This window comes from Rhamphochromis longiceps, linkage group LG11 (assembly GCF_057381845.1).
Source record: "Rhamphochromis longiceps isolate RC_006_pf linkage group LG11, R_longiceps_female_GT1.1, whole genome shotgun sequence".
Taxonomy (NCBI): domain Eukaryota; kingdom Metazoa; phylum Chordata; class Actinopteri; order Cichliformes; family Cichlidae; genus Rhamphochromis; species Rhamphochromis longiceps.
In genome coordinates this window covers 36,837,346-36,898,293 of record NC_140567.1, presented here as the reverse complement: position 1 = coordinate 36,898,293, position 60,948 = coordinate 36,837,346, and the positions used below count along the sequence as shown (strand labels likewise).

General features: G+C 40.1%; 3 protein-coding genes across 4 annotated transcripts; 2 read left to right on the top strand and 1 right to left on the bottom strand.

Moving 5' to 3' along the window:
• The first annotated feature begins 2,806 nt into the window (after window positions 1-2,806).
• Window positions 2,807-13,655, top strand: LOC146659910 (uncharacterized). Its single transcript, XM_085423875.1, has 7 exons — window positions 2,807-2,872; window positions 4,597-4,794; window positions 4,908-5,021; window positions 9,048-9,104; window positions 11,585-11,845; window positions 11,966-12,088; window positions 12,818-13,655. Exons 2-7 carry the CDS (start codon window positions 4,618-4,620, stop codon window positions 12,881-12,883), a joined length of 798 nt encoding a protein of 265 aa, XP_085280001.1. The 5' UTR covers window positions 2,807-2,872; window positions 4,597-4,617; the 3' UTR covers window positions 12,884-13,655.
• Window positions 13,656-18,659: 5,004 nt separating this feature from the next.
• LOC146659908 (uncharacterized) lies at window positions 18,660-48,168 on the top strand. The gene is made up of 12 exons (XM_085424214.1): window positions 18,660-18,836; window positions 40,639-40,749; window positions 41,385-41,441; window positions 41,552-41,722; window positions 41,864-42,052; window positions 42,461-42,546; window positions 45,613-45,745; window positions 45,818-45,928; window positions 46,037-46,093; window positions 46,415-46,582; window positions 46,674-46,790; window positions 47,133-48,168. The coding sequence occupies exons 1-12, from the start codon at window positions 18,660-18,662 to the stop codon at window positions 47,217-47,219; spliced, it is 1,464 nt and encodes a 487-aa protein (XP_085280340.1). The 3' UTR covers window positions 47,220-48,168.
• LOC146659909 (membrane-spanning 4-domains subfamily A member 5-like) lies at window positions 24,610-30,477 on the bottom strand. 2 transcript variants are annotated; one of them, XM_085423873.1, is made up of 7 exons: window positions 30,360-30,477; window positions 28,750-28,947; window positions 27,209-27,325; window positions 26,601-26,657; window positions 26,114-26,320; window positions 25,124-25,246; window positions 24,610-24,926 (listed from the first exon to the last, which is right to left on the bottom strand). In XM_085423873.1, exons 2-7 carry the CDS (start codon window positions 28,924-28,926, stop codon window positions 24,861-24,863), a joined length of 747 nt encoding a protein of 248 aa, XP_085279999.1. In that variant the 5' UTR covers window positions 28,927-28,947; window positions 30,360-30,477; the 3' UTR covers window positions 24,610-24,860. The 2 variants fall into 2 exon arrangements, with proteins under 2 accessions (XP_085279999.1, XP_085280000.1); XM_085423874.1 differs by lacking the exon at window positions 30,360-30,477 and adding an exon at window positions 29,970-30,265.
• Window positions 48,169-60,948: the final 12,780 nt, after the last annotated feature.

The window sequence follows — 60,948 nt, the reverse complement described above, 5'->3', positions numbered from 1 at the left end:
ATAACAAAATTTCAAGAAGTGTCTCAATCTTGAGTAAAGTAAAACACATTCTGGACCACAAATCACTCCACATTCTCTATTGTTCCCTGATTGCACCGTATTTGAATTACTGTGCAGAGGTTTGGGGCAATACTTACAAATGTTCGCTATCATCAATCTTTATATTACAAAAAAGGGCCATAAGGATAATCCATAAAACTGGTTACAGAGATCATACAAATCCACTATTCTTAAAATCAAAAATTCTAAAATTCACAGATCTGGTTCATTTTCTCACAGCACAAATTATATATAAAGCAATAAATAACCTGCTTCCTGACAATATTCTAAAAATGTTTTCTAAAAGGGAACGGGGATACAATTTGAGGGGGGAATTAAATTTAAAACATCCTCGTATCCGTACAACATTAAAAAGTTTTTGCATCTCTGTGTGTGGAGTGAAGCTGTGGAACAGACTAAGTAAAGATATGAAGCAATGTCCAAGCATGGCGCAGTTTAAAAAGCGGTTTAAGGATATGGTTTTTACAGGGTACAGGGAAAAGGTAGAGATTTGATAGGGTGTTCTTGTCTAATATTTTCATGTGTGTGCGCATGCACGGGTTTGTTGGTATGGGTATATATGTATGTGTATATGTATGTATATGTATGTATGTATATATATATATGTGTATATGTATATGTATATATATATATATATATATATATATATATATATATATATATATATATGTATATATATATATATGTGTATGTGTGTGTATGTATGTATGTATATATATATATGTGTATATGTATATGTATATGTATATATATATATATATATATATATATATATATATATATATATATATATATATATGTATATATATATATATGTGTATGTGTGTGTATGTATGTGTATATATATATATATTAAATATATATAAAATTGTAGGTTGTGTATCCTTCAGGTGTTAATGGGGTTATTGAAAATGTGTATATGTGCGTATGTGTGTATATACGTAGGTATGGATAGATAGAAACATATATGTGTATATATTAAAAAAAAAAAAAAATTACACATAACATATAATGTAATTACAAGGAGGTATTTCTGTAGTCTATTGATACTAGATAGTGGAAAAGGGGTGGGATTAAATAAGCTTATGCTTCTTCCTGCTCCTTTTTGAACATGGACGTTATTTGGAGTTGTGGTTGCTCGTTTTCCTTTTGTTTGCTTTGTTCATTTGTCTCTTTTAATTCTATTTTTTTTATACTTTTTCAACATGTTCAAAATAAAGATTCAATCAATCAATCAATTGTGTAAACTGCTTGCTTTTATGTTGCTGTTATTATTCTACCGTGTACAGTGTCCTTGAGTGTTCTGAAAGGTGCGTTCAAATAAAATGTATTATTATTATTTTTCCACCAATACAAAAGGGCTGTTTTTTGTTTTGTTTTGTTTTTATTTTTTGCTCATAAGCAGAGAGTGCTTGCTAGCGCTGTCTTTAGACAGTAAATGTGACGAAACTATTCAGGAAAAAACGCTGCGTATATATTGTTTATCATGACTCTGGGTTTACGTGGCCTATCAACACCATTTAAAAACTGGTATATATCACCTTGTTGCTTTGTCATCTTGAAGTGGTCATGTGATTGGCTTACCACGACTACTTTATTCTTCCTCAGTCAAACAGCAGCACTCGTGCAATTGTTTTGCCCCCCCTGAGCTCCAGGTGTTGTGCCAAAAAGTGATCATCTGGTAGAAAGTGATTGCTGTCTGCGGGAGCGCGCGCAGCTGCTTAAAGCTGTAGCGCCCAGATTACTTACATAGAGAGCTAAGTCTGTGCAACTGATGTAAGGTGCAGTAAGCTGAAGACAGCTTCAACCGTTGTTGAAAAATTGTAACGCGACCGCCCCGCATTTTCTTGTTGGTAACGGTAACGACATTGTAACGATAGAAATAGTAATTAGTGTTGAATATCAACACTTCACTGAGTTCTTTTGATTTCTCATAGGCATCCGATGGAAGACAAAACCCTGCTCAGTACACCATTTCACACTTTATTCTGTTACACAATTACTTCTCGAAGGGAGATGCGTCCTGCATGACACGGTGCCGCGGTTCTCAAAATGGTTGTGTGCCCCTAACAGTTTTATTACAGACGCAGAACGCTGTTATTCATCACTGGTTGCCTGTGGAGAAGTGGACACGGCTCATAACCTTTTTCTTGTAATTGTACAATAAAGGTGTAGTAAGAGTGTTGCTGTGACCACCAGAGAGTGCTGTTGTATTTCTTTCCTGTTTACTTTTTCCAAACTGTGCAGCAAACGCACCAAGTTTGTTAACAGGTGATTCTTTTAATTATGTTTGACTGATTGTCCCAATTAATTGTCAAAGGAGCTTGCAAAGAAAAGCGTCTGGACTTCTTTAATTAAGTTGCTTGAAAGCAACTTAAAGAAGTCCAGACGCTTTTCTTTGCAAGCTCCTTTGACTACGATGACCTGGATGACTGAGAACCTTCACAGACATACGTCCCAATTAATTAATTGTAATAAAAATCTTTATTATAAAGTTGCTGATCAAGTTTATTTGATGAATGTTTGAAGTTTAAGTTTGGCATGTTTGCTGAAAATATTTCTTTAACTCTTGACATGAACTGAACATAAACTTGTGGCTCCTCTCATGTCACTGCTACCTTTTCTGCAGGTGTTACCTTATACATCATATTTTTTATGCTCACCTTTCTCACAACCGAGAGCATAAAGAGGAGGTGCTATTGGTAACAGGTTTGGCCAGCTCTTGGTTTCCTCTTTCCAGTGTACCGCTTACTTGATCAGACTTGTTTGCTTTTCAAACGGAGGTGTTTAAGTTTTTGTTCTTCACTAACAGGTAAGTCTTTCATGTTTGATTCAGCTTGTAATTCAGACTAATTAAGAGTTGTGTATTTATGTAAAAAATGTGGTTTAATCTAATCGTTGTTCATTTATCTCCATGTTGTAAGTTTTAACAACATCAGAAAACACATCAAGTTGAAACTGATTTTATGATTTCTGGAAGACAAAAATACAACTTATACAGTAAGAAGTCTAATAATAAATATAAAATATAGTACATATATTTATCGATTGGTACAGGGGTTTCGGGTTATGGGTGGAAAACAACACAAAAACATGACTTCTTTGTTCCTTGAACAAGAGCGTGCAGTAAATAAAGCTGGGGCGTGGTGCTGACATCACTATGTGCTGCACATTTATCTGCTAAAACTCTGGATTTAACTACATTTCTGGAGTTTTTGAAATGTGTTGCATTAAATAGAAAAGGTTTCTTTTATTTAGCTTTGTTGATATAAATGTGGCAACGATTATTGAGAAAGAGATTTTTCATGTAACAACTGAGGGAGGAAGTAGAAACAATTCAGCAGAAATGAAAGATTAAAAAATTTATAATGACAACTTTTTGTCATGTGAGGCAGAGGCAGGCAGGAAGGGGATGCAAACACAGGACTCTAGTTTTAGTTCTAGAAAACTAGAACTAAAACTCCAAACCAGAAACACAGGGAGACTTACACACATGAGGAGGTACAACAGGACAAAAGGCAAAGGAACACACAGGGTTTAAATATACAAGGGAATAATGAGGGAATGGGATGTAGGAGGGAAACACAGCTGGGATTAATTAGACATAACAAGACAAGGGGAAGAAAAATTAGACACACTGACATTGGACATGGGACTGTCAAAGTAAAACAGGAAATAACACAAACATCGAACCAGGAAAATAAGACACAACAGAAGGAACACAAGGGAGGCACAGAGACAAAACCTAAAGGAAATCACAGCAGTGCTAAAGAAAAACTAAGGAACAGAAAATACAAAAAAACAAATCATGAAAAACCCAGAACATTGAATAAACAAAAACCGAAACATGGAGTCACCCTACTACAGACCATCACACTTTTATTATGAATATAATTGTTATTATTATTATGCCAGAAATTATCTATAGAGACCAAAGTCATTTTTGTAGCACACGACAAACTTTTTTCTGCTGTGAAGTGAAAATTTTAACATAGAAGTTTATGACAAGTTTGAATTTGAATTTATTTATTTAAAAGGGACAGTGCAGTTTAACATAGTTCAAGTGCAAGACATGAGACTGATGTACTGCACATAGGTTTATAGCTACTGCTAATTTTCAACAATTGTCCCTTGTTGGGCTTACAATCTAAATAAATACATATTACAATAAAACATACAACATAGTGACCTGCTGTTGTAGCCGACACAGTAAAGGGACTGGGTACATCACTGCGGGATTCCATTTTCAGCACCTGGAGGTTGCCTTTCCATGTAAAACATTCTTGTAAACTAGTATCAGCACAGTGTTATCCATATGAAGAACCCGTGTCACCTGTTAAAGCCAACTTGAGAGCGTGCAGTGATGTTACAGCGTCCCAGCATCAAGTCGGTTTAATTAAATTAACAAATTACTTTTAAAATTCTGTTTAAAGCTCCTTTGGTGGAAAGTGAAGGGAAGTGAGGTGTGTGGATCAAATTGTTTTTGCTGCTAAGACTTTAATCTGATTCTTATTTCAGTTTTTTCTTGTCTCTCAGTCTCCAGGATCTCAAGACAGGATGTCAGTGACTGTGTCCAAGGCTGATGGGGTCACTGTACTCACTCTGACCACTGACCCCCAAAGTCCTTGGCCTCCTCTGTGCCAGATCTTCAAGAACCTTTGCTACAGTCCAGTGTGCTGCACTGTGTCTCAGCACCTGAGAAGTCTCAACAGAGCTTCTCAGACAGTGCTGGGGGTGAGCTACAACCATCTACACATCACATTTTATATTATGCCTATTTTTTAATTTGTAGTTTTTTCTTAAAGTGCACAATGTTCACTGTTCATACTGTACTTCATTTTTCACAGACGCTGCAGATAATGATCGGGCTTCTCAACATTGGATTGGGATCTATACTCTATAGCACTTGGAACTCCCTTTACTTAAACTACTTAGGCTTTCCATTTTGGTTGGGTGCATTGGTAAGTAAATAATGATGGAGATATAGATATATATAGATATATATATCTATAATCTATAGATATATAGATATATATAGATATATCTATATCTATATATATATATATAGATATATCTATATATCTATATAGATATATAGATATATCTATATATCTATATATCTATATCTATATCTATATCTATATATATATATATATATATATATATATATAGATAGATAGATAGATAGATAGATAGATAGATATATAGATAGATATATATATATAGATATATATATATAGATATATATATATATATAGATATATATATATATATATATCTATATATATATATATATATATATATATATATATATATATATATATATATATATATATATATATATATATATATAGATATAGATATATAGATATATAGATATATCTATATATCTATATAGATATATAGATATATCTATATATATATATATAGATATAGATATATCTATATATATCTATATATCTATAGATTATAGATATATATATCTATATATATCTATATCTCCATCATTATTTACTTACCAATGCACCCAACCCTCCATGGAGAAGGAGGCTAGAGGGCAAGATCAAAGTAGCACGGAGGGAGGTTAGCCAACTAACGGAGTTGCAGAAAGGTGCGACAAATAAGGTGCCTAAGAAATACAGCAAGCTGTCCATACCTGAGGCCTTGGAAACTGCCAAGCAAAGACTCACAGCCTTGGCCAGCCGCTTGAGGAGGTACACCAGAGAGATAGAAGGCAGGAGAATAAACCAGCTGTTCTCCACAGAACCAGCAAAGGTGTACTCTCAGTGGCAAGGGAACAATAAGAGAACAGCACCACCAAGGCTGGAGACGGAGCAATACTGGAAGAGCATATGGGAGAAGGATGCAACCCATAACGGCAATGCTCAGTGGCTAGAGGATCTGAGGGCTGACCACAGCGACCTCCCTGAACAGGGTCCAGTAACCATCACAGTGGCAGATATCCAAGAAAGGGTCTCCAGTATGAAGAGTTGGACAGCACCAGGGCCCGACATGGTTCACGCCTACTGGCTGAAGAAGCTGACTGCACTCCACGAGCGTCTGGCAGCACAAATGAACCAGCTGCTAGTTAACGAGAGACACCCGGAATGGCTAACTGAAGGCCGGACGGTCCTGATCCCCAAGGACCCCAAGAAGGGACCGGTCCCCTCCAACTACCGACCAATAACCTGCCTCAGTACTACATGGAAGCTCCTGTCAGGCATCATATCGGCTAAGATGAACAGGCACATGGGTCAATACATGAGCGGGACACAGAAAGGAATTGGCAAGAATACCAGAGGCGCAAAACACCAGCTACTGGTAGACAGAACAATCAGCCGAGACTGCAAGACCAGACTGACCAACCTGTGCACTGCCTGGATTGATTACAAGAAGGCCTATGACTCAATGCCCCACAGCTGGATACTGGAATGCCTAGAATTGTACAAGATCAATGGGACCCTAAGAGCCTTCATCAGGAACTCAATGGGGATGTGGCGTACAACACTAGAGGCCAACTCCAAGCCCATAGCACAAGTCACCATCAAGTGCGGGATCTACCAAGGAGATGCTCTGTCCCCACTGCTGTTCTGCATAGGCCTGAACCCCCTCAGTGAGATCATTAACAAGACTGGCTACGGATACCGACTACGGAACGGAGCAGTTGTCAGCCACCTCCTGTACATGGATGACATCAAGCTGTATGCCAAGAGTGAACGAGACATCGATTCACTGATCCACACTACCAGGCTATACAGCAATGACATTGGAATGTCGTTCGGACTGGAGAAGTGTAGTCGGATGGTAACAAAGAGAGGGAAGGTAGTCAGAACTGAGGGGATTGAACTACCAGAAGGCAACATTGCAGACATAGAGGACAGTTACAAGTACTTGGGGATCCCACAGGCGAATGGGAACCATGAAGAGGCCGCTAGAAAAGCTGCAACCACCAAGTACCTGCAGAGGGTCAGGCAAGTCCTGAGGAGTCAGCTGAATGGTAAGAACAAGATCCGGGCCATCAACACGTACGCCCTGCCCGTGATCAGGTACCCTGCTGGGGTAATAGGCTGGCCAAAGGAGGAGATAGAAGCCACTGACATAAAGACAAGAAAGCTCCTTACCATGCATGGAGGGTTTCACCCCAAATCCAGCACCCTGAGGCTGTACGCTAAGCGGAAGGAAGGGGGCCGGGGACTGGTGAGTGTCAGCACCACAGTCCAGGATGAGACAATGAACATCCAAGAATACATTAGGAAGATGGCCCCAACTGACCGAGTGCTCAGTGAATACCTCAGGCAGCAGAAACCCAAGAAAGAGGAGGGAGACGAGGAACCATCATGGAAGGACAGGCCCCTGCACGGTATGTACCACCGGCAGATAGAGGAGGTGGCTGATATCCAGAAATCCTACCAGTGGCTGGACAAAGCTGGACTGAAAGACAGCACAGAGGCACTAATCATGGCAGCACAAGAACAAGCTCTGAGCACAAGATCCATAGAGGCTGGGGTCTATCACACCAGGCAAGACCCCAGGTGCAGGCTGTGTAAAGATGCCCCAGAGACAATCCAGCACATAACAGCAGGGTGCAAGATGCTAGCAGGCAAGGCATACATGGAACGCCATAACCAAGTGGCCGGCATAGTGTACAGGAACATCTGTGCCGAGTATAACCTAGAAGTCCCGAGGTCAAAATGGGAGATGCCCCCAAGGGTGGTGGAGAATGACCGAGCTAAGATCCTGTGGGACTTCCAGATACAGACGGACAAAATGGTGGTGGCTAACCAACCGGACATAGTGGTGGTAGACAAACAGAAGAAGACGGCCGTAGTGATCGATGTAGCGGTTCCGAATGACAGCAATATCAGGAAGAAGGAACACGAGAAGCTGGAGAAATACCAAGGGCTCAGAGAAGAGCTCGAGAGGATGTGGAGGGTGAAGGTAACGGTGGTCCCCGTGGTAATCGGAGCACTAGGTGCGGTGACTCCCAAGCTAGGCGAGTGGCTCCAGCAGATCCCAGGAACAACATCGGAGATCTCTGTCCAGAAGAGCGCAGTCCTGGGAACAGCTAAGATACTGCGCAGGACCCTCAAGCTCCCAGGCCTCTGGTAGAGGACCCGAGCTTGAAGGATAAACCGCCCGCAGGGGCGTGCTGGGTGTTTTTTTTTTTTTTTTTTAGATATAGATATATATATATATATATATATATATATATATATATATAGATATATATATATATATAGATATATATACACATTGTCTAATAAGCAGCACAGTGGTTGTTATTGTTGCCTGATAGCAACAAGGTTCTGGACTGGGTGTCAGTTGTGTGCGAGTTATTTCTGGGTGATCCGGTTTCCTCCACAGCCCAAAGATGTGTTTCATGTTAACTTGTAATTCTAAATTGTCCTTAGGAGTGGAAATGAGAGTGTGTGGTTGTCTGTTTGTCATAAATTGGTCACCTGTGTTGCTCCCTTGTTAGTGAGATTTGGTTACGAAAAAAAGATGACCAGATTTGTTTTTCCATTTCACATCAGGTCATACTGGATACACAAGATGAGAAATGAAATGCCAACAAAGGGCCATGTAAACCAAACCTGTCACAGTAATGGAATAGGAATCAACTGAGTAATCTTTACGAGAAGATCATTTTGGGGGTCAAACATATCTTTCCACAGTTAAATATGTGACAGAAAGCTTAATTGCCAAGTTTTGTCCAAGATCTTTTTAAGTGTGATGACACCAGTGCACATTTACAAACACAGATTCATAGTTTTGCTAGGTTACATTAAAAATTAGCTATATTTCAAAATAGCAGTTCACACAAACAAACAATTGCTCTCTCATGGTGAAAAGTTTTATTTACAACATATCCTGCAAGAAGAGGGGATAAAATGTCCATAAAGACCCCTCTGTTTTCTCTGTTGCACTCAGTAAAAAGATGGACGTGAACTTTATTTATGTATTTATTTATTTTGTCTTTTGTCTAGTTCATCATGTTCGGCACTGTGTGCGTTTTGTCTGAGAAGTATCCAAGTCCATGTTTGGTGAGTATTTCAGCTGTAAAACATTTTCATATGATCTCTAAAGGACTTTTTGTTGTCATGTCTTATTCTTATTTGCATTCATGATAAATATACTAAACATGTACAGTATGTCCTACAGCATACACACACTTGCATAAATACTGGAGGGAAGTTTGCTGAAGGAGGACTTAACACCCCTCTAGTCTACATATAATTGCTAAATTATTTTTAGCAAATAAAATACTTTGATAAAAATGATTTCCCACTCCTGACCCCACCTCCAACTTTTCACACTGCATCTTGAAACAGTTTATATTACAAACAACAATCAGGATGTTACATCCTCATCATGGAAAGATTGTCCACTGGCCTGTAGGTGTGATTAGTCCTGACCGGATGAGGTAGCTCTTCTGTGTTGTGCCATCCGGCGCAACACAGAAGAGCGGCACATGTTCAGGGTTTTAAAAGCCACAGAGACACGGTGTTTAGAAAAAATGAGTCTTAATTGTTCCGATGCTCATGACACATACAGGATCACAAAGGGTTTTCACTTAGGCAGCACTTGTCCTTCTCTCCTGGATCAGTTGGAGCTTTCTTTAGGAGCCTTCCCAGCTTTGACAAACATCCAGCTGGGATAACCACATTAACTCAGGGCCTTCTTGATGTGATGTTCTTCTGCTTCCCTGACCGCTTTGTCTGTGGGGATGGTGTTCATTCTGTGTTGTAGCGCACTGGTGATACCCAGATTGTGCTCCACTGGATGGTGAGAGTCAAACCTTAAATACTGATCTGTATGCGTGGTTTTACGGTACACATCAATATTTAAATGTCTCTCGTTACTGATGGAAATCTTACAGTCTAAGAAGTCTAACCTGCAACTTTTCATATTCAATGGTACTCATGGCCACTGATCAATGGTCTTTGATCAGTAGTTGTAGATCAGCGGTCGTGACAATTTGCATACTAATGGTCAAGAAACTGACCTCACAGCCCATTGTTCATCAGTGGTGCTAGTTTCAGTAAGTATGCAAATGAGACTGAAGAGGATGGATGAGTGACCAAACGTTTCTCCCACTGAACCAGCTTTCTGGGATTTCCTTGCCTGGATGATTGAGCATGCATGAAGACAACAGTCACAATAGATTTCCTGAACATTACACTGAATAGGGGATGTGATCCAGAACTTGTTCTGTTTCTATATTTCATTATGTCAAGAAGAATAAAGGAAGAGGAAAATGAAAAAGAGGCAGATTAGCTGGCTAAGGTTAAAAAACTGCTGCCTAAGTTTAAACGTAACTTCCGTAAAATTATAATTCACGTCGAAGAAGCTCAAATTTTTAGAAATCTGGCCAAATTAATGAACCCTCCTCCACAAATGTGATTATCTAGACTTGGGACCAGGAAGCAGAGTTGCAGTTTTATTATGTGTCTCTGCAGCTTCTCTCCTCCTGTCACCCCCCTTAAAATGAAAAATCCCATCCTCTGAGAGACTGTGTCAGCTGCCAGACAAAAAAACAAAACAATCAAAAAACATTAGAAAAAAAAAAATCACAAAGAATAACAGCAAAGTCCACAACTATCCACAACTGCACCAAAGCATTTTGAAAACGCTCTTGAAATCGCATATATTTCCAAACAGAGCTGTCCCATTGCAGTGTGGATGTTTGAAAACGCAGACTTTCTAAAACGATGATGCATTTTAGTCATGTGATGCAGTCATGTGACCAATTAAACAAAGATAGCGGAGTGCATTATACAGCAGTTGTTTTGATTGCTGTATAAATTTTGACAGCCCTAAAAAAAGATTAACATCAGTTTGTACGTGCTCCAGATAGCTTTTATTTAAGTTCTTTAATTCTCACTCGCTTTTGCGCAGGACTGGAGTGTAAGCGTTTTGGGCCGTTTCAATGTAGACGCACAATTCTGTGAAAATGACTGAAAGCGCTAGTGTGGACGCGGAGAGTTTTCAGATGAAAACGCCATTTTCAAATCTATCCGGACTAGTGTGGATGTAGCCTAAGGGGAGACAATGCTAGGGACACAGACATGAGACAAGGGACCGTCAAAGTAAAAAGACATGAACACAAGGGAGCACAGTGAACACCTAAACACTGGAAGAAAATAACAAAAAAATCAGAAAACTAAAAATTGATAAACACAAAACATAAACATGGAGTCACCAGATTCCGGACCATGACATCTACGACAGAGATTCCAAATCTGAAGAATCATCAGAATCAGATACTTCATTAATCTGAAGTGAAGAATAACATTAACAAACCAAAAACAGAAACCCCAAACTTAACATGAAAATAACAACCATCATATCCTAAAGCAGCAACTAGACAGAAACCAACGTTTAGATTAATGAAGAATCCAGGCATGACTATGAAAACATGCGTACTCACAGAGGCTATGATACTTTAGTCTAAGAATGCACTAAGTGTCATTTATGGTTTGGATATTTTCTTGTACATTAACTGGTCATTTTTGTTTTTCAGGTCATCCTTACTGTGATTCTGAATCTGGCTGGAGTTGCTTTTGCCATCACAGCCATTGCTTTGTACAGCATTAATTTAGGAGACATTCGTTCTTGGTGGAACTGTTATGAATACTACAATGGCTACAATGGCTACAATGGTTACAATGGTTACAATGGTTACAATGGTTACAATGGTTACGGGTATGGCAGGGAAACAACAAGGTCTTTGGAGGAAAAACTCCTTCAGGAGAAATGCTACGAGGGCCGAGCAGTGCTGGTGGTAAGTTAGGGAAAGCAGAAAGAAAAATGGCACATATACACTATATGATACTATCTTATATACTGCAGTATATAACATTTTGAGACTGTAGATGAAACGCTGTTGTTTGCGTCCCATCAGATGCTCCTGAGAAGCATCAATGCTGTGATGATCACCTTGTCTGTTCTGGAGCTCTGTGTTGTGATAAGCTCTGCTGTCCTGGGAATCAAGGCTCTGAGGAACAAAGAAAAAGGACAAAACAAGGTAGATAATGGACAACACAATGGTTCAAACACATTCTGATAAACATGTTAAATAGTAGAAGATGTTGGCTGAACACATGAAGTGTTCTTGCAGGAATTCTGTTTGTTTTGTCTGAATATCAGTGAAACCAGGTAACAGTGAGTCTGTGCAGTGTTCTCATGCTCTCTACCAGTTTGAGTGAGTCAGTTAAAGTTTATATCTGATGTACAGACAGAGAGCAGAATGACAACATAAAACAAAACAACAGCCCATCATGACTTTAAGGCATGAAGCTCAGTCAGTCCAGAATATTTGTGGAACTTCAAAATCTTTGTAGAAACTGGCTCCCACGTGGACCGGCCCAGGACAGCAAGTCCAGAGTTCAGGCTGCAGATTTTAGGGAGAGACTGTGTGAATCAGAGCTTCATGGTGGAACTGCTGCAGAGAGAGAGAGAGAGCCATGAGGAAGAAGAGCTGTTGGGACTAATAAAAAAATAGACCAGAGGAAGTTTGAACAGCTGTGCCCAACTTTCTGTTAGTGTGGACAACAACAGCTTACCACAGTTTGTTTTAATAACAATAAAATAAATTGTAATTGCACTTTATTTTTAATGCTGACTTACATTAAATATTTCATTAAACATTGATTCCTTTTTGTATTCCTGCATGAAATTGTCATCAAAGTGTGCGCAGTCATGGTTGTTTGATTGGAGGGAGTCGACACTTCACAAATATTTTTTTCTCTTTTAGAGCACTGATGACCCAGAGCTCCACAAACCTCTGCTGGAGGAAGTCACTGCACAGCCTGTGGCATAAACATCTTGGCTCTGTGATTGGAAATGTCTGCGATTTACACACATTCTTACTAACAGCTAACTGATAATATACAAATTATGACTGTGTGTTAATGTAGTGACATATACCTTACATTTAGTTAGATCCCAGCACCGGGTTGGTAAAAAGTGATTGATAAACAACAAAATTATTGTTATAAGTCAGAGTCCTGAGCTCAGACGCTGTGCAATAACCTGAAGTTTATTCAGTCAAAATACAAACTGGTAACTCTTTTCTTTTCTTTCTTTTTTAATGTGTAAACAGGGAATGTCAGGTGGAGGTTTTTACTTTTAAATGAGGTTTGAAATGTTAAGAAACTCAAGAATTTACTTTTCCCAGCCTGTGCTGTAAATGCTTTCGCTTCAGTCGCACCTAACCTCTGGAACAACCTCCTTCATGCTATTCACGCATCTGACTCAATCCAGACCTTCAAGGCTCGATTGAAATCCCACCTTTTTAGTTTAGCCTTCCCAGCTTCCTAAAGCATGCCTTTTAAGTGTACTTCCTTGCCCTCCCCATTTTCCTCTGTTTTGCTTATATTGTTTTATCAGTTTTATTTTTAAGTCTTACTTGCTTATCTGCATACTTGTATACTTGGTTAATCAATGCCTCCCACTTGCTAGCGTATCTGCTTTTGTATTTTGCTACTGTTTTAATGGATTTTGTGAAGCACTTTGGTGTATCTCTGGTTTTAAATGTGCTATACAAATAAAGTTGTATTGGATTGTATTTCTTGGCATGTTGAATAAAACATGAAAGGTTCAGCTGTTGTGCGTTGTGTGTTTATTCAGATTTTGTAATTGTGAATCAGATGGAGACCAAACCACATTCTCACTTCTGCCAAATACGAGGAAGAACTAATTGTAACAGGTCTGCATTTAGTTCCTGGTTTCTGTTTTCCAAACTGCACAGCAAGCAACCAGTCTGAGTTTAGGTTTAGTTTAGGACTTTTTTATTAAAAGTTACATGCTGTGTTTAAAGTTCAAACTCATTAGAAGATTCATGGAAACATAGAATGTCAGTCAACTGAGATAGTGAGAGGTTCATATTCAGTGGATAGAAACCATTTAAATTTCACTCACATAATTATTTTAATATTTAAATAGTTAACAGCAAAAATTGTGAAATGGAAAAAGCAGGAATGATTAGGTGGATCTCTGATTCTATGCATCAGCTGTGACTGTCCTGCTCACTGTCTGCTCAGTTTAAAACACCACACTTAGTCAGTCTGTGCAGTAGTCGCAGTAGTTAGAGCAGTGGTCACTGCTGTTGTTCATGGTTTGAATGTGTCAGCACCTTTTCATGCACTTTACCCATGCTGTTTTTCACTTTCAGAGTACTGATGATCGACAGCGCTACAAAGACCTGCTGGAGAAAGTCACTGCACAGCTTATAGCCTAAATGTGTTGCCTCTGTCCTTTAACATCACTGAGTTATACAAAGTTTTCTTATTGAAGTGCTGCTTAAAGACTGCATTCCTGCTGTGTGCTTGTATTTTTCAAACCTTGCATTTATTGATTCTGACACAGTCAGTTTTCCACCATTGTTGGTGTTCTTCTTTATTGCTACCAGTGAGGGTTTTTTTTGTTTGTTTATTAAAAATAATTTAATTTTGGAACATGTAGAACAAAAATGATGCCATCTATAGCTGTTACATGGCGTTATTGTTTGTAAGTATACTGGATAAGTGGTTAAGAAGGAAGAAAACTGAAGTTTGGATTTGATGCTTTTGCACAATTTCTCCACCAAGCAGCACGGATATTCATCCTTTCACTCATCTTAAGTGTGATCAGGGGAATTTAGAAATCAGAACCAAAAAGAAGGTAGGAACGGGTAGAAGACACGGATCTGTGTGGAACTGCCCTAAAATAAAATAAAAAACCCTCTATATCACATTCAAAAACTTTTAATGAATTCGTTTCAGTTTATAAAACTATCGTCCAAAACAAAATTATGTTTAAACTCTTCTGAAGCATATTGTGCACAATATTCAGGTTAAATCTTCTGATTTCCTGCCCCTTAAAACAATTTCCCTCAATCAATCAATCAACCTCCCACTTTCACATGGACTGTGGACCACATTTAGACAAGTCCAACTCCAAACATTCCTCCTACATGTAGCTGCCAAGTGGGAGGAGGCACTTCTGCAGCGAAATTGAATAATCTCTGGAACAATTTCAAGGAATCGAAATCCTCAAGTGAAAAAATAAAGTGGTTATATGGAATTTAATCTGCCCTATCCTTGGTTACTGACATGTAGCTCAGACTGGAGCGTGGCGCTGGGCAGAATACCGAGAGCCAGACCTAAAGGGTACACTACGAACCAAGCTCAACACAGCCGGCTTTCTTTGGCTCAGCTGGCTCACTATAGGGAAAAAGGGCTGGTTGGAAGCGCGACCCTCTGCTCCAGGATCCGTTCACGGTCACATAAAAAGGGGCGTTTTATGGGTCATGTGACTCCTCTTCCACATACTCAATTCAGAGGCGTAAAATAATAAAATGGAGATTACAAAACCTGTCTGTACATAACATAAATGATAAAGATCACTTTCACACAAAGTTGTTTCCGTTCTCTGTTGCTGATATAAAAGTGGGCCCATGGATCCAATGACATCCTCCTACTGGAGGATAAATGAATACAGAAAGAACTATTAACTGACTAATAAACAAGCAACATGTGAATATGAAACGATTTAATAAACATTTGGAAGCATGAATTTCATTTGTGTTGGACAGATTTATTTCTAAACAATATTTAAATAAACAGATATTGTTTATTTCTAAACAATATTGCCACATACTTTTCTCCAGCTAACATCCTGCCCTGACTTTTTATGCTCACTTTTAATCAGTGTTTACTCTGTGTTAAGCAAAGGGTAAAGGTCTTTGTATGCTCTGAATGGGAGGAGGCACTTTTGCTAAGAGGTTTGTTTGTACTTCGTGCTTCCTCTAAAGGCTTGTTTCCCGACTTCGCAGCCAATATTCAGACTGATTTTTTTCTCAAGAGGATTTGTTTACGTTTTTCTTCTTCTCAGAGAGGTACTTTCAAATGATTCAGTTTATACAGCCTAATTAAATATGAGATATTCATTATGTAACTACAGATTAAGCGATTTAGTACCATGATGTCCATTTTATGATGAATATTCTACGCTTATGCTAAAGTGATTTGCAGAAAGATATGTGAGAAAATAAAAGGTAAAGGTGAAAAGTTTATTTTAAATGTACATGAACCTTGGGTATGACAAATAAATTACATGACAAATGAACTTTCATATTTTTTGGAATGCACTTACATATTAAGCCAGCATAATAAGCTATAGCTCTTTTGCACACATCTGTTCAAATCTCCATATTTTGTCTCCTTTTCTGTCTTCAGCTATTTATTTGTACTATTTGTATTTATATGTTCTATTACTATTGTATATATTAATCAGCATCTGTGGGTAGACAGCAAAGAAAGAATTTCATTGCACAAAGAAATGCCTTTTCTCTTGTGACACATGACAATAAACACTTTGAATCTTGAGATACACTAGTGTACATCATTTGTATTTGCTTTGAGTTTCCTCATGTTTTTGCACTTTGAACACATGTCCAGATAAAATTGACTGTTTTATGTTATTCAGCCTTTACTTCATTCACTCTGACAGCAAAAGGTCACTTTAGATTGCTTCACTTGCTGCAGTAAATACAGTGAGTTAAACCTCAGGATGAATCCAGTTTGGAATGGTATTTGTTTGATTCTTGGAAAACAGAATTCACCTAATTATGAGCTATAACAGTTTATAACTGCTCTGTAGCCTCACCTTGGACATTTTGGAAGCTATCACAACATTCAACTGGATATGAAAACATGTTAATGATCCAGTGATTGAGACCCAGAGATGGGCAGTAATGCGTAATCCGATTACTTTTTTCAAGTAATGAGTAAAGTAAGGGATTACTATTGCAAAAAAGGTAATTAGATTACTGTTACTTTCCCGCAAGCATGCTGCGCTACTGCGTTACTAAAACCGTGAATTTTTTTGCGAGAGCGTCTCATGACAATGACGTAAGCGAGTGCAACAATCATGGCAACAGCTGTGTGCAGATCAACAATGGGGGAGAGAGTATGAGCGTGCAGCATTTAAAGCGTGGAAGTACTGACCTTAGTTTGAGTTTGATGCTGTAAAAAATGACGAAAACGTTAGCGTCCGCTGTTCACTGCATGGGAAGAAAACTTCTTTTTACAGTGAAAAAAAAAAGCCCTCTGAATCTCAGCTAAAATGTCACATAAACCATTTCTACAACCACCAAACACACCGAAAACAAGCCATGGTTAAATAAGCAGTTATGTAAATGCACAGAAGACCGCTAAACAAACCAAATGGAACAAGAACTTCTTCAAACTTCATGTAACCGGCTAAAGACAGGCTGGTTAGCTTCCAGAGCTATTACTGACTCCAAACACCAAGTTTCACCACATTCTGACCAAAATTCACTGAATGAGCCGCAAAAGAAGACCCCAAAAACACATAGCAGCGCAGATGCGCTACTGATTACTTTTTTCAAGTAGCTTGACCAACACTGTTGAGACCTATGAAGTCAACATCTGGGTGAGCAAATGTAACCTAAACAAAAAAGGTTGCATTTATTTGAATTGTTGAAACAATGTGGAAGTAACTACACACTGTCATGATTCGGCTGTGTGGCAGGCAGGAGAGGACCCAAACGCAAACTCACAGAGACAAAAGGTAAACTCAAAAAACACAGCTTTATTGCTGGCGTGAAGTGGGACACGAAAAACAATACAAAATAAACTAAACTGGGAAAACTAAAGCACAAGGAGCCACAGGGAAAAAAATCACACAGCTATGATGGAGACTACGACACTGACAAAGAGAAACACAGAGCTTAAATACACAGAGGGATAACGAGGGAATGAGACACAGAAGGGGAGCACAGCTGGGAGTAATCAGGCTGGACGAGACAGAGACGCAAAACTAGAAACACTCACATGAGGCATGGACCTACAAAGTAAAACAGGAAACACACTGACTGAATTCTAAACATGCAAACTTAACAGCAACAGGGGAGACATAACATGGAACACAGGGAAGCCATATGACAAAGCCAAAGAGCAAAACCTAAGATAACAATAACTGAGATCTAGGGAAACACGAAACAGTACCACAAAGGACTCAAAACATAATCCATAATATAAAAACACGAGATCTCTCCAAAATGAAACAGGAAACATGAGAGGCAGACATGACAACATAAGACAACAGACATGAAACACACGAAGGGCAAGGGAGACTTCACAGGGGTTGAAAACACAAGGGGGAACTAATAAGCAAATGAACATAGGAGACCTGATGAGCTTAACATACTATAAACATCAAAATGAACTAAAACTCAAAACACTGGGTCCTAAGACCCAGGATCGTGACACACACTGGATAATTCTGGATGGAAAAATGGAGAAATGAGGAATAAATACAGAAATGCAGGAATAAGATCATATTAATTACTTAGTAGTTTGGTTTGTTAATGCATGTGTATATATGACAGCAGCTTTTCTGTGTGAAGTTTGCATGTTCCTTGTCTGTGTGAGTTCTCTCTCTGGCTTCCTCTCACAGTCAAAAGACTGTGGTGTTGGCTTAGCTTAGACTGTTAGTTAGATGAACCTAACCCTCGATGTGAAAGGATGATTGGGTCCAGAATTTCATTTTAATTTCATGCATTCTGTTCTGTCTTTCAGTCTACAGACAGGATGTCTGTCACTGTGTCCAAGGCTGATGGGGTCACTGTATTCACCTTGACCTCTGACCCTGATAGCTCTTGGCCTCCTCTGTGCCAGATCCTCAAGAACCTTTGCTACAGCCCAGTGTGCTGCACTGTGTCTCAGCGCCTGAGGAGTCTCAACAGAACTTCTCAGACAGTGCTGGGGGTGAGCTACAACATTCAAAGATAGAAGATAGATCAAAGATAGAACAGATAGTTTCCATATAATTACTAATACATTAATATACGTATTAGATTTTTTTCAGAACTCTAAACCTAAACTTTGAGTTAATCATTTCTGCTGATGAAATAATTAGTGATTTTTTTTCATATTGCTGTCACTCATCATGCATGTAATCGCTTCAGGTGTTTATTTAGAAAAGCAACAAGGCAAAGTGGTCCACTGTACAGCATCACTGCACCACAGATGTTTATCACCAATACTGTCCTTCCTTTTTCACAGACTCTGCAGATTATGATTGGACTGCGCTGTTGGAAAGGTACTATGCAAGTAATCCTAGTGGAAGGGGTTACATAAAAAGGATGAGGGACCTGTGGAATCTTCAATATCAGGGATCCAGACTGACGGCAAAACAAGTAGCGGGGATGTACACCAGCTGAGAATGGGCCTGAAACATTTCTTACAAGACTAACAGAGTTGTAGCTGCCGAAAAATTGCAAAGTCAGTTTTGTTGTGACAGAATGTGAAAAGGTAAAGTTGTATTGTATGTAGGTTATATTCAGAGATATTTTTTTGGTTGTACATCAAGTGATATGTTTCCTATTTCAGCTCATCCTCACTGTGACTCTAAATGTTGCTGGAGTTGCTTTTGCAATCACAGCCATTGTGCTCTACAGCATCCATTTAGCAAACATATACCTGTGGTGGGGATCGCAGTGTGATAATGACTACAATCCATACTGGTACCAGATGCGTACAACAACCGCAGTTACTCCATCTCCTGAGGAGATGATCATTAAGGAAAGATGCTTAGAGGGCCAAGCAGTGGTGAAGGTAAGTTTGAAAAAGGCCAACAGTTAAAAGGTTTTTTTTCCAACTGTTGGTTGGACAAAACAAGCAGGGAGACATTCGTTATAGCAAAGAAGATGAATTTGAACTTAATAACCAAATGAACTATTTGGTTGGACCAAATAAGCAAACAAAAAACGTGTAAATATGACATCTAAGAAGACAATTTAAATCATGAAGAACAAATTCTTCATTAAATCGATACAAAGATAAACTATTTTCAGAAGTTTTTGAGGTGACATTGTTGTTTTGAAATGCAGCATTGATGTTTGTCTCACCAGATGCTCTTGAGAAGCATCAGTGTTGTCCTGATTGTCCTGTCAGTCCTCGAGCTCTGCATCACCATCGGCTCTTCCATCCTGGGGATCAAATCTCTGAGGAGGAAGGACAAGGGAAAAAATGAGGTACAAGATATATAGTATGAACTAACACAGTCTGACAAACATCTTAATTAATCGGTAAATGTTGAGTAGACAGTAGTTTTATATGAGTTCTTAAAAGATTACTTTTAGGAATATGTCATAGTTTTGATTCTGTCTTCATGTAATGAGTAGTGGTGTCCAAACATTTGTCTGGTAACATAAAGGTTTTCTTTTCTTCTTCTCAAATCGTCAATTTAAATCTCTCTCTCTTTTTTTTTCTTGAAAATGTTGTGTTTCCCCTTTGTGTTATATACATCCAACTCTGATGGTGGATGTTCAATTCAATTCAATTCAACCTTATTTATATAGCGCCAAATCACAACAAAAGTCGCCTCAAGGCGCTTCATAGATACAGAGAAAAACCCAACAATCATATGACCCCCTATGAGCAAGCACTTTGGCGACAGTGGGAAGGAAAAACTCCCTTTTAACAGGAAGAAACCTCCGACAGAACCAGGCTCAGGGAGGGGCGGGGCCATCTGCTGCGACCGGTTGGGGTGAGAGAAGGAAGACAGGATAAAAGACATGCTGTGGAAGAGAGACAGAGGTTAATAACAGATATGATTCAATGCAGAGAGGTCTGTTAATACATAGTGAGTGAGAAAGGTGACTGGAAAGGAAAAACTCAATGCATCATGGGAATCCCCCGGCAGCCTATGTCTATTGCAGCATAACTAAGGGAGGATTCGTCTGTGAAGGTTCTCAGTCATCCAGGTCATCGTAGTCTAAGAAGCTTCTCGGATGAGAGGTGAAACGTCTTCAAGCAACTTAAAGAAGTCCAGACGCTTTTCTTTGCAAGCTCCTTTGACTAAGGGAGGATTCAGGGTCACCTGGTCCAGCCCTAACTATATGCTTTAGCAAAAAGGAAAGTTTGAAGCCTAATCTTGAAAGTAGAGATAGTGTCTGTCTCCATGTCCCCATGTTCATATTAGACATGGTTTTAAAACAAATCTCATAATTTCAAACAGAGATTCATATAATGTTTGCTGTTGTTAAAGTAATCCCTGTTGGTCAATAGGTCTGCAAACGGCTCTAAACCTTTTGTTTCATACAGTTTATTTTTCAACTCTTGGCTATTTGTAATGTCATGGAGAGGATACCCTTAGTGACCTAAGTTGTACCAGGAAAACAGCTTAGTCTAAGAACACTGGACCCACCCACATGCTGTTCAAATCGTCTGCTTATAACAGGCATTCAATTGAATTTAACTTAACTGAGTTCAATTCAGTCAATCAGATTCAATTAAATCAAATTAAATTTGTCTTTAATGATAAGAGGCTAAAACAGCCAGTTCAGACAGGGAATGAACTGAGGGACTGCACCGTGGCACAGTATAACAGAAAGAAGGATTCTTTTGAACTTTTGTTGATGCAAAGTCTGACAGTGTTGAGGCTCATAATTTACCCGAAAAGAAAAGAGTGGTTACAGAAGTGCAGACTAAAACTCCCCGCACGAAGCACAAAAGCACAAAAGCACAGTTCATTCAGTTTTGTGTAATCGTCAGCACATTTCACGTACTTTCCCATTTCTTTCTTCTTCTTGTAGAGCACTGATGACTCAGAGTTGACCAAACCACTGCTGGAGGAAGTCACTGCACAGGCTGTAGCCTAAATGTCTTTGTTCTATCAGTTACCAGGAATCATGTTCCTTTATGACCTACAACTAACTTGATGCCTTGATGATTTATACTAATTAAGACTTTGTCTTCCTAAGTGCTTCTTGAAAGGAAGACATACCAAATTGAATCGATTGATAATTTCATTGTTGTGCTAATGATTAAAATTTAAGTTGAGAAAAGTGCCTTAAACTCAATTATGTTTGTTGGTAAAAATGTGTTTATTCTTGTGAAATATGGGGTTATTTTCTTTGCCATTCCACAATGTATGATGACAATATTAAAAAAGTTAGAAAAGAATAAAAATAAAGATAAATACTGACACATACAGTTAAAACCAGATATTACACTTTAAAAACAACAAAAAATTCTTACAATTAAACATCAAATCAGAGTAAACCTTTCTTTTAGATCAATAAATATTAACATATTTTTTGTAGGCTATTTGTGAAATGTCAGAGTAAAGAGAGAACTGTTACGTATTTTTATGGCTTTTATTAAAGTCAGAAGCATACATACACTTCCTTAGTATTTGGTAGAATTGCCCCGACACTGTTTCACTTGGGCCAAATGTTTCAGGTATCCTTCCACCAGCTTTCTACAGTAGTTGATGGGCATCACGGACCAGTCCTCGTGACAGAACTGGTGTACCTGGTTCAGGCTTGCAGGCCTTCTTGCTCCCACTCACCTTTTAGTGCCACCCACATGTTTTCTATCAGATTGAGATCAGGCCTTTGTGATTGAGATCACTCCAATACCTTGACTTTGTTGTATTTAAGCCACTTTGTAAATAATTTGTAAATTCATTTGGAAGAGCCATTTGGGCCCAAGCTTCAATTTCCTGGCTGATGCCTTCAGATGCTGCTTCAATATATCCACATAATTTTCTTTTCTCATGATGTCATCTATTTTGTGAAGTGCATCAGTCCCTCCTGCGGTAAAACAGCCCCACAACATGATGCTGTTACCCCCATACTTCACAGTTGGGATGGTGTTCTGAGGCTTCAAAGCTTCCACCTTTTTCCTCCAAATATACGGTTTATCATGGCCCAACGGTTCAGTTGTTTCGCCAGACCACACGACATGTCTCCAGAAATAGAGATTTTTGTCCCCATGTGCAGTTGTAAACTGTAGTCCAGCTTATTGTGGTTTTAAAGTAATGGCTTTCTCCTCCAGAGTACCCTGTGAGGTCATGGTGCTACAGGACTCATTTTTACTGTGAATAGTCACACTGTCTTACCAGCATCTTCACAAGATCTTATGCTGTTGTCCTTGTTGGTTGATTTACACATTTTACACCAAAAAACATTCCTCTCTGGGAATCCGTCTCCTTCCTGAGCGGCATGATGGTTGCACATTCCCATGTTTTTTATACTTGCATATTGTTGTCTGAATGTGTGACCTTCAGGCATCTGGAAATTGCACCCAAGGATGAGCCACACTTGTGTAGGTCCACAATTCTTTTCCTGATGCCTTCATTGATTTCTTTTGATTTTCTCATGATGTCAAAGAAAGAGGCCCTCCTCCTCCTCCTTCTTCTTCTTTATATTGTTTATTGGCAGTTGGCAAACAACAAATTGGTGCATTACCGCCACCAACTAATGTGGAGTGTAGAAAGAGTCTCTGTGTTTGGGGTGTGCCTTTATTAGCATTCACAGGTGTGCCACCAATTAACTCAAATGGACTCAATTAACCTATAAGAAGCTTCTTAAGCTCAGAATAAAATCGTATGAAGGTTTCTTTTTGTTTAAAGACACAATAAACTTAGTGTATGTATACTTCTGACTTTGATGAAAGTGTTTCACAAATACAAAAAATATGTTAATATTTATTGATCTAAAACCAAAAAGTTTACTCTGATTTGATGTTTGACAAAAAAAAAAAAAAAAAAAAAGGTATTCGTGTCTTTTTGTATGTAAATATCTGGTTTTAACTGTATGTGTTTTATCGCACGTGTGTCTTCTTATGTATCTGTGTAGGCTACTTTAAATGTAGTTTATAACACTGAAACTCATTTGTGCTGATTTCAAAGCTAAAGATTTATTCACTGACCAAACACATTATAATAACATCTCAGTTGATGACTCAGTCTACTTTGTCTCCTCCCTGTTTTGGAACAGCCCAGGAGCGGCTGCACTTCCTCCAAGTCCTGAGGAAGAATAAACTGGACCAGAAGCTGCTGCTCCCACACCTCCAGACTCACCGTTCAGACAGCTCTGACGGTGGTGATGGCTGTAGCTCAGGAGGCAGAGCAGGTCGCTTACTTATCAGAAAGTTGGTGGTTCAATCTCTGGCTTTCACAGTCCGCATGCTAAATTTTCTTGGGCAAGTTGCATCCATCAGAGAATCAATTTGTGTGAATGTTTAAATAGAAAGCACTTAAGCAGCATAGAATAAAATTAATGTAGTATGTTGTCTTAAGTGCTTTGAGTGCTTCAGGAGAGTAGAGAAGCACTATATAAGAATCAGTCCATTTGCTAATAAACACCATTTGTTTGTTTTGTATAAATTTCTCTTGTTTTCTATATTTCCGTCTTGATTGTATAAACTTGTCCTGTTTGTCATTTATTCCTGCTGTCTACTGTTTATATTTTATTCTGGCAAGGTTGGTCATTGTACAGGGAAAATGATAATAAATGGCTATTCTATTCAATTCAATTCTATTCTATTCTATTCAGTGACAACAGCAGATAATCAAAGATCCCAATCAGCCATTGATTATTGATTAGAGTTCTGGACAGCTGCATGTTACAAAGTGTTCTGCAGCGAATTAGCCCCACACTTTTTCCACAGATTTTACCACACAATTTTTAGTTCTCATCTACCTTTGAAAACATTTTTGAAAGGAACTCAAATGCTGATGAAATGTGCAACAGATTTCTTTATTTTTATGTATCATGGCCCAATATTGTCAAAAAAAAAAGAAAAAGAAAGAAAGAAAAGCAACAACAAAGCATGTGGCATACTATCTGGAGGAAGGCACACTGAAGAGAAAAAGTAGAGATTTAGAAATACATTCAATTTGCAGTATATAAAAGTGCAAGAGAACTGCATGATAATGTTGCAGTACACGGTGAAAGCTATGAAGGCACATGGTTACAAAGCCTCACAGCACAATTACATTCAGACTGTAGGCTTAGTGGTAACTTCCTCTAGAAGTGGTGTGTAGAGCTCTGGGTCATCAGTGCTCTAAAAAAGAGAATATTGGTAAAGTAAAATGACGCTGAATAAATCTGTTTGGCTTTTGAGCAAGTCACCAAATATTCATAAACTTCCACATAAGAACTCACACAAAACAAAAACAAAAGAAAAAAACCTTAAACATATTCGGCCATTATTTTCTGCTTAAATAACAGTTTCACCTTGAAGCGATGCTAGTCTGTTACCTTGGTTTGTCCCTTTTCTTTGCTCTTCAGACTCTTGATCCCCAAGACGACTGAGCTGATGGTGACGCAGAGCTCCAGGACTGACAGCACAATTAGCACAGCAATGATGCTTCTGTAGAGCATCTGTTGGGATACAAACAACAGTGCTCAATTTTATTGCAGTAATAAAAGGATCAGAGGCTCAGACCCTTTGACCGGAGAGTGGGCGGAGACTTCTGTACAGACGTGACTGTGATCGCAAGATCAAAAACCTATATATAGTGGTCCCTCGTTTATCATGGGAGTAACGTTCTGAAAATGCTCTCAAAGTTCAAACCTTTGTAGAAAAATAATTTCAGCATTATAGAATGAAACCAAAGATCAAACCCTGTTTTCAGGTCCAGAACATGAGAATAGAGAAGCTGCCAGAGAATCCAACATCAATGAATCAATGGTGTAGAAATAAAGGAAGCAAGAAGAAGCTGAGTAAAGTTTGACTTATCTGACTGTTTCTGTAAATTCTATGGTAGTGGTACCACCATAGTGGTAATTAACTACGTTAACATCTACCTTCCTTTAGCATGTCCAGAAGTCCAAGTTTTTGTGCAATGGTTAGCATCTTTCTCTGCCTTTTGGGTGCTAGCGCAGGTTCCTTTGATGGTGCCAAACGTTTCATTGACATTGTTGTGTCAGTTGGAGAGAAAACTTACAAACATATAGTACAGCACTTCAGAGTTACACTGCTAGCGATCAAAGATTTATGTAAATTTGACGTTCTGTACAGGAGTCAAATTTTTTTTCTGAATAGCATGCAAAATTGCACAAAAAAAAATCTGCGGAAAAGTGAGACCACGAAAGGTGATTACCAGCTGCAAATCCATAGATTTCAGAAGCAAAAACCTGTGATTATATCTACAAAACAATTTAATAATTATTTGACTTTAAACAATTATTTTCCACTTGTCAGTTAGGTAATTTAACTTGTATGTAAACTGCTGAACTAACGCTTACCTTAATTAAAGCTTTGGCCTCCAAGCATCTCTCCTGTAGTATCATCTGTTCAGGAGACGAACTTGGTGTTGTATGATGGCCATACCAGTAGTCGGGCTCCCCACAAATGTTCCACAAATATAGATTAGATACACTGATGCTATACAGCACAATGGCTGCAATGGCAAAAGCAACGCCAGTCAGATTCAGAATCACATTGACGATAACCTGAAATACAAGATGGGTCAGTTAGTGTAAAATAAAATTTTAGACATTAGAAGGCTGGTCGGTTAAAAGTTTTACAGTCAGTCAGTGCAGGAAAGCTTGCAATGGTTGGTATTAAAGCTCTGCAGCTCCATCCTACATAAATACATATACATAGATGTGCATACATGAGACCTGGTGTAAACTTGTATATTGAAATAGAATAGTATACTTCTACTTTCATATCTTCAACTTAAACAACAAAATTCAAGTCATCCTTCTAGGATATATCTGGACTACTCACCAGACATGGACTTGGATACTTGTCAGACAAAATGCTGACGATTCCAAACATGATGAACTACACAAGACAAAAAAACAAAGACATTAAAGTTTAATTCCTTCCCATGTGTAATTTAACTGAATGAGGAGACACATCATGTGTTTAAGGTGACAATAAGAAACAGCAGCTTATCAATAAAACCACAGAAGTAAGGGATTAAGATTTCAATTGATAAAACACATTTGATTTCATAAGATTCTCCAGCTTTGTCTTAAGCGCCAACTCTGATACTCTACATACTCTGAACTACAGGCTCAATTCTGAAGAGTTGAAATGGGTTTAAAATGTAAATGAAAACAGAATGCGATGATTGGTAAACTTCATATGCCCTTATGTATTTATTTATTTATTTTACAGTAAAACTGAGAAAATTTGCAATTACAAAAAAGAAAAAGGAGAATTTTTTTTATCTGATGTTGACTACTGTGTAGCGCCCCTCTTTTAACAACAGCCCAAAACATTTGGGAACTGTAGAGAGCAGCCGATGGACTTTTGGAAGAGGAATGTTGTCCCTTTCTTTTCCGACTCAGAGGATTCTAGTTGAGGAAAAAGCTGCTTCGCTTGCTTACCAACCCTCCCATCCAAAAAGGGTAGCCGGTTTCACGTATGGTCCATAATCCAACATATCGGCTTACAAGGATTGTTCCGAGTCCAACACTGAGAAGCCCAATCATAATCTGCAGAGTCTGACAAAGAAGAAGCACAGAATTAACAACTGGTGATGTAGATGTTTAACACCAGTCATAGGATATGCTGTATACTGGAGCACTTTCTCTAAGTCTTTTTCTGTAGTGTGATAAGAAAACTCTTAAACTATCCATCCATTCTCTTCTGCTTATTCAGGGTTGTGGGGGCCTGGAGCCTATCCCAGCTGTCTGAGGGCGAGATGTAGGGTACTCCCTAGACAGATCGCCAGTCTGTCACAGGGCAAACACATCGAGACAGACAAACATTCACAACCACATACACACCTTAGAGCGATTTTAGAGTTACCAATTAACCTGACCTAACCTAACCCCACTAACCGCATGCCTTTGGACTGTGGGAGGAAGCCGAAGAGGACATCGCTAACCATTGTGCTGCCCTGTTTTAAACCACAGTGGATAACTTTTTACTTTTCTTCACTTTTAAGTCCAATAAATTTGTCAGTGAGAGAGTTAGACTCACGTGAGAGTTAGACTCACGTGGGGTAAGGAAACATGACACTGATACAAAGCCGGTGGCATCCCTGACACATAAAATTTACCTTTACTCTGTCTTCTTGGAAGGCTATCTGACATTAATAGGAGGCAACAATAGTTCTGACAGTGTTTTATCTCCTGAATGTTTAAAATGATTTGAATTACTCGACACACACACGCGCGCGCGCGCGCACGCACACACACACACACACACACACACACACGCGTAAAGGGGAGTACACAAACTATATTCTGTGTTATAAAAGCTATATATAACTATATATATTCAATTCGACTTATACAGCGCCAAATCACAACAACAGTCGCCTCAAGGCGCTTTATAATGTACAGTAGATCGTACAATAATAGACAAAGAGAAAAGCCCAACAATCATATGACACCCTATGAGCAAGCACTTTGATGACAGTGGGAAGGAAAAACTCCCTTTTAACAGGAAGAAACCTTCAGCAGAACCAGGCTCAGGGAGGGGTGGGACCATCTGCTGTGATTGGTTGGGGTGAGAAAAGGAAGATAGGATAAAGACATGCTGTGGAAGAGAGAAAGAGATCAATAACAGGTATGATTTGATGCAGAGAGGTCTGTTAACACATAGTGAGTGAGAAAGGTGAGAAAATGCTTTAGCAAAAAGGAAAGTTTGAAGCCTAATCTTAAAAGTAGTGATAGTGTCTGTCTCCCGAATCCAAACTGGAAGCTGGTTCCACAGAAGAGGGGCCTGAAAACTGAAGGCTCTGCCTCCCATTCTACTTTTAAATACTCTAGGAACAACAAGTTTTCGAGACCGTCAAAGCGCTTTACAATTCCACTATTAATTCACACACTGGTGGAGGCAAGCTACAGGTGTAGCCACAGCTGCCCTGGGGCAGACTGACAGAAGCGAGGTATTTGAATCCTTAAAGGTTGTAGCTCACCCCCAGCACTGTCTGAGAGGTTCTGTTGAGGCGCCTCAGGCGCTGTGACACGGTGCAGCACACTGGACTGTAGCAAAGGTTCTTGAGGATCTGGCACAGAGGAGGCCAAGAGCTATCAGGGTCAGAGGTCAAGGTGAACACAGTGACCCCATCAGCCTTAGACACAGTGACAGACATCCTGTCTGTAGATCCTGGAGACTGAAAGAGAGAAGAGTACATAAAAATGAACATAGTCTGAATCACATTAAGGCCCCAGTTGTGGAGAAATGGCTGAACTCATCGAAGTATTGAAACAAAATATTCATTTAACTTCTGCAACTAACAAAATTAAAAATCCAAATCACTCGATACCTATTATCTTATATTAACTCTTATAACTCACCTTATAATGATGTCGAGCTCCATTAACAGTGACTTACACTGTCTGTTAATTATAATGAAATTTAAAAAAAACTTGTATATAAATAAATAACTACATTAAGTGATGCAGTTGTGTTTGCAGTTATAACAAGATGCTATACATTTCAATATTAGATAAAGATGATGAGTAACTGAATAACAGTACTGAAGATAAACACTCACAGTCACTTTATTAACCATTAAACTACTTGTTAGTGGAAATATCTAATGAAAGCACTTTAAAGTATTTAAGCATGTGGACATTGAAAAGATAAAGTGAAGAAAGGTGATTTAAATGACTCTGAATGGGGCGTGGTCTTTGGTGACAGATGGGCTGGTCTGAATATTACAGAAACTGATGATGAGAGAACTATCTCTAAGGTTTACAGAAAAATGTCCATAATAAAGAATTCAGTGACCTGCAGAAAATGCGTTGTTGATTATAGAGGTCAGAGGAAAATGGCCAGACTGCTTTGACAATAAACGAAGCAAGACTAACTCCCATAATCACTCACCGCGACCAACGTATGCAGAGAACGCTCTGAACGCTCAACATGTCGAAGCTTCGTTGCAAATTTTGGACGCAGGTCAGAATTTAGTGTAAACAAAAGCCTGGCTGGACCCAATAAAGTGGCTTTGGATAGTTTTTCTGAAACCGAAACTGAGAAATCATGAAACGAATATAAACGAAGTAACAGAGTAAAGCTGGTGTATGAAAAATTCACAACGTAATTCTCTTTTCATTAGCTTTGTTGACATTTTTGCAATCCTCTAAACTTTTTTTGGGGTCCTCCGCATATTAGGAAAGTGCTGTAACCTACCAGAGAGAAAACTCGACGGACATGTGCTGCAAAGCGGACGAAACTCGACTTTACTCCTGTGAGTGAAAGTCCAAAAAAATTAAGTGACTGCGCCACTACCAGCAGCAGGGAGCGAAACTGCGCCGACTGTTCCGGGAAATCGAGCCACGACCACAAAAACAAACATGTATGTAAAAAAGTATTTGATCAAAGTCTTTGTTCTCGACAGTAATACGACGTAATTTAACAATTACAGTAATACAGCTCCACCCGTGACTGGCACCACGGAGGGCATTGCAGCGTTCCAAGTTAGTCCTACAGGCCCGCTTTGATCTACAGCCCCTGTTTACCAATGATTACGTCACATTAACCTGAATTACAATACAAAATCAATAAAACAAACAAACTTACTTGTCAGAGGAGAAGAAAAGCAACCAAAAACCAAATTAATATCTGGTTGTGTGTTTGTTGCGCAGCTATTGCTGGATGAGATTTTCCAGTTGTTCCTCCGCCCATAAGGACAATATAAAAATTAACCCTTTGCTCAACATCCAATTACACACAAAGATAATTGAAAAAAATCAAATGTGGAAGAATTACCCTCACTAGCAAAACGGAACAATACAGTGAAAAACGTTGGTGGACTAATTTAACTAAACTAATTTAGGACTAATAACCAGATTATAATAATCAACGCACTGATTTTGATCTATTTATTTAGGCATTAAGTGAATCAGCAAATTGTTGTAGAAATCCAGGTAAATGAATTTTGGATTTCGGTTGTTTCCTAAGTGGACAGTTTGCTTTCACTGGAAGTGTGATTGACTTGGGGTTACTGTGTTAAGTCAGGGGTGGGGGAACTCCAGGCCTCGAGAGCTATGGCGTTATTTTTGTGCCACTATTCTGAGCGCACGTAAAAAAAAATTGAGCGCACGTAAAAAAAGTTTGCAGGTGCATGTGTTGAATTTTGAGGAGAAATTTATTTTGAGCGAAGAAAAGCTGAATTTGAGTGAACAAAATTCATTCCTGCGTGCAAAAAATGTATTTCAGTGTTTTTATTATCCACATACACACACCAGCAGCCCCTCCAGCTCAGTTTTTGCATTTGCGCTCGCTCGCAATGTGTTGCTCGCGCTCTCAACATTTCTGCCCATGCGCGCTCAATTCTTTCTCTACACCGTTATATTTGTGCCACAAAACCAGCCAATCACAGACTTGGATACAAAAAAATCTGATTGGCTGTTCTGCTCTCCAATCAGCTCGAAATGACGAAATGCAATATCCCAGAATCCATTTCGTCCAAAACTCAAAGGAGGCAGTGGCGGAGGAACACAGAGTGGCAGAGTTTGAAATATTACTCTTTCTGGGTCACAAAATAAAATTTAAACATATTTTCATGCGAGAATGGTGCTGTGTAAACTTCAAATACCTGCTCGATTTATCAAGACATCACATATTTGCAAAAGTGCTCTAACGTTTTTGGAGATGCCTGTTGTCAAAGGCTTTATGGCCGTTCCTATAAGACCTGGTGGGCTGGTCTCCAGCCAAAATGCCGGGCCGATTTTTTTTTGTCCCAGTCCAGCACTGGTTCAGCCCTTAGCGCTTTTTTTTTCTTGTTTTCAGTGGTAATGCCTATGATTGTGCCAGAGCACATTTCAATCAACCATGGGCATTTCACAGGGCCGGACGGGGGCATGTTTCCCTCACCACATATCCAAACTGACAGGCTCCAGCAAACATCAGCTGCTAGAAATTAATATTAAATAAATTATAACAACAGCTGATCAAGCTTAAACATGCTGCTGTTGTTTAGCACGACATCCGCCGGTTTCCTCTTTCTGGCGCAAAGTGGGCGATAAACAAACGACAGAAAAGCTGATCAGCTGATCATTGATCAGTTTCATGATTGAAGTAGGACAGGGGGGGGGGGGGGCAGAGAATAACAGAAGAAGATGCAGCTGTGCAGCAAAGACACAGAATAACTCCAGCTTTGTGCCTTTTTCCATTCTAGCTGAAGTCCGGGACAAACTGCGTCCCTTCTCAGCTCAATACGAAACACGTAAAAGTAACCATTCCATTTTGTAAGGAGCCGTTGGCAACTCTACTAACTAACCTTATGAATAAAATAAAGTTCACTATCAGTAACATCATAGCACCCACCCAGCTGTATAGAAACTCCATCATGCTAGATAGTACGCAGTACGAGTTATTGTAACTGATTATAAAAAGTTAGCACAACGAAAATAAACTCCACCTGTTTATATCTGACCCAGATAGACTGCAGGTCATAACTTCTTACCTGAAGTTCAGTTCACCTGACACTCGGACCGGCGGCCGCCTCGGGTCTGTCCTCCTCCTGCCTCCCTTTCCCTCATCCACTTGCTGGCCTCTGTGGAAGCTCCGCCACAGCCACTACCAAACAATTGAGTTATTTTTACACATCGGCCAGCATCTGGTCAATCTACCACCTTTCATTGTTCATGCGTTACAAAAAAATAAATAAGTCATCCCCACCGGGCAAATGCCTGGTATGCCCGATGGCCAGCCCAGCTATGGCATTTGAGATTTCAACAGGTTTTTGGAAATGGATTGTCTTGTAGCGGACAAATATGTTTTTTAATGGCACAAATAATTTGTGGGGCATCTTATTGTGACACCTGATTGTTCTTTCATTTTAGTTATAGTAGTGTTTTTAAATGGTTGCACAAAATGGAAAAAAAAAAAACCTCCAATGTAATGCCAAATGGATCATCGTGGCATTGCCGTATTGGTCCATTTGGTCGATCTTTGTTTTTATTATTTATTATATTTTATTTTCAGATGTTACAGACGGGACAGACATGAGTGAGAGATAGGAAAGGGAGAAAGAAAGAGGAAGGAAAGGAAAAACAGAAGGCGAGAGGGACAGTGAGAAAGGGGGGGAGAAAAAAAATAAAAATCTCCTGGATCACCTGTTGAGAGAAGAATAGAAAACAAGCAAAAAAAGACAAAAAAACAAACAAAAACAAAGCAACATACTAAACACAACACCATCGCATTAATCTAGCTAAGTGTAAACAGCAGTAAAAACTAAATATTCAATGTTGTTGTGCAGCACGCAGGACAGATGTGCTTCGAAGTAGCAGCCAAGAAAGGTGTAATTTGGGTCTACAAGCAGTGAACACCCGTGTGCATACCTGTGTGGATCAGCGCGCTTGTATTCCAAAGGTTTCTCCATGTAACGATCTGCTAGGTCCCACCTTCACTGTTGTGATTGGTGTGGGGGTAGGGACAGGCTTAGGGCGTCGGGGGGTTCCCCGGAGGCATCTTCCTTGGGGGGCTCAACCCGGGGTAGCGGTCATGTCCGGTTGGGGGCTCTGTTGGCTCTCAGGTGACTGTTTCCTCGCGGCTGCGTGCAGCAGGGCTAGGGGAGGGTCTGTGCTGACGGACGTGGGTTACTGACCTGGTAGCCTGGCTGGCCCTGGGTGGGTCCGGGATGGGCGTGAGGTTCTGGGGGCGCTCCGTCTCTGGGCTGGGGCCCGGGCCGGGCCTCGGGGGCTTGGATCCTGGTTGGTGTGTTGCCGGGGTTGTGGGCAGGTGGGTGCATGGGGGCCCGGCCCTGGAGCAGGGTGCCGCCGGTGCGTCGAACCACCTGGGGGGCTCTTCAACTGGTGGGGGAGATGGTCACATCTTGCAGGAGCTTTCCTCTCTTCAGGAACTCTCTCTGCAGGAGGGGGAGATACAGGAGAGGTGGAGGAAGATCTCAGCCTGGGCGTTTACTGTCTTATGTAGTCTGGAAGATGAGTGGATGGTGGGGTGGGTGCAGTTTTCTCTGTGGTGGGGTTGGGTGGACTGTCCCGGGCTCTGTGGGGCCGGGAGGCGCTGCTGCACTGGGCCCCGGTCTGGATGGGCCTGGGCCCCCTTTCCCTGGCGGGTCGCGGAGTGTGGGAGTGCCTACTGGGGTCAGCGGGGGAGCTGGCCCCAGGGAGGGGTTACCTGCCCCTCCCTTCCTTCCCTCCCCATCTCCAGCTGCCTCTCTCTTCCCGCTCCACCACAACCACCCACACATGCAGGGCCTTGGAGTAGGGGTATGTCACCAGGGTGCAGAGGAGGCTACCCCCCCCCCCCCCCCCCTCTGTCCCCTTCTGGCTGCCTCTGCCTCAATTTTATCCCACAACTTAGACATTCACATTATTCACACTCTCATTACACATACATATAGGATCTTGGGGGTGGGCACAATCACGGAGTCCAAATTACCATCAGGGTGTACACCTCACCCCTGGCGTCGTTGCCCACCTCTCAATTTTAAATACACTTAGACATTGAGGGCTATCAGGAGTAGGGTTGCCAACTCCCTGAAAAATAAATAAGGGACACCTCGTGGCCAGGGCCGGGCGACCCAGTTGTCTTCACCCTTCCCAGTGTGGTGAATTTTCTAGCTCTTTTTTTGTGTGTGAAATTATTTTTTTAACCATTTGACTTGAATTTGATTTAAGTAGATGTGTATTCTTTGTGATATGAACACATGTGAAACAAATGATCATTTAGCCATTTATTTTTAGCTCAAAATGACAACATTAACACAATAAAACAGGTCTCCTTCTTAAACAGAAGCCTGTCATGCTTAACTTATGAGAATATAAGTAAATCTTTCTTTAAAAGAACTCTGTCCTGCTTAACTTAAAATAATAGAAAACAATAGAAAGAAAAACATTCTTGTAACAGTGCACATTTAGTGCATTTAGTACAATTGGCTTCAGTTGAGGTATTATTTCAGCTTTTCTAATGCTAATCAGCTGCTCCTGTTTGTAAACCCGCTTGTTCCCATGATTACGCATCTTAACTCATCATCATTATTCATCTATGTATTACTTTTATGTATTAGTCATCTATTTGTAATCATCTATCCTTGCAGTTGTTTATTACACAAAATAAATTATATTATCACACTTCTGGCCACATAGCGCTGATATTCACTGCACATGCCCATATTAACTTTTTCCAGCCAGGTGTTTTCCTTTTCCCATTCTTCCCTTTCTCTGAGGGGAACAAACATTGCTGCTCTAACGCTGGGCTTACACTGTGTGGTTTTAGGCCCATTTTGAGCCGATTTTTGAGTGATCTTCATCGTGCATCGTGTAGTATACGTGGGGTAACGAGAAGCGATTAACACCTCACGACCAGCTCCCGATCATCAATCGCTCGTGAGGGTCTCATCACAGCCGCTCACACTGCTCGCGCGCAAACACGTAAACGTTGGTGTAAAAGATGGAGCAGCACGGCTGTGCAGCGTGTGATCTGGACACAAGCGATGGAGGCACAACTTGTAGAACTTTTCAAAGCTCATCCGAGCCTTTTCGATGTGGCATCACAAAATTATCACGACCACAACAACCGTGAAAATAGTGGGATTTACATTGCTGCTCAGTCACAGCTGCCCGATCAATGTTTTTCATTAGCAATTTAGCAAAGTTGATGGTGGTGGTGTGTGTGTCTGTGTGAGTGTAATCCTGGGCTCACACTGTGCGATTTTTGGCCCATTTTGAACCGATTTTTGAGTCGTGCGACCGATTTGGCGATCGGCCCGATTTTGGCCTTCATCGTGCGTCGTGTAGTATACGTGGGGTAACGAGACGCGATTAACACCTCACGACCAGCTCCCGATCATCAATCGCTTGGTCGTGAGGGTGTCACCGCAGTTTGTCACACTGCGCACGCGCAAACACAAATGTCAGCGAAAAAGACGGAGCAGCACGGCTGTGCAGCGTGTGATCTGGACACAAGCGATGGAGGCACAACCTGTAGAACCATCCGAGCCCTTTCGATGTGGCCTCACAAAATTATCACGACCACAACAACCATGAAAATAGTTGGATTTACATTGCTGCTCAATCACAGCTGCCTGATCAATGTTTTTCATTAGCAATTTAGCAAAGTTGATGGTGGTGGTGTGTGTCTGTGTGAGTGAAAGACAGAGGGAGAGCGCGACAGATTTTCTGTTATAACCTTCATGTTATGGACGCACAGTGTGAGCACTCAGGTCGCATCAGAGCATCGGGCCGTATAGTGTGAGACCTGCATCGTGACCTACCAACTTTTAACCCCTGCGAGTCAATTGTGCAGTTTGAGCAGGAGCTGAATAACGCGACTGAAAAAATCGCACAGTGTCTGCCCAGCTTTAGGTGTACTGTCGTCCGAGACTTGCACCGCAGTGTCGGCGTTTGTTTCCCTGTTGGCCATGCTTCTTGTTGTGGTCATCTGTTGTCTTCCGGTATTTTCTCCGTAAGCGACCTTTCCTCGACCAATGAGATGAGCGGTAATCTGAATTGTCATACTCGAATTGTCATAAGTGTGCTGTCAGCTCATTGGTCACAAAGCAGGAGAGGGGCTGGGAATTATGTTTTCAAACAAAGCGTTAATTCCATTAACATTTATAGACTACTTTTGATTCTCACTGTATTACGGGACAAAGTGCGTCCCTTATTAGCTCAATACGGGACGTGTACTTTTGTTTCGAAATACGGGACGATTCTGTTTTTTAAGGGACGGTTGGCAACCCTAACAGTAATACAGCTCCACCCTTGACTGGCACCACGGAGCGCATTGCAAGTTACGGTGTGTTCACACCGAACGCGATGGACGCGAATAGAGCGTCAGGTTTACATGTAAAGTCAATGGAAAGGCGCGATGACGCGCGATTGCGGGTCCCGCGAAAATTCGGAAGCAGATTTGCGTCGCGAAAACGCCAAAACGCGTGAAACGCGCGTCAGTGTAGCGCGTCTGGCGCGTTTGACTCGCGAATAAAACCACGCGCGTGAGTTTTTGTGTTGCATTTTGTGCATACGCGCGTTTCGCGTCTACCGCTCGAGTTGGAAAAATCTGAACTCCAGCGTCAAATCGCGCCGCGACAACCAATCAGGAGCCTGGTGACGTGGCTGTTACCTAGGTCAAAGGGGCAGATCCAGCCAGAGCCTTTCATACTTCAATGGAGGGGAAGGCTAATCAATGCGGTAGCAAACAACTCGGAGCTGTACAACACCAGCTGCTTTCAGTACCGAGACAGGAATAAAAAGGACCGAGCTTGGAGGAAGATATGTGAAGAGATCGGGCAACCTGGTAAGTTCATTCATTTCTCTTTTGAAAGTTTTCACTGACCCGGGGAAGCCGCACAAAAGCTAGCAAGCCACCGCTATTTTCCCACTGACGTACAAATACCGTTCTGCTTTTATGCATGTTGTCATTTAGGAATATATTTTATTGTTTATTAATAAACAGCACACAGTGGTCCCGCTGTTCATCCGTCACTGCTTTGCTTTTTCGCTGATTTTTTATTGCACAGTACAGCATTGCATTCTGCAGCCTGATTGACAAATCTCCTGCGCTTGCCAAATTTATCACGTTTGGTTTTGATAACCATCGCGTCCAATAGAAAAAACAGCACAAAAACACCCATAACTATGAGCCTCATTCGGAAATAGACACCTGCACCGTGAGGGAAAAAGGCGCACGAAAGTGGCGGGCAGATGAAGACAAACCGCGGCATAATAATACTTTTACGTTTTGCAATCTACAAAGGTTTGCACTTTGAGAATCAATTGTGAGAACTGTGGCCAGGGGCTAGTTATTCTGAGAACCCCTGCAATAAATGAGGGACCACTGTCTACTCTACGATTATTATATCCAACCTGTTAACATTTAATACTGTATTGATAGAACCAACTGATTCTGCAGCAGAGCATCCCCAGTCCCTGAGCTCCTGCTGCTGCACCCACAGATATGTACAGCAAGCACTGATACCTTTTTAGTCGGTGGGATTCCCTTGTGATCACCTTTACTAAATATCTACAACCAATCTGATTATATCCTGTTATTGTTTTTCAAATGTGGGTCCTATGCAAATACCCACCCCTCACATGCACACATGAACCTCGACAGTAATACGACGTAATTTAACAATTACAGTAATACAGCTCCACCCGTGACTGGCACCACGGAGGGCATTGCAGCGTTCCAAGTTAGTCCTACAGGCCCGCTTTGATCTCCAGCCCCTGTTTACCAATGATTACGTCACATTAACCTAAATTACAATACAAAATAAAACAAAAACCGATTTACTTGTCAGAGCAGAAGAAAAGCAAGCAAGATCCAAATTAATATCTGGTTGTATGTTTGTTGCGCAGCTGTTATTGGATGCGAAATTTTGCCCGTTGTTCTTCCGCCCACACGGAAGATATAAACAAATTAACCCTTTGCTCAACGTCCAGTTAAACACACTGATAATTGAAAATAATCCAATATAGAAGAATTACCCTCACTAGCAAAAAGGAACAACACGATGAAAAACGTTGGACTAATTTAGCAATATTTTAAATGAACTCCGGTTATAACTATATTATAAATATTTATATAAACATCTGCAAAACTTTTTTATATTACTTTGACATTGTGTTGTTTTTTCAATTTTTATAAATGATGATAATTTATGACAATAATTTAGCAAATAAACGTTTTTATGAGGCTTCATCAAATTTGGGACTATTGAAAAGAATTACGCTGCTCTCTGGTGGACACACATATGAAATCAGACGTGTCACTACATTAACCTAAGGATAAGGAAACAGATTATAATAATCAAAGCGCCGATTTTTATCTATTTATTTAGGCATTAAGTGAAACAGCAAATTGTTGTAGAAATGCACATTAATGACTGTTCGTAGGATTTTAGTGGAAGCACAGAAAACCTCCAAGAAGTGTGTTATTACAACATAATTATAATTAATTTTGGATGGCATTTAAGTATTAAATAACTACTATTGTTATTGAGCTTGAAACAGCGTTATTGCTAAAATGTTAAGACACAGGTGAACGTGACAGAAAATCGTAACTGCGCCAATCCTCCAAAAGTTTACAAGAAAATGAATCACTGACGGGATTTGCGCTGCGTGTTTTGGTGGTGATTGCAGAGGTGGGAAGTGTGGGGGAGGGGGGGGGGGAGGGGGGGGGATTGTTATTGTTTTTTGGGTCTGTAGGCTACATGTGACATTATATTTCTTCAGATTGTGAAAGGTGCTGCAAATCAAACTGAGGCAGACTACCTGTGTCATTTATAGGCTGCTTAAAAATGCTCTGCAGGTTACTGCAGGATGAACAGGTTAGTTTGCTGTACTGTGATGGATTTAGATCAAAAAGCCTGTACTACTACTCAGTCTACTGGAACTGTTAAAAAGAAACATGTACAAAACTCCACACTGTTAGAATGATTAGAATGATTTCAGGTAGAACTGCTACATTTTATTAAACAGAAGCTGTCAACTCTGCTCTCTTGTGTGGGCAACCATGAGGAAACAGTTCCTTTTAAGTTGTAGATTCAACCTGCTTCATATTTTTGGCCACCAGATGCTACCAAAGAAGATTATGTTGAAAGACTTTGAGTAATGAACCCTTTATGGATACAAATTTCGATGCTTCAGAAAGCTTCATTTGTCTGTCACTACCACTAAGCTGACACTTAGAAATAAAAAGGAACTAAACAGGAAACCTCTAAATGAACAGGCCAGCCAGGATGAGGGAAAAATTGACGACCATGTAACAAAGAGCAGTGGCAGAAACAGACAATATATACACAATAGGAAAGTAACACATCCACACTGAGACTCAGACACATAAGCTTGACACTGGGAGTGAAGAAAAACAGAAAGACTGGAAAAACAAAAAGATGAAACACAGAGAGGAGAATGTGGGACCAGGAAAGGGAGAAACACAGGATGCAGGGCTACAGATATAATAACAACACAAGAGAGGGAACACAGAGAAACCAGACAAACACAAGGACACAACCAGGGAGACAGGAATCACAAAAGGAAACTAACAGCTAAGGAACATATACATAATCCAAGTAACCATGACAACATTCAAGTTATCTTTTTTATTAGCTGCAACAGAAGAAATGTCACATTTTGACCTTTTCCCCAAGTCCCACTTGAAGCCACCATTGCATCATAGAGCTCTTAATAATATATACATATCACAGGTGAATGGAAGATTAAAAAAGCAGATGTATTTAATAAAAATATGTATTATTAAAGAATAAGACAGAAAAGACAGAAACACAACATGCTTTACTTTGTCCTCTGTTGCATATTTTACAGTTACTAAATAAATAATGGCAGGCAAAGGACACAAGCATTATCTCACTGCCTTAGAGCACACCCACAGCTTTAATACACCTGCATGTTTGGATTTGATAGGTTTGTTGACTGATAATTGTGACTCTGTTTGCTTTAAGCATTGAGAATTTGGCACATTCAAATGTGGGTCCTCTGCAAATACCCACCCCTCACATGCACACATGAACCAAAAATGAGAGACCAACTGCGTGAGCTCCAACCTCTAGTCAGTAGCAAGACGACACATTTCTTTGGTGGGAGGCACATTCCCACTGCTGAACAAAAGGACAGAAACGTCTTTCAAGTTTTAGGTGTCGGTCCATCATCAAAAAAAGGAAGCTGGCAAATAGTGAGAAGATGCTTCCACCAGTGTGTCACATCCTGAAGTTTCTTTGCTGCAGTCCAAAGATTTGCTGCTGTTTGCATCTGCTGCAGGTCTTTGATGCTGCAGCTATTGGGGTGAGAACGTAAAAGAAATGTATCATCCAGCTGTTAAAAGATCATTTTAAGCTTTTACTTTAATCGTTCTGAATCCTTTACAGACTATACAGATCTTAGTGGGCCTGTTTAACATTGGACTTGGGCCGGGACGAACAAGCACACATCCTGGGGACCTCAGCAGCCTGGGAGCTGCTTACTGGCTGGGTGCTGTGGTAAAATAATCTTCTTTTTCCTTTTATTGTTGCGTATTTAGCACTTTTTTGTGGTAGAAGAGTTTTTTATTTTGACCTGCAGGAAAAAAGAAGGCCTTTTTTAAATTAACGTGTCTTTTATGCACATGTTAGTTATCCTGTCATTTGTAGGTCCAAATATTTAATGTTGGGAGTCATTCTTCAACCTACAACTGTACACTTCGTGGCAGCTCTCAATTGGACTTCACAATAGCTCAGATCAATTACTTCATAACTCATGCTGGGCTTGGTGTTGTAGCTCCTCTCCCTATGTGTCAACTTTCTGCTGATTGATTTTACAGCAGTGAGATGTGGCTGTTTGCCTGACATGACCAAAGCTGTCCCTTTGTCACAAGGGTCACCAAAGCAGGTAGCTCTGGTGGAGTTTTACACCAGATCTCCTTCCTGATACAATCTCAAAAGAATTTATGTTTCCAGCTGGAACTCACCTGCTAAGCAAAGGTGTAAAATCACCCGAAACTAAAGTCTATAACTTTTCGATAAATACATTAACAATTTGTTAAATGGTCTATTACCTTTTTTTTTTTTTTTTTTAAAAAGGACTTTTCTTGAATTTATGATCACCTCTAACATCACGTCTACTGACCTCTCACCAGTTCATTGTTAGTGGAATTGTGTCCATTTTGGCTGGACAACTCCGTTCATCCTGTTTGGTAAGAAAACTCATGAAGGACTTAAGACTGTGCTGTAAATAAGATTGTCAATAAAAAATGTGTTAAACAACTTGTTTCTAAGTTTTAATTTTCTAAATGTCTCCTCTCAGATGGGCTTCTCTGTTTTCATGAATATTGCTGGTGGGATCTTTGCCATTACTGCCATTGTGCTGTATGGCATGGACCTGAGAGACACCTCTCTCCTCTGGATTTGTGACCGCAGCAGCGATGAAGCTGTTCTTGATGAAGACAACTGCAGAAATGTAGCGCTTTTTGCCCAAGTAATCCAGCCTAAACACACATTTACAGTGTACAATAACTGCAGCAAAGTTGTCATGTGAGTTGCTCTGTACAGTGCTATATGACAATTTTTGAGGTAAATTGTGTTTTTTCTTTATTTTACTGTGTTCAAAAATCATCAGAAATTACTGAAATCCTTGGACATCACACTGATCATCCTGGCTCTTCTTCAGCTGGCTGTCAATATTCGTTATGCTATTTGGGGCATCAGAGCTCTGTGTCCACAGGGTGACAAAGATGTCGAGGAACAGTTGCCACAAGTCTGCCACAAGAGATCATCCCGATCCATCCCGGAAATGAAAACTGACCTCGTGAACACATGAATGCATGAGCTGCACATTTACTTCTGTTTCTCTGAACTCCAGCAGAAAGTATTGACAATAACCCCGCCCAGTATCTCTCTGTAAATCCTCATCTGCTTGTAGATGATTTCTTTGATGCTTGAATAAAAAAAAGAAGCAAAACTATTTGTTTTGTTCTTCAGTTTCATAGGATTTCTGGCTTTTTCCACCGTTGGGAAGTACTTGAAATATTTCTTTATGCTAATTTTCTGATGTCATTGTGTAAACAAATGAGAATACTCTGTTCTACACACACGTACAATAAATGATAAGAATGCACCTGTGCAGATATAAAATTGACAACTCACAGAACAAAAATAACTCATCAGTAAATCATGATGTAATGTTCTTGAAGTGCACTGTGTTTTGTGTCTGCAGGGTGTCAAAGATACTGAGATTTCCCAGCCAATTTTGAAGGAAGTCCTCATGATGAGTCCCGGTGCTGAAAAAGGATTCACTCTAATGTTTGGATCCTTGAAATAAATCCTCAAGATCTACTAGCAGAATCAAATCAAAACTGCATTACAACAGTAATAATGTTTAATGACTGTAACTGCAAAGCTGTTTCTTAACTCAATTAATTCATTCTAATCATTTTCTAACTTGCAGATTTTCTATTCTACAAACATATAATAGTAATTGAATGGCACGGTTGCACATTAGCAAAGCACATCAATGCACGGTATGGAAGTACTAGTTTGTCTGTTTTTTCTCGTATTTTTAGCTCTTTTAATAAACTGTAACTTCACTGAGTGAATGGAACAAACTGCAAAATGATAATTTCAATTCATAAATATTTTCACTGTTATTTTCACTTATTTTCCCCGTTTTTGTTTGTTTGTTTTGAAAAAGGGCCCAAATGTTGTTTTAGCTTTTAGCTGCATATGACAACAGAAAGAATACAGTGAATTAGAAATGAAACTGTAAAATGAACCAACCTATAAAAAAAAAATCAAACAATGAGCTTTATGTATTGTTCTTACTCGTTTAATTAAAAAGCATAATGAAAACAATGATGACTCTTCAGTTACAGCACTTATCATTTTTTAATATGATTAATATTAAAACGATAGAAGAAGAGGAAAACAAAACACTAGAACATATTTTTTTCTGGAATACCTTCATCAGGTGACAATTTTATTATTTAAAAAAAATCTAAAAACCTTCGTCACATGTATTTTTATTCACAGACCATATTATATATATATATTTTTAGATGTGTCACTTCTCTTTTGTTAACTAATGTTAAGATAAAGTCTGCACATAATATTTTTCATGTGCAGAAAATCGTCCCTTTATATAAAAGACAAAGAACTGTCTCTGTGTTAAACAAACTTTACGTTACCACTGTGTATCGAATCAGCAGGAACAAAATAAAGAGAGCTGGGAGTAATTATTTACAGAGTACCAGGTGGCATCACTGTATTATGTTCCAGAAATGCTGAACTTTAACCTGGTCATAGATTTTGCACATTCAGTTTTAAATGGCTTTTATTTTGAAGAAAAGTGTGACACAGGAAGTTTCACTTTTATTTTTACCTGAGTTTGTCACCAGCGAACGAAACTGTTGGCGTTACAGGGATTGAGGCAGCTCGCCAGGTAAGTCATCTGCACGAAACGCACACTTGCAGTCATTTATAATACTTAACGTGAAGCCGCAGACTGTATGATGCGGATTTTTCTCAATGTTTGCACTGCTTGCAAAAGAAATGAATAGACAAGGAATAATTTAAACTTAAACTTTGAATACATTAATTTATTTATCGTGTAGCCTATTCGTTTTAATTTTGTTCGATTTTGTTTTATTTTAGCTGTTTTGGGTTAATAATTGATTTTCAAGGTCACTTTCAATTACCCTGATTTCTTATTTGAGTACATATCTTTGCTATAATATAAGAGGCTGAAGGAAGTGCAAAGATTTCTCAGAACTTCATCTGCTGAGAGACAAAACCCGTTCGTAAGCATTCAATCACAGTTACTCTTTCAAATACCAAGCAGCGCTTCCTGTTTTGAAATTACGCATGTCAATCACATTAAATTCCAGCGTTTGTAGCTGTGAAGTGTAATATGATAGTGAAAAGGACCACTAACACTTCCCACGGAGCAAACTGACGTCTTCTTCTCTTCAACCAACAATCCAAGCGTTCCTACACTCAACCTGCCATAAACAAAGCAAACAAGTTATAATTTGACAGTTCGGGGACTTTGGGTAGTTATGATAACAAACGGCAATCAAAAGAAAAACCTACATTAAGGCGATCCAGTGCTTATTACTTTGTTAAAAGAAAAAAAAATAAAGATTTTAAAAAATACACATATTTGGTCATTTAAAAATGTGATATTCCAATATGTCGACTAATATGTATGTGTGTGTATATATATATATATATATATATATATATATATATATATATATATATATATATATATATTCTTTAGAAAAATGAGAACAATTTTCCCTTTATTCCCGTTTATTTGTTTGTTTGTGCTCTAAGGTTGCTGGTTATTCTTTTTGTGGCATTCCAACAGCAGCAAACAGCGAAGTTGCAGAGCGCCCTCTGGTGGACAGTCATAGCATGATTGAAGAGTGTTTTTTCCCACCTCTTCTTTACTTTTTAAATTTTGTACTTATAGAGTAGCAATAAAATTGATGATGACATCCATGCATTTTCTTTTCTAATTTTTTATTTTGAGAACAGTTATTTAAAAACAACAATAACAAACAAAAACAAAAAACATACTACCTTTACCAATGCATCCACTTTCTCTCAGATGTGCTTCTGTGGGCGATCGTGGCTCAAGAGTTGGGAGTTCGCCTTGTAATCGGAAGGTTGCCGGTTCGAGCCCCAGCTTGGACAGTCTCGGTTGTTGTGTCCTTGGGCAAGACACTTCACCCGTTGCCTACTGATGGTGGCCAGAGGGCCCGGTGGCGCCAGTGTCCGGCAGCCTCGCCTCTGTCAGTGCGCCCCAGGGTGGCTGTAGCTACAATGTAGCTGCCATCACCAGTGTGTGAATGTGTGCGTGAATGGGTGGATGACTGATTGTGTAAAGCTCTTTGGGGTCCTTAGGGACTAGTAAAAGCGCTATACAAATACAGGCCATTTACCATTCTGTCCATAATCATGTTATCAGCCAACCTTTTGCCAATGAATCTAATTAGCAGGGTTTCAGTGATTTAGAAATCATTATATTTTTTATTGTTTTTATTTACATCTCTTCTCAATTTCTTTGGAAACAGGTGTTTATAACATAGTTATATATTCCTTTATATGTCACACGTGCAAATGCTTAAGTGTATAGAGACAAGTTATCTGTGAAATATCATTATGTAAAATTATATGACACAGCAGGATTACATTATGCAGCATGTCACTACACACTCTCACTGCATATATTTGAGTTATAGCGATATGTCAGTCTTGTGTTGTTTGAGTTGTGATTTACTGTTTTGGCTTCATAGTGGGATTCATAATTTCAGTGTGTCTGTTGAACCATGCCTCCTAAAATCTCTTTGCCACTTTGCAGATGTGAGAGTTATCCATAGTCACTGTGATGACCACAAAAAAGAGCAGATTTCCACCACTGCATCAAACCCTCAAGACTTTCACCAGCTGTCCAGTGTTCAGGGGGGCGATGCCTAATGGGGCATTTGCAGTTCTTGGGGTGAGGGGAACTCAAATTCATTTAAAAAATTCATTTTTCATTGGTATGACTGTGTGATTTATTCTTTTACAGACCATACAGATCATGGTGGGGCTGTTTAACATTGGGCTTGGTCCCGGACGCACAAGCACACATCCTGGAGATTTGACCAGCTTGGGAGCTCCTTACTGGCTGGGTGCAGTGGTAAAAAAATAAAACTGTTGATTTAAGAATAAAAACAAAATAAGAAATGATGCATTTAGTATTTCTGACTTTAATGAGTTGTTTAATGAGTCGTTGATCCCCGTTCAGTGCATCGCAGCTGGAATCCTTTCCATTATCATCGGCCAGTGCCCCTGCTTGTGCTTTGTAAGTAAAGACTACTACTACTACTCGAGGGCAGGGATAGCTCAGTAGGTAGAGTGGTGGCCCCATGATCAGACGTCGGGGGTTCGACTCCACTGAACGGCTACCCTGAGGTACCCTGAGCAAGGTACCGTCCCTACACACTGCTCCCCGGGCGCTGCACTGGTGGCTGCCCACTGCTTCACTGGGTGAATGGGTTAAATGCAGAGGAACTATTTCCCTATGGGGACTAACACACACACTTTACTTTAAAGACTAAAGTTAAAAGGAAACATACATTGTTATGGAGCACAGTGAGGTAAATGATTGAATCTCTCCTCTCAGACATGGTATGCTGTGTTTATGAACATAGCTGGCTGCATCTTCGCCATCACTGGTATTGTGCTGTATGCTATAGACCTGGCAGAAGCCTCTGTTGTCTGGATGTGTGACTTGAACTGGTCCACTGCTCAATTCAACGATAACTGCAAATATGTGGCGTTCTTTGCTCAGGTAAATATGCTTTTAAAACATACAGAATAGCATATTTTTGTCATTAATCGTGCACATTGATTGTATTTTGTTAATTATTCCTTTATTTCAGAGTTTGCTGACAGCCATGGACATTACTTTGATCGTGCTCACTGTTCTCCAGCTGTGCGTCTGCATTAGTGCCACGGTTCTGGGAATCAGGGCTCTGGGTAACAGGATGAAGGAAAAAGTATGAACTAAGACAAACACACACACACTCTCTCTCTTTATGGTATAATGAAAGGAATAACCTTGTGTTGATGGTGTATTTGTAAGACTGTAATTGGCTAAAGTCATCAATTACTGACTTGATTTTCTAAAGCACAAAAACAACGGCACATCGAGGTGTAAGAGTCGAGGTCCTCCTCAGACCATAATATTTATAGTACTATTCTTTGTAACGACCTATCAGGTATCAGTTGCTCTGGGCTGCTGGATGTGCTGATATAGCTTGACTAAAAACTACATGAAGAAAAATAGATACGGCCTGTACAATTATCTGTAATTGACTTTTTACTCTGCTTTGTCTCAGCAGGATCTCAGACATGCTGAGATTTACAAGCCTGTATTGGAGGAAGTCCTCATGACGTGTCCTGGTGCCTGTAATCATCTACCCTAACATGTGGATGCATGAAAAAGCGATATGTCTTTTTAAACCTTGTGTAAATCTATAAGATGCGTTAGTGAAAGGTAATCAAAAGTACAACCCCAACTCTGAAGAAGCTGGGATTCTGTGTAAAGTGTAAAGTTAAAATGCAGTGAAAATGAGTAAATCTCAGAAACCCATATTTTATTCACAGTAGAACAGAAATAGATGTCAAATGTTTGAACTGAGAAAATGTAAATTTCAGGAAAAAAACAAAAAGGTAATTTTAAATTTAATAGCAGCAACAACATGGAGGTCATTGTGAGTTGTGTCCACAGACAGTGATTTGTGAAAGTGTTTCTGAGCCCATGCACGGATTCCATTAAAATGATGCCTGTTTTTATTGGCTCTTGAGGAAGATCACAGGCATCTGGTGTTGATTTTTGGCCTTGTCGGTCGTGCAGAGTCTGAATGTTTTGATGACAGTCTGTACAGTAGATAATTAGATGTTCAACGTTTTTGTAACTTTACATTAAGGAACATTTTTCTGAAATTGTTCCACAATTTGTAGACAGTTTTTGTGGAGTAGAAAACCTCCAACTGTCTCTGTTTCTGAGAAAATCTGCCTCTGTGAGATCCTTTTTATATCCAGTAATCCTACCGACCTGTTGCTCATTAACCTAATTAGCTTGCACCCATACCATTTTTTTGTTTAATTGCTGCCATCAAATTCAAAATAAGCTACTATTTTAAGTGAAACAGTAAAAATCTGAGGTTAAACATTTAAATGTTTTGTTCTACTCGGAATAAAATGTGGGTTTATGAGATTTGCAAATCGTTGTATTCACTTTATTCACATTTAACACAGTGTCCCCATGTGTAACTATCATGTAATAGTTACACAGTAAAGACAGTATTTACTCTGATACCCGTTTCAGTATATTTCAAAATGTTAAGTGTGTTTTCTGGCTGCAAATAATCTTCTACATTTATTGAATAAAACCTAAATAAATTGCAAAAGATGTGATATTACGCTGTGGGGTTTTTTCAGTAATAATATTCAGTCAGCTTTTCTGCAGGCGTCTCAGCGTACATGCTGGACACGCTTTGTAAGAAATAAAATGTGAACCAGCGCTATCAGGTTAGCTCAAAGTGGAGCTGATCCTGAACAATTTGGTGAGAACACAGCTGTTATATCTCAAAGTCTTAACTTAGCAAAATGTCAGGAATGTTTGAATATGATTTGTGGAAAGCTGTGACACTGAAAAGCTTTTTTTTTTTTAAACAAGCAAGTATGCACAGCTGCTTGACCTGTGATTAGCATTTACACATCTATTTTCTTCCGCTTATCTGGGGCCAGGCCACGGGTGTCAGCAACCTAAACATACAAGCCCAGATCTCCCTCTTCCCAGCCACCTACTATTTGAGGGAAGCATTCCCAGGCCAGCTAAGGCCAGACACACCAAGGCCTGGTAGGATATGCCTGGTACATCTTACCCAGGAGGCCTCCTGGTCAGATATCCAAACGCTGCTTGACACTTGACTGCAACTGCTCGAGTGAGAGCTGGACTCTACCACCTGATGAAGACAGCAGAACCGCATCATCCACAAAAAAATGCAGAGATTAGAGTCTGAGGCTACCAAAGTAAAAGCCGTCTGCACCTAGGCTCTGTCTAGAAGGGCGGGCCCATGTTTCCTTCTGTCACTTACCATCACTAGAGGGCTCCTGAAAGCCCATTTGAATAATCAGAATATGTATTCTCTGAATTGATTGATTTAAACTGTTCTCACATTTTAGATTACATGTTGTGTGCTGTGATGCCACCCACTAGGTGACAGTGCATCGCTTTGGTTTGTAAATTCTGTGAAGACGCCTGATCCTCTCTAATCTTCCTCCAGACGCTAAGACCTCGATTTCTAAATTAAATGCAAAATTTGCTTTAATCTGAAAATCAGAACTCGTAGCAAAAAGCAGCAGTTCAGTTCTTACTCCTTAGCCCAGAACACACACACACACACACACACACGATTTCTGTGAGCCTTAATCGAAATGAAATACATGAAACGTTTCACTTTACAGGTAATGAATATTCAAAGATTCAAAGAGTTTATTGTCATGTGTACTAAGAAAAAGCATTTCTCTGTACAATGAAATTCTTTCTCTGCTGGCCACACACAGATGCCGGTTAATACGTACAAATAGATAAAATACAAATAGTATGAACAAATAAACGGAGACAAAAAAATTGAAGTATTAAATAGACTTATGCAGCAGCTCTCTTCTGGACTCTGATGGTAGATGCTCTGCAGAGAGGTCAGCGGGGTCCTGGTGATGTTCTCCGCAGGTGTTATCACTCTCTGCAGGCGTTTTCGGTCCATAGCAGTAGTGCTGCTGTACCGTGCAGTGATGCAGCTGGTCACGGTGCTCTCCACAGTGTAGCTGCAGAACCTGCTGAGGATCTTGGCCAACATACCAAATTTCCTCACCCGCCTCAGAAAATACAGCCGCTGCTGAGCCTTCTTGGCCAACTGTATGGTGTTCAGTGTCCAGGTGAGGTCCTCAGACATGTAGACGCTCAGGTATCTAAAGCAGCTCACCCTCTCCCCTTCAAAGCCCCAGATAAACAGCAGCTGGTGAGGCCTCATGGGCGAATGGTCCTTATCTGAAAGAGACAGGAGGGGAACTTCTCTTCCAGTATGGTAAAACTCGCCAGCAGCAGACCAGGGAGGAGGCTCCTATCGCAGACCTGTCTCCTCCTGACAACATGTCGCCGCACAGTCCTGCCCCACGCCACACCTGAACACGGCCTCCCTCGTCTCACCGTCAGATGCAGGCAGAGGGGCATCCCTGCCCTGTTGTGAATTGCGGCCATCGCCACCCGCTGTTGCTGTTCCTGCCGTTGGGACTGGATCGCCGAACGACTCGCGGCACCCCACAGTCAGGCAGCAGTTCCTTCAACGCACGTGTGGGCTTGCACGCGTTCCTTTTTCTCCTGCTCACCTTTCATGCGTCGCTTCTTTTTCTCTCCGCTCACTATCCCCTTTAACAGGTCAACCTGGCGGCTGATAGGCCACCTTGGGGAACGCCCCCACCTCACAGGTGCCTACAATTGTCTGTTTAGTCCACAGTGGATTAAAGGAATATGGTACAACAACATTAACACACATAATATAAATATGAGGATAAAACCATGCAATATAAATATCAATAAACAAACATGCAATATAAATATCACAATAAAATCAACACTATGTACCAATACACAGATTGATAAAACATAAAAACACAAATTTCCACTGTGTGGCACTAATACACAATCAAACTGTCACAAAAATGAAAAGAAAGAAAGAATTATTCTCTGCTATGATTCCTGCTACAATACTCTTAAACTTATTATTATCATTAAATCACATGTAGATTAAATTAGCATACTCGTGGCTCAAGAGTTGGGAGTTCGCCTTGTGATCGGAAGGTTGCTGGTTCGAGCCCCGGCTTGGACAGTCTCGGTCGTTGTGTCCTTGGGCAAGACGCTTCACCCGTTGCCTACTGGTGGTGGTCAGAGGGCCCGGTGGCGCCAGTGTCCGGCAGCCTCGCCTCTGTCAGTGCGCCCCAGGGTGGCTGTGGCTACAATGTAGCTGCCATCACCAGTATGTGAATGGGTGGATGGATGACTGGATATGTAAAGCGCTTTGGGGTCCTTAGGGACTAGTAAAGCGCTATATAAATACAGGTCATTTACCATTTACTATCTACTGCACAGATACAACTGTATAAAACAAAGGTAGTAATTTACACAGGCTTTCATCACAGGGTCAAATTTGCTTCAGAAGGTTTCTCAACTGACTAACGTCACATTGCCTAGCAGTCATAATATGAGCTGTGTCTTTTCCAGTCCAAGCCATAACCTGCTGATACAGTTGGAAATTTTATAAACAACCCACAGCTGAATCATGAGTTACTGCTATGAACTATGACTGTTTAATTTGGCGTCATTCACAGAAGGCTTTAAGAAACGCAGGAGTTACGCTGGATCATCTTTACAGCTGGAAGATACATGTGATATGTGTGATATATGACATTAATTTGACACAATTTCTTTAAAAGATGTAGTCTGAGCCTTTTACACTGAAGCTGGGGGAACATTTTTTTGTCTGAGTTCTTATTTGATTTCTCAGACTTTTTAAATGTTAAGTTAGTGTTCAGGTCAGATAAAAATAATTATAGTGGTGCTTTTAACTTTAATGCAAAAGCCTAAAAAAGCAAAGTCAGTGCAGCATTTAATTTATTATTAGACACATTTGGTTTCTCTCAAATTGTAAATGAGTGGCAATGATGTTTAAGCAAATACAGGGTGTAATGATGTGGAATGTGAATGGAATAATTGTAATACTTTAGAATCTTTACCTTACAATATGACAAGGTGTTCTGTGGCTTGTCACCAGTCTGCTTGTTCAGTCATTGATTCGGGCAGGACTTCACCGATGGAGCATCTAAAACAGGAAGTTTTCTGGTCCAGTTTAACTTTTACTTTGAAAGCCCGGCCCAGACGAAAGCATGGGCCCTTTTTTCTCTGCTGAACTAACTTAGCCATTTTAATTTTTCTAAACTAACCTCAGATGTGCTGCTGGCACAGTAACGTAAGTATGACAGGTGATTTAATTCACTTCTAAAACATTTAATTCTAAACAATCAAAATTATATGGTCACCCAGTAACTAAAAACACTTAAAAGCGTATCTAAGGCTGTCTTACTCGGCTGCACACACATCACTCAAATACGCAAACATTTTACTCTTTATGTCCAACCTTTTTTAAGCAAGAACTAGAAAGCAATTATGAAAATTGTACACAACTTCAATTACACTGTCTTCTTGCATTGTGGAGCTTACACTTGGCTTATCTTGAAGATCTCATAGTACCAAATCACCCCAAAGGAGCACGTCACTCTGAGGCTGCTGCTACTTCCGTTCCCAGCGTATTTAAAAGTAGAATGGGAGGCAGAGCCTTCAGTTTTCAGGCCCCTCTTCTGTGGAACCAGCTTCCAGTTTGGATTCAGGGGACAGACACTATCTCTACTTTTAAGATTAGGCTTCAAACTTTCCTTTTAGGTAAAGCATATAGTTAGGGCTGGACCAGGTGACCCTGAACACACCCTCTGTTACATCTAGGCTGCTGGGGTTTTTCCATGATGCATTGGATGTTTATTCTTTACTCACCTCTTCTCACTCTGTGTTTATACATGTTACGTCCCTCTGCAGCTTTTAATCGTCTCAGTGTTTTCAGCTGGTGCTAATTGGCCACACCTAGTCAGGTGTGGATAAAAGCATACCTGAGGCAAGCTTTCCGGCAGTGCACTAGTCTTTGCCTTGGTGGCACCAGCCATTTTAGCCAACCTGGTTTTCCATTTTAGGATGAAACCTCTTCTCACCCACACTCTGTTGTTCGTCTCCTTTTTTTATGTTGCGGCTTTTGAGCCGGGTCGTAACATAAGTGGGGGCTCGTCCGGGATATTTGGACATTTTAGTGGAGACTGAATGTCAGTTTGTTTTGCTTTTAAGTGGGTGGGTGATGGTGGTCACTGTAATTGAGCAAACTCCCTTTAGTTAGTGTGTTTCAGCTGGGTGGCTGTGCTGCCCTTCCATCGAAGCACTTGTTTGTTGTTTTGCTTTATTGTTTTAGTTTATTGTGTTTGGTGGCTATCCTGGGTGGGGGTACGCTTCAGAGTTTGGTAGGAGACTGTATCTCTGGTCTGCTGCCTGCTCTCGAGTTCGCGTTTAAAGTTGCCTCGAGCCTGGTACACCACTGAAGACTAGGGTAGGAAAAGTAAGGGTTTTGTTGTTTTTAGTGTTTTAGGCTGGGAGTTACACATAGTAAATCAGTGGCACCAAACTTGGTAGGAGGTTTGAGACCATTCTTGATTATGGTCTGTAGCTGAGGCAGGTAGGCTGTTTTTAAATTGGCATTGTGTGCACACCCTGTGTGTGCGTATGTCAGTGTGGATGGATGCTAATGAGATCTTTGTGAGGTGAGTGTTTTATGCTGTGACCTTTAGTGTTGTGGGGAATATGGCTATTTTGTTGGATCACTTGTGAGTGTTGTTGGCCAGGTGATGGCAATAACACTGTGGGGTGCTGAGCCACCCTTGATGTGATCATTGTGTGGCCATAGCTCTCCATTTTGTGGTTGGTCACTAGTATGCTTGATTTACTGAACTTTTTGGATTAAAGTAACTTGTTGTGGTATAGGCCCACTTGTATGTGACTGTTTGTGTGGTGGAGACAACAGATCACTTAGTTGTGATTATTTGTTGCTACTTTTGGTTGTGTGTTGTAGCAGATCAGGTAATCATTTTGGGTTTGTGACTGTTGTGCTCCTTTGTGTTGGTCACATGTTACTTTTTGTCTGTTCAGTGTGGCAACTTCAAATCCTCATGCCCATCCATGCTTAGAGATGCCAACTATAACGTGAACACTGTGCTTCTGTTAGCTTTAACTTTTATTCCAGGTTTGTGGGTCAAGGAACTGAAGGCTTCAGAGGGGCTTTTAATAAATTTAAGGGTCCTAGAGGAACCCTTTTAAGGGAGGAGGTGTTACGTCCCTCTGCAGCTTTTAATCGTCTCAGTGTTTTCAGCTGGTGCTAATTGGCCACACCTAGTCAGGTGTGGATAAAAGCATACCTGAGGCAAGCTTTCCGGCAGTGCACTAGTCTTTGCCTTGGTGGCACCAGCCATTTTAGCCAACCTGGTTTTCCATTTTAGGATGAAACCTCTTCTCACCCACACTCTGTTGTTCGTCTCCTTTTTTTATGTTGCGGCTTTTGAGCCGGGTCGTAACAATACAACACTCTGTATTTAATCATTAATTACTGTCTCTCATCCATAGTGTCTTTTGTCCTGCCTCCCTCCCTGAGTCTGGTTCAGCTATAGAGGTTTCTTTCGGTTAAAAATGAGGTTTTCTCATTTCACTGTCACAAAGTTCTTGCTTGTCAGGGGTTGCCTGATTGTTGGGATTTCTCTCTTATATTGTAGGGCATTTACCTTATAATAAAAAGCACCTTCAGGCAACTATATTTGAAACTGAATAAAACTGAATTGAATTGGTGTGCTGTGTTAAAGGGCTTTTAAGTGTGTTTGCTTACAGAGCGCATGGACGTGAGCTTGAAAGAAAGAAGCAGAGCAGGGCTCACCTCTGAGTGTTTAACAGTGTAGTTATCATCCCTATCGAGGTGTGTTTAGGAACAGAGAAAGAACAAGGTGCAGCTGAGGTTTTGAGGTGGAGTGGGAATTGGTGAAATTAGTGTCAGTTTACACACGCAGGGCGTGAATGTTACTTGAGAGTAAAAGTTCAGATTACAGTACACACATGAATGAAGTCACTGTGCTCTTTTATATTATAGCCAACTGGCAAAACAATTGGAGTGCCTCAGGCTCTTGTGCTGGAGCTGTATGGACTGCAGCAGATTGATGGACAGACTATTTTGCCATCTGCAGTGATGCAAACACTGTATCTGACACTGTTATAGTGAAGGAGAGCAGAGTGTGACAGTAAAGCTGTCAATTTACCAGCTGACCTGTGTTCCTACCCATGTTTATGAATACAAGGTGTAGGTAGTGACTGAAAGAATTAAATCATCGATGCAAGCAGCAGAAATGAGCTTTCTCCTTGATGATCGGGTGTGGAGTCTCAGTCACCTTTTGTTCTGTTTGTTAGCAGAGTTGGCACTCTGTGCTGGCTTGTTTAGTTGTTGTACCTGGTGATGTTGCTAATTTTAACCTTTTCACTTGGTGAGCATCCAGCTATTCAGAAATCTTCTGCAGGCTCCAATTAGAAGACTACTGACTGTCAGCAGGCCTCACCACTGACAGTTTAACTGTGTACTTAATGTACAAAGTAACTTTGGGAAGAGAGTGAGAAAAATGGGCAGCTGAAGTTTGGCTGAACTATAAATGGGGCGGAGCTCCAGCTGACTAACAGTCCAACAGGGAGTATTTGTCATTGGTGGGTGGGCGCGATACACAGAATTTACTTGAGGGAAGAGAAGGAAAAGGGCAAAATAAGTATAGGTAGTTGGAGTATGTGAAGACCAGCGTGATGGAGGAGCCAACAGAGTGCTGTGGACTAAACCTGTTGAAGGAACTGTTCAGATCATTTACCCTGTCCACACGGCCCACATTTCCACAGGTTCACAGTTAGGTCATGATGTACTCATGTTAGTTCTTCACAAGACCTCAAGGCTTTTTTAAATTATTATTATTTAACAGTTCTTTCAGGTTACAATCGTTTCATAGAATTTGATATATTCTGCCATGCAGCTAAGTGTTAATGACCTTTCCATGTGCTTCGTGAAGGAAGGTTCAGTCTGTAGACCTGGAGAAGCTTTCTCGGCTTGCTGGGCAAGCCGTGTAGAATAAGGACCCAAGATGTGAATATTGCAGTGAAGAGAGAGGGCTTTATTGAGACTGAGTGATAACAAACCGAAGGTCAGGGCGGTGAGAAACAGAACTTGTAATATGTACAGGAAAAACTAAAACCTAAACAACAAACCTGAACCCGAGGGAAAACACGAGTGGAGACAACGAGCAGGGAGAAATCACAGGATGACGGAGAGAAATGACACAGGTGAACCAGCGACGAGTACAAGATGACACACATAAATACACAGGCAGGCACAAGAGGCAACGAGGAACAGTTGGCAACACAGCTGGGACTGATTGGGGAAGACAAGACCACATGAATCAAAACAGAATACACTCACATGAGACACGAACCTTCACAATAAAACAGGAAATGCACAGAGACATGGAAAAGACACTAAACCGAGGGAACAGAGAAACCAAACTAAGAATTAACAAACGTACATCAGGAAATCAAAGATTAATAATACGAAACAGAACACATACGACCGTGTCAGAAGTCCTGCAGTGCCTCTTAAGCCTTATTTATCTGAAACCCATATTTTTCACAAAATACATGTTTCCCATAGACAATATTATTCGAAAACTCTGTCTTTTGTCCCGACTCCCTCCCCTTACCTACTGCTGGTTCTGCTGGAGGTTTCTTCCTGTTATAAGGGAGTCTTTCTCTCCTACTGTAGCCAAGTACGTGCTAGGAGGGATGTCTGATTGTTAAGGGTTTTTTTTCTGTATTCAGCTGCTGAAGTCTCTTTCAAAAAATATAAAATACAAAATCTCAACAGGGCTTGAGTCAAGAATACAGGAGAGGAAGAGAGGACTCAGACAATAAATACAAACCAGGTAATGAGGAGTGAAGAAACAGGTGGGAGCTCAGCTGGGTCTAAATCACAGAAGATAAGACAAGAGAAGCAGAGCTAAATAAAAAGCACGAGAGACAGAAGACAAAATAAAAACAGGAAATAACGAATATTGAGATACAGACAAAAACAGAAAGAATCACAGAGACAGAACAGGAAACGCACAACGGAAACATGAAGGGGAACTAACAAACCGAAAACAATCCTAAGCAAAGGGCCAGGAGCAGATATACGATGCCCTGCACCTTAAATGGCAAATGGACTCGTTCTTATATAGCGCTGTTCTACTCTACTCGAGCAATCAAAGCACTTTCACAGCCGTTCACACGAACACTTTTCTCTATGTTTTTTCTATCCAAGTAGGAATAGCAGAGGAGGAGGTTAAAAGGTTTTTTTTCTGACCTAATGTTGCCCAGTGCTACTTAAAAGGGGGTGTTTGATTATTGGAGTTTTCTCTGTATTACTGCAGGGTCTTTACCTAACAATATAAAGAGTCTTGAGGTGACTGCAGTTGTAATTTGGCACTATATATAAAAAAAATTAAACTGAACTGAATTAAGTGATTTCTATCCAACACTCTAACACACAGGGACTCTATAGCGAGAGCTCAAATGACCAACCTTCTGATCTACAGCCACCCCTTATATAACAATTTGATCACTGTATAGCTATGGAGATAAACCTTTTCTAAAAAAAAAAAAAAAGAGACTCTTGTTTGGAAAAGAAACCTGAGTAGAGGAGGAGGTTGAGAAAAGAAAAGGTTGTGAAACATATAACAAAAGAAGAAAATAACACACACGCACAAACGCACAGATAGTCAGTTTGATAAAACATGAACACACATGCGATGAGGATCAGCTTACACTCATCAACACGCCCTTTTCTCAAATTACTGTGAAACTACAAAACCTAACAGACACAGCTATTATTCAGCACGTTAGTAAATGCTGAGTTCATCCACTGCGCACAGATTTGCCACAACTACCTGTCAAGTTTCCAGGGACAACAGGTTAACTTTACAGTAAATACTAGAGCTAACCAGCTCGGTGGCTTGACTCCATAACCAAACTTAGGTAGATGCATAAAATCTGTAGGAGAAGGAGGTTTTCTACTGAGTTAACATATCGAAGAAATTATACTTTAAATCCTGTTTCTCAAGGTTTGCTGTAGCCTGTGCCATAACAAAGGCACAGCATTTATCGGGGGGCACAACATTTGGTGAAGGGTGTGTTTTTTTACATTTGGGTGTTAAACTGAGATAAATGTGTGGCATCAAGAGTCTGGAAGACAACAGTGGGGTGACAAGATCAAAGACTAAGAGATAAACAGGCAACTGCCTTCTGTTTACAGGTATTGTAATCAGAAATAGTTAAAGGCAAAAGATTCAGAGTTTCAATATTCTTTATCAGACTGAACACACACTGAAAATGGACACATCTTGATTAGAATGTGAATGAGCACAATATCACAGATGGATAAATATGAGCCAGATCTGACTGAATGTAGTGTAAAGCGCTTTGGGGTCCTTAGAGACTAAGTAAAGCGCTATACATTTACAGGCCATTTACATGAATGGTGACTCACTAAAAGAGCTGCATTTGGGCGATTGGACGTATTTATCGACCATTGACAATAAGCTGAGCCTTTCATTGATCATTTTTGCAAGAGCGATATATTTATTCATTTATTTATTTGCCCATTAGTAAGTTTGCTAATATTGTTAATTGAAGCTAAGAGAAGCAGTCTACGGAAAAAATAATAGTGCCGTTTTAACCGCACCCTCTTCCAGCTGCGAGCAAATCTACCCTCTTCAGAGTGCACCCAAATGCAGCAATTTCATTTACTCAAACTCATAACAGAGAGAAAGAAAGGCAGTAGCCTCTGTTCAGAAAACAAAACAAAACAAAAAAAACCCATTTTATTTAAATTTCTCTTAAAAATTCTCTGACATAATGTTGTCTTTTCTGCGATTTGGCGCATCTCAAATAAATAAATAAATGAATAATCCAAAAAGTAGCTATATTAATACCAAAACAAACAAGAAAAGAAAGTAAGATATTCCCTCCACACAAAGCGTAAATGACATGGTCCTGGGTTTTTTTGACTCAGCGTTTTGTCTTTTCTATTATTGTGATGTATTCTGGTTGTGATTTTCTAGCTTTTTGGTTCTGTTCTTTGTCAGTTTAGTGCTTAGTCATTCCTGCCTGTGTGTTCCCTCTGTGTTTCTTAGTCTTTGTCTTTGCATGTGTGAGTTCCTGTTTTATTTTGAAGGTCAGTGTCTCAGGTTATTGTATTCTGTTTTACTTCCCTCAGTCTCGTCAGCTCTGATTTCCTCCAGCTGTGTCTCTCTCCTGCCTCCCATTACCTGACTGCCCTGTGTGTATTTAAGCCCTGTGTTTTCTGGGGTGCGTTGCTGGTTCATCTGTGTGGTTCCCCTGTATCTGTCTTTGTCTCCCTGCAGCGCCGTTTGTGTCTCAAGGTTTCAGGTTTGTTTTATTCTTAGTTTTCCCAGTTTAGGTTTTGTCATTTCTGTTCTTGCTACCCTCGCCTTGTGTTGTATGTCATCCTCCTCAATAAAGCTCACTCACATCAGCATTGCCTGCATCTTGGGTCCTTTAATAATTCCCACACGGCTTGCCTCACAAACTGTGACAGTAAATCAGTCTGTGCATGATTGCATTGCAACGCCCATCAAAAAGTCACCTGTGTGAATATATCGCCTGTCGTCATTTATTAAGCTGATGAATGACGGTTGGAAAAGTTTTCCATATCGCCTAACATTAAAGTGTTTGTGGTAACTTGTCAGTTTTTGTTCCTCATGTGGGGTCAGCTTGCTTTGATGATCTGTTGTCCTTCTAAGCAGGCCTCTGAGACCTACACAAGTGCTGTTGAAATGTCTTTCTGAGAACATCCACAAGGTAAGCCTCTCCCTATGTGGGACACATGATCATGTCAGAAGATAAGTCCCTCTCCAGAGAGGATCGCAGTGAGTCAATCCACTCCAAAATCACAAAGAAATTTCATTAGCATATGGTCATGTTGCTGCCAATAGATCATATTTTACAAGAGGCTACACTGTCAGCAGTAATATAGGGGAGGGGAATGATTGCATAAACAATGGGCTAATGACGCAGACAAAGTTTTCGCAGAAGACTGATAACACGAACTGCACCCAGTTTAGAATGACCAAATCCTGATTAAGGAACTGCGTGCGAATCTACAGATAGGACAATGACCCTTTCTCTAGTTTGTTGTTACATAAAAAAACAAGGCTTGTGTGATGTTTGTCGATATGTATACATTTATTTTTAACAATAGTGTAGCAGATGAGCTTTACAAAAGCACAACCAATGGCTTCCTTAATCAAATAACAATCTCTCATGAATGTACAACTCAATTTAAATAAACTTGTGGATCTATCTTTACAGTTTGGGACCATTAAAATGCCAACATCCAGCTTACAATTTTGTTAAATCTCTATTCTTTGCAAGTTTTTCAAATACCCTCCAGTGGAAATGCAGCCTAGGCAGCAGCTTGTATTGAAAAGTGTGTTCACACCAACTCCAGAGTACACCTGGAGCTCCTGTCTTCATACTGGGAGATATTAACCACTGTAAAATTGAAGTAACCCTCCCAGGATCTTTTTGTGTGAAGTGTGGCACTCAAGAAAATAGGATTCTATACAGATGCTATGGACATATTTAAAAAAAAAAAAAAAAAAAAAAAAAAAAAGCAGAAACAGCACAATCAAAGCTCCTTTTGTCAAATTGAGACCATAATAAGAACAGTAAAGCTCAGACTACGACAGTGATTGTCTGGCCATAGTACAGTAATCCTTAAGGGCGCAGTCCCCTACACCACCATGTCTTTTCATGATGTGAGAACTGATGAGGCCAAAGAAACAATCACAGATTATATTGATGTGATTGCTTTGCTGAAGAAGGACATTATACTGTATCCTAACAATGACCAATACATTATAGAAGGCATTAAGAAGAGCATTAATCATAAAAAGACCAATGACATATAAAGATATCTAAATAATTTAATCACAATGGACTCTAAAGCTGCTAAATCCATAAAAGCCACCAGCAAGATGATGACTAATATGAAGTGCATTGTAAACAGAGTAAAACAAATGAACTGAATGAGTTTGTTTTTTTTCCCTCAGGTTAGATACACAGGGCCTTAAAGTGTTGCAGACGATTACAACCACTAATCAGTGTTTAAGCCTTGATGCTGATTTACTTGAAATTCAGCCATTCAGTGATATTTGCGATAATATCTTCAGGCCCTCTAAACTTCTCTTGGAACGAAGTTTACAGTAGAGCTCATTGTCCTATCTGCAGATTCACACGCAGTTCCTTAGAAAAAAATCCACCGTATTTTAAATTCCAAGAGATCATGTCCTGATTATATGATTATAGACCAGTGGCTATAACTATAACTGCTATGACTCCTGTCATTAAATGTTTTGAATTTTATATAGTCT

What these genes read in the sequence shown, in the direction of transcription:
- LOC146659910 (XM_085423875.1), top strand. Translation starts at nt 4,618, where the DNA reads ATGTCAGTGACTGTGTCCAAGGCTGATGGGGTCACTGTACTCACTCTG. An exon ending in AGGGCCGAGCAGTGCTGGTG is followed by an intron (nt 11,846 to 11,965) that starts GTAAGTTAGGGA and finishes GCGTCCCATCAG; the next exon opens with ATGCTCCTGAGAAGCATCAA. An exon ending in AAGAAAAAGGACAAAACAAG is followed by an intron (nt 12,089 to 12,817) that starts GTAGATAATGGA and finishes TTTCTCTTTTAG; the next exon opens with AGCACTGATGACCCAGAGCT.
- LOC146659909 (XM_085423873.1), bottom strand. Translation starts at nt 28,926, where the DNA reads ATGTCTGTCACTGTGTCTAAGGCTGATGGGGTCACTGTGTTCACCTTG. An exon ending in CCTCTCAGACAGTGCTGGGG is followed by an intron (nt 27,326 to 28,749) that starts GTGAGCTACAAC and finishes CTTCTTTGTCAG; the next exon opens with ACTCTGCAGATTATGATTGG. An exon ending in CTTTTTGGATGGGAGGGTTG is followed by an intron (nt 26,658 to 27,208) that starts GTAAGCAAGCGA and finishes TGTCTTGTGTAG; the next exon opens with TTCATCATGTTTGGAATCGT.
- LOC146659908 (XM_085424214.1), top strand. Translation starts at nt 18,660, where the DNA reads ATGTCTGTCACTGTGTCCAAGGCTGATGGGGTCACTGTATTCACCTTG. An exon ending in GAAAAAGGATTCACTCTAAT is followed by an intron (nt 42,547 to 45,612) that starts GTTTGGATCCTT and finishes TTTGCAGATGTG; the next exon opens with AGAGTTATCCATAGTCACTG. An exon ending in GGGCATTTGCAGTTCTTGGG is followed by an intron (nt 45,746 to 45,817) that starts GTGAGGGGAACT and finishes ATTCTTTTACAG; the next exon opens with ACCATACAGATCATGGTGGG.